Raw genomic sequence first — 72,089 nt, forward strand, 5'->3', positions numbered from 1 at the left:
AAAAACACTGCAGTAGGCCTACTGGTGTATGTGTGGCAGGAACACTGCAGTAGGCCTACTGGTGTATGTGTGGCAGGAACACTGCAGTAGTCCTACTGGTGTATGTGTGGCAGGAACACTGCAGTAGGCCTACTGGTGTATGTGTGGCAGGAACACTGCAGTAGGCCTACTGGTGTATGTGTGGCAGGAACACTGCAGTAGGCCTACTGGTGTATGTGTGGCAGGAACACTGCAGTAGTCCTACTGGTGTATGTGTGGCAGGAACACTGCAGTAGTCCTACTGGTGTATGTGTGGCAGGAACACTGCAGTAGTCCTACTGGTGTATGTGTTGCAGGAACACTGCAGTAGGCCTACTGGTGTATGTGTGGCAGGAACACTGCAGTAGTCCTACTGGTGTATGTGTGGCAGGAACACTGCAGTAGTCCTACTGGTGTATGTGTGGCAGGAACACTGCAGTAGTCCTACTGGTGTATGTGTGGCAGGAACACTGCAGTAGGCCTACTGGTGTATATGTGGCAGGAACACTGCAGTAGTCCTACTGGTGTATGTGTTGCAGGAACACTGCAGTAGGCCTACTGGTGTATGTGTTGCAGGAACACTGCAGTAGGCCTACTGGTGTATGTGTGGCAGGAACACTGCAGTAGTCCTACTGGTGTATGTGTGGCAGGAACACTGCAGTAGTCCTACTGGTGTATGTGTGGCAGGAACACTGCAGTAGTCCTACTGGTGTATGTGTGGCAGGAACACTGCAGTAGGCCTACTGGTGTATATGTGGCAGGAACACTGCAGTAGGCCTACTGGTGTATATGTGGCAGGAACACTGCAGTAGGCCTACTGGTGTATGTGTGGCAGGAACTCTGAAGTAGGTGACCGGCCATCACAAGCAGAACAAAAACAAACAATAATAACATTGCCACATTACAGGACCTGCGAGAGCGACGTGTCCAAGTAGCCAACTACGCCACACCATCCTTCGGGCACCTTCAGTTCTTCAAGACCTCGCCCCTCGCCGTCAAGATTTCCCGAGACGCTTTTGTCAACTCCCGTGCTACGTATCTCCTCATGACTAGGCGAGTCTTACCTGGTTTAATTCATATGTTATTAACCAAATTCCTCCTAACAATGGGTTTTGTGGCGTCTGCACCAAGGGAGATTAGGCTACGCTAGATAATGAATGTATGTCTAATATTGCAGTAGAATGTCTGGCTTTAATTTGTTGGCAAGAGTTGATTATCTCCCTCTTTTAACAATTTGCTTACTCTTAGAAGAGGCCCCACCCACCAGCCCTTGATAAAGGCAGAAGCAATACTACCAATAAACTCACAAGGGTCTCAGGGACATTAGACAAGAACTGAACTGTAGATAAGTGAAGTACAATACTTCACCCAAACCCCTTACATGGATTTAAAAGAATATGTGAGATAAAGCCCAAAGGGATTAAAAACAATCATGCGAGTTATTTGAATGTTGAGAGATGGTACCTAAGAACTAAAGATACATAACTATGGACATTTATTATTATCAGGGCCCCTTGAGCTTTCTCTCAGGTGTCACCCAATTTTATCCTGGGCTTTCAGATCGTCAGGGAGCCGCTGAAGAAAAAACTAGTCTATTCTTTCACCACCACTGTTACTAACACCAGCGGAGCTCACACTGGAGAGTCACCCGGTTATGAACTTAAATATGGAGAAGGGGCTCAACGTCATACTATTGGGGATTCGACTCAGAACTGGCCCATCGTCATGAGCACACACCCTAACTGAGCCACTAAGACTTACCCTCTCTCTCCTTGTCTTTGGGTGACCGCCTACTAGTTCCCCTTTTTGTTTTCTGTATGCTGTCGTCCGGCCTGCAATTATTGATATATCTTTCCTCCTAGAAAACCTCACCGGGACAAGGGCAAACACGGTTGTCTAACAGAAAAACATTTATTACAAAGAATAACATGGTATTATCAGGTAATGGTTCAACAAAATAGCATCACACTTCCAAAAGATTAGTACACAACCTAATTGTTTCTGTAAGGCTGCTGCTTGCTCCACTTCAGCAACCCACTTTCCTTCAGTCACCTCCCGTCTGGGCTAGGCTTCGTGCACATTAGTTAACAAAATCAAAAGAAATATCAACGCTCTCACCTTGCATTGCATCAGTCATACTACATGAATCCATCCACCTCTTAAAAATATATATTGATGCCCTCACAACCCTCTGTATCTCGTCAGGAAGATCAGCTACTCTCGTTACACAACGAGTCACCTCTATGGTGATTGATATAGCTGGGAATCACTACTGGGACCATCCATCAGTCGGTCTTCAAATTAAGTAGATCCTCTTGCAGCAGCTTCTCCTATATCGCTGCTACATCAACTAATGACGAATCGTGTCTACCATGTACCACTGCTACATCAACTCTAGACGCACCATGTCCATCATACATAACCTGTAATTCTATTACCACACAATAACAAAAATATCCTCCCATCAAACCACAAATAACATTCATTAAATAAAATCCTCCTCACAATTCCATATTTCGCGTCCCTGCCTGTACTGTGAGGGTTCTCCCATACCAGGACGAGTCCACACCGAAAATATCCATTCGCCAGGGCCCCAGGGGCGCTCTTCTCAGTCAGCCACTGACCCCAGCCGAGCGACCATGTGTCGCTCCCTCCTCCATAATGTCAATTCACCTTAAACTCATTATATCATTTCATTATTTCCACAAACTTTCTAATCTACATTCATAAACATTATACAAGATCGCTGGGCAAACGATCTCACTGCAACAAGCAACATACAGCAGTTCAATACCGCTCTTACCGCAAAATATAGAGACAGCGATGTTCGTCGACATGACGTCCAAATATGGCGCTCTGATAAGTCGCCCACACAATCTTCTATTTGACCACCACTAATGAGCTCCTTTAAATCTTGACTAGCATGTCAAGGGTCACGGGACAGGTGCCAATCAGGTACACCTGCCGAAAATAATCCTCTTAAAGGATTCACCACCATGGTTCCCAAGGGCAAGACGACTCAACTGGCTTCAGGTCGCTCCTACTCGTTGCCACTAATTAAGATATATGTCACTAATCGCCCTCCCACAGCTTCCTCACACGTCACTCTTGAAGCTCCTCACAAATTCTTCTCCACAAGTCACAAATATCTTTCCTCGTCTGGAGCGACGACGTGCATTCTTCTCTGTTACACCACAGTGCAGCTGGATATGGTTCATGTTGCCGTACAGTTGTAAATCATGTCAAACTGACCTCACAATTATTATCAAAAATATGTCTAGGGAAGTAAAACACAACTGTCTATATGTCAACATCAATATACTGCATGATGGGGCACAATAGCTCACAACATAAAATAAGCCCTTAACATCCAGAAATAATCTTTATACTACAATGGGGTGTAATAACACCTCTAAGCACTGATTAATGACTAATACTATACAAGATAGATGGCATATAATATGATTAATAGTCTAACCAGACATCTTGTCAATCACAATAAATATAAATAGTAACCAAATAGACTTATCTAAAACAGAGGTCCGACCAGCTCCATACAACTGACGCTGTGTACAACCTGTTCCTCAGAATTTGGCCGTTTGCCCGTATGGCTGAATATGGACGTAATTTGAAAATGAATAATAATTGAACATAAATTTTGGATTTTTTTTTTTCAAAACAGGAAGTTGAGGGTCCTCTGGTAGGTTAGGAGGGCAAGAAGTTCTCCTAAGGTTTCAAAACGTCATGAAAACCGTTAATTAAAAGTTTCCTCTCCTAACCTAACCGAGTAAGCCGGAGGACTCATACAGAAAACCGGACAGTACATCACTTTCGTGAGCCGATTTAATTTCAAATTACGTCCATTTTTGGCCATAGCGCGCTTACGAGCGAAAAGCGACGTTATTTTAAGAGGACGGGTTGTTGGCTTCTTCCCACGCCTAGACGCGTGGCGTCCACACAGTTACCAAAATATATCAGATACAAATTCATTCAGACACTTTGACATACTGAGAATAATCACTCGAAACACAAGTATAAACATTATATATACACTTTACATAATACTAAAATATTTCAATGATATGAATACAATACAAGAAATAATTACAGGGTCACGATGCGTACACCACTGCTGGTGACAAAACTTTCTTATATGGTCATGTCCACTAAGATATGCCCTACTGACTCCTCGTAATCATAATAAACCCACAACATATATGAAAGAATACTATCAATGCTGACACATGACAACATGATACAAAATTATAACAAAATACTTATATAATGAAGCATAATAGTATGCAATTTCATCCAACCAATAAATTGAGGGCTGAAAATATGTAATTATTTCATATTTAATTCTTAGTTAGAATCAGGTAATTAACTGATTCGTAACATTCTCCTCGGACCTTCTCACGACGTGATGTCTTAAGACCTTCGCACACGACATGCTCCCACGATGACGTCATTTTTGCACACGACATTCACATACAGTCGTCCTCTCACTTCCAAGTTTTATCAAAGATGTTCATCCGTGACTTATCTCCTCCTTGGTCATATTTAATGACGGTTTCTTCCCCTATTTAATGTCCCCGACTCCTCACTATGGTCAGATTGGGAATAACTCAGTGTGGGGGGGCGGACCTATATCATGAGGCTACATGGGGTTCATAACAATATATAGATAGCAACCTATCCATAGGGAGGAGGTTCCCTGGAGGTAATCGCTTCAAAACTGATATGTTATTAGTACTATTATCTACGTCTTATCCATGACTGGGTTAGGTTAAAGTTAGGTTTGGAAAAGGTAAGGTTAGGTTAGGTTAAGATCAGGCTAAGGTTATGTTAAGTTTGGTTATCTTTTGATTACTTTTAAATGGTGTATTATTCTCAGATATGTGAAATATGAACGTCAAAAAGTATTTGAGTACCCCATAGAATTTTATTTACAGAAAACCAGATTCTTCAGACAATTTAAAAGAAAATGAGTTATGCATAGATTTTATATTTTAAACTAACGATTTATAATACAATGAAATTATAGTTTGATAATATTCTCTGCTTAGGATAAAGGTTCACTTGCCAGTTTACATGTAGACTATTATTGGAATGTAATATGCTTTCAGACCATATCAAGTGTCAGATAACTATCCAGTTGGTGTGAGAATGAATTGTCTCGTGATAATTACTTTACTCTGAGGACAGGCTCAAATATAGTCAAGTAAACACACATTCAAAGCTATTATGTAACACCTAACCAGACGGACGTTATTTCTTTGTCTAAACTAGCCAGAAACATAATTTTGTGTCTCCGGTGAATAGGTTTGATCTGACTCCCCTGGAGGCTGGGTTTGGTCTGCAGCAGTTTGACCTGTCCACCACCGTCCTCTCTGAGACCTGTCCGAGGGACCCCGTGTGCCAGGAGAAGGACAGGATCTACCGCACCATCGACGGCTCCTGCAACAACCTGGACCACCCCATGTGGGGCCAGGCCAGGACCGGCTTCCAGAGACTCAGTCTTCCACACTACAGCGACGGTGAGTGTTGCCACAGTCCTCACTATACTACAGCGACGGTGAGTGTTGTCACAGTCCTCACTATACTACAGCGACGGTGAGTGTTGCCACAGTCCTCACTATACTACAGCGACGGTGAGTGTTGCCACAGTCCTCACTATACTACAGCGACGGTGTTGCCACAGTCCTCACTATACTACAGCGACGGTGAGTGTTGCCACAGTCCTCACTATACTACAGCGACGGTGAGTGTTGCCACAGTCCTCACTATACTACAGCGACGGTGAGTGTTGCCACAGTCCTCACTATACTACAGCGACGGTGAGTGTTGCCACAGTCCTTACTATACTACAGCGACGGTGTTGCCACAGTCCTCACTATACTACAGCGACGGTGAGTGTTGCCACAGTCCTCACTATACTACAGCGACGGTGAGTGTTGTCACAGTCCTCACTATACTACAGCGACGGTGAGTGTTGCCACAGTCCTCACTATACTACAGCGACGGTGAGTGTTGCCACAGTCCTCACTATACTACAGCGACGGTGTTGCCACAGTCCTCACTATACTACAGCGACGGTGAGTGTTGCCACAGTCCTCACTATACTACAGCGACGGTGAGTGTTGCCACAGTCCTCACTATACTACAGCGACGGTGAGTGTTGCCACAGTCCTCACTATACTACAGCGACGGTGAGTGTTGCCACAGTCCTCACTATACTACAGCGACGGTGAGTGTTGCCACAGTCCTTACTATACTACAGCGACGGTGTTGCCACAGTCCTCACTATACTACAGCGACGGTGTTGCCACAGTCCTCACTATACTACAGCGACGGTGAGTGTTGCCACAGTCCTCACTATACTACAGCGACGGTTTTGCCACAGTCCTCACTATACTACAGCGACGGTGAGTGCTGTCACAGTCCTCACTATACTACAGCGACGGTGTTGCCACAGTCCTCACTATACTACAGCGACGGTGAGTGTTGCCACAGTCCTCACTATACTACAGCGACGGTTTTGCCACAGTCCTCACTATACTACAGCGACGGTGAGTGCTGTCACAGTCCTCACTATACTACAGCGACGGTGTTGCCACAGTCCTCACTATACTACAGCGACGGTGAGTGTTGCCACAGTCCTCACTATACTACAGCGACGGTGTTGCCACAGTCCTCACTATACTACAGCGACGGTGAGTGTTGCCACAGTCCTCACTATACTACAGCGACGGTGTTGCCACAGTCCTCACTATACTACAGCGACGGTGAGTGCTGTCACAGTCCTCACTATACTCCAGCGACGGTGTTGCCACAGTCCTCACTATACTACAGCGACGGTGAGTGTTGCCACAGTCCTCACTATACTACAGCGACGGTGTTGCCACAGTCCTCACTATACTACAGCGACGGTGAGTGCTACTACAGTCCTCACTATATTTACTCTTGGCCTGAACAACTCTTATAGTTCATTGCAGCCTCATGATGTTCATTGATCATGACTGCGGCAAACACTCAATGTTCATTTTCACTTTCAGAGTAAAACGCTGTAGGTGCTTCTAAATAATGAAGATAAGAGGGATATTACGTGCCTTTTCAAGCTTTACTCAACTTTAATTTATTATCAAAATGACAAGATAGTGACCACAAAACACCAATGCCGTCTAACATGCCAAGATAACCCAACACCATTTAATTTTATCATGAGGCAGTATGTTAGTTCATCATTACCTTATCTAAGTAACAAGAAAATCCGGTATAGCAGTAAGTCATTGTGAAAGATATCAAAGAAAGTAATTACGAAAACTTATCAAAACACATCATCATCATAAGACTGGAATGAAATACGCTCATCATTCCAGCAAGAAAGACTTTTCAAGGCAGCTCAGAAATCAGCATATTAAAGCAGTAATTCATCAACACAGACCAACAAACTTAACTCATTATTACAGATGAACATACTTGAGGTAGGTTATAAATAGGAGCTGCCTCGTATGGGCCAATAGGCCTTCTGCAGTGACCTTTGTTCTTATGTTCTTATGTGATCTAAAGCTTCGCCAGACTTGTGGCTTTGTTGATAGAATAATTAAAGTACAGTTACATCCTGCAGCAATACCAAGCCATATAATATACAATATATATATATATATATATATATATATATATATATATATATATATATATATATATATATATATATATATATATATATATATATATACAGTTTAAACACTTTCTGTTCACTATAACGATAAACATATTTCATAATCAACTAAAGCTAAAACAAACAGAAAATAAGAGTACATTACACCGACCTGTATACATGTGAGTCACAGCTGATCTGCCGGTCACCAAACAGTAACAGTCAAGCGAGCACCCATCAGGTACAACAGTAACTCCAGCCAGGCATGATATATATACAACACTTTTACTACAATACTAAACTCATCAACATAGATCAACATACTAAACTCATCAACACGGATCTACATACTAAACTCATCAACATAGATCAACATACTAAACTCATCAACACAGATCAACATACTAAACTCATCAACACAGATCAACATATTAAACTCATCAACACAGATCAACATACTAAACTCATCAACACAGATCAACATACTAGACTCATCAACATAGATCAACATACTAAACTCATCAACACAGATCAACATACTAAACTCATCAACATAGATCAACATACTAAACTCATCAACACAGATCAACATACTAAACTCATCAACACAGAACAACATACTAAACTCATCAACATAGATCAACATACTAAACTCATCAACATAGATCAACATACTAAACTCATCAACATAGATCAACATACTAAACTCATCAACATAGATCAACATACTAAACTCATCAACATAGATCAACATACTAAACTCATCAACATAGATCAACATACTAAACTCATCAACATAGATCAACATACTAAACTCATCAACATAGATCAACATACTAAACTCATCAACATAGATCAACATACTAAACTCATCAACATAGATCAACATTTTAAACTCATCAACATACTAAACTCATCAACATAGATCAACATTTTAAACTCATCAACATACTAAACTCATCAACATAGATCAACATACTAAACTCATCAACATAGATCAACATTTTAAACTCATCAACATACTAAACTCATCAACACAGATCAACATACTAAACTCATCAACACAGATCAACATTCTAAACTAAGCCTTAGTCAACTGTACCACAACATGGTCAAAAGAATAGGAACCTGGAGCGCTACTGTCCTCACAAGGATCTTGAAGCTGCTCCAAAGCCCAATTGGGGTTTCACACAATTCCGCCATGCACCCGGGCACTCTCAACCGGATGTTCTATCTTTACGCCCTTCAATACACACACAAATCACAATAACGTGGTATATCAAATGAACAAGTCTACTAGGGCCGTGATCAAGGTTCGAACTTATGCACGGGATGTTCCCAGATGCGTCTTAGTTAACTGTACCACGACATAGTTAAAAGAAAAGATCATGTTGTAGTACAGTTGACTAAGGCGCATCTGGAAACATCCCGTACATAGGTTCGAATCCTCATCACGGCTCTTGTGGATTTGTTCATGTGCTCTATCACGTTACTGTGATTTCTGTGTGTACCCACCGTATAAGTTCGAACCCTCATCCCAGCATCTCAAGAACGGCGAAGAAGGTTAGGAAGAAAAATACAAAAATCATACGAAATTCAGGAGAGACAAAGAAAGCAAAAGGCCATCAGTGAAATAGAGGGAAATCCGGAGCATTTTTTCTCCTATGCAACATCAAGATAAAAAACGACATTATAGTATCGGGCCCCTGCGAAAGGGAGATGGAACCTTTACAGATGAAAACAAAGAAATGAGCGAAATACTGAGGAATCACTGCGACTCTGTTTTCAACGAGCCACTAAACACACTGAAGATTGAAAATCCAAATGAATTTTTCATGGATGTGATACCATCATCATATCATATATCGGATGTCACGCTATTCCCACTGGATTTTGAAGAAGCCATAGACAGTATGCCTGTGCACTCTGCACCAGGCCCTGATTCTTGGAACTCTATATTCATCAAGAACTGTAACAAAAAAAAACATTATCGCAGGCCCGTCACATTCTTTGGAGACAGAGAGTAGATACTGGCATTATCACTGACATACTAAAAACAGCAGAGATAGCACCACTCCATAAAGGACGAAATAAGGCAGAGGCAAAAAATTACAGACCAATAGTACTAACATCACACATCATAAAAATCTTTGAAAGAGTGCTACGAAGAAAGATTACAAAATACATGGAATTACAGCATCTCCATAACCCTGGACAACATGGTTTCAGAACTGGGCGCTCTTGCATACCACAGTTACTGGACCACTATGACATGGTCTTAGATGCTATTCAAGATAAACAAAACACTGATGTAATTAACAAAGATTTCGCAAAAGTTTCGACAAATGTAACCATGATGTTATTTCACACAAAATGCGTTCAAAAGAAATTACCGGAAAAACAGGCAGATGGATCTATAATTTCCTGACTAACAGAACCCAATGTGTAATTGTCAACAAAATAAAATCCGGACCATCAACCGTGAAGAGCTAAGTCCCCCAGGGTACTGTGCTTGCTCCAGTACTTTTTCTTATCCTCATATCCGACATAGACAAGGGCACAATCAATAATACTGTATCATCCTTTGCAGATAACACTAGCATTTTTATGAGAGTAGACAACATAGAGGACACAGCAAACCTCCAAACAGATGTAAATCAGGTCTTTCGATGGGCTACAGCAAATAATTTGGAAGTAATGAAGATAAGTTCCAGTTTTATTGTGATTTCTGTGTGGATAAGTTCCAGCTCATGCGCTACGGAAAAAAATAAAATATAAAAACGGAAATCACGTGCAAAACTCAGGCAAATCATAACATAGAACGAAAAGGCAATGTAAAGGATCTGGATGTACTCATATCGGAAGACCTTACCATTAAAGAACACAATAAAGTAGCCGTCACAACTGCAAGAAAAAATGACAGGTTGAATAACAAGAACCTTTCAAACTAGAGATGCTATACCAATGATGATACTTTTCAAGACGCTAGTGCTCTCTAGAGTGGAGTACTGCTGCACAATGACAGACCCTTTCAAAGCGGAGAAGTTGCTGACCTGGAGAACGTGCAGAGATCCTTTACTGCTAGAATCCACTCAGTAAAACATCTAAACTATTGGGACAGACTAAAATGCCTTAATCTGTATTCTCTTGAGCGCAGGCGGGAAAGATACATAATAATTTACACGTGGAAAATATTAGAGGGGCTGGTCCCAAACCTGCACACAGAAATAACATCACATGAGACCAGAAGGCATGGCAGGATGTGCAGAATACCCCCGTTGAAAAGCAGAGGTGCAACAGATACTCTGAGAGAGAACTCTATCAACATCAGAGGCCCGAGACTGTTCAACACGCTTCCACTACACATAACAGACATAACTGGCCGACCCCTCACAGTATTCAAGAGAGAACTTGATAAACACCTCCATAGGATACCTGATCAACCAGGCTGTAATTCATACGTCAGGCTGCGAGCAGCCGCGTCCAACAGCTTGGTTGACCAGTCCAGCAACCAGGAGGCCTGGTCGAGGACCGGGCCTCGTGGTCAGTATTGTGGTCGAGGACCGGGCCGCAGAGACGCAAAGCCCCGAAATCATCGCAAGGTTAGGTACGGGTACTATGGATTTTCTCATTGATCTCATCGATCTAATTTTTTTCAGTCACGTTAGTGTGATTACTCTGTGTCCAACATACCAAACTCATCAACACAGACCAACAATCTAAACTCAACACAGACCAACATTCTAAACTCAACACAGACCAACATTCTAAACTCAACACAGACCAACATACCAAACTCATCAACACAGACCAACATACCAAACTCATCAACACAGACCAACATACCAAACTCATCAACACAGACCAACATACCAAATTCATCAACACTGAACAAACAAACTGATGAACACAGACGAACACATCAAACTCATTAACACAGACCAATGAATTAATGACAAATAAACTGTCATACCAGGGTAACAGTCCTGTACAGCCCTATAACAGTTATATCAAGATAAACAAAAGGCAAAATTCGACTCAACAGTCAACATATTTGTAAACATTTGCTGTTTTCCGTACAGGACTCTCTCGGCCGCGTCGGAGTGTGACGGGTGGTGAACTACCGTCTGCCAGGCTGGTGTCGACCAGTATTGTGGGCGACCAGGACCGACCCAGCCCAGACCTGACCCTCTCCGTCATGCAGTGGGGTCAGTTCATTGACCATGACCTCACCCACACTCCCATCAGTAGGCTCGGTAAGTATCGACCAGTCTGCGGCCTGTGTTGGAGGGTGCTTACTGCTAAGTGCTTACTGCCCGAAACGCTTTGCGTAATAGTGGCTTTAGGCGTTGTATGTACTAGCTCTATCTATAAATCCATCAACTTTTGTATTTCACCTTGTATGTATGTACTTTACCTGGATAAATATTTGTATTTGTAAGTAATATCTAGGACCCGGTAGAGACCAGGGACGGGACTCGGGTTACTGCCCCGGTAGTACAGTCGGGTTCGTTTGCGACTCACAATTGAGAATTCCGGGTTCGATTCCCGGGCGGGACAGAAATGGTTGGCGTAACATAATAGAAATAGGATCTCTTGATTGTTTCAAGCGTAGGTTAGACGTATATATATATATATATATATATATATATATATATATATATATATATGCGGAAAATCCACAGAGAAATATGAAATGAGGCTTCCAAGATTATTATTGCCTCTTCATATTTCTCTGTGGATTTTCCGCATAAAATGATCAGTGTTTTGTGATCGTCAATTGCATATATATATATATATATATATATATATATATATATATATATATATATATATATATATATATATATATATATATATATATAATTATAAGCATAATATAATTTATTATATTTAATGAACCCAGAATTTTAGGGCATTTCTATACCAAAGGAAACAAAGAGTTAATATAAATGGGGTTAAGTCAGACGGGGAAAATGTTGTAAGTGGAGTGCCTCAAGGCTCTGTCCTGGGACCTATGTTATTCATAATATATATATATATATATTTCATTCGTATATAGTCCTGGGGACCATTCAGGCTTGTTCACATATATATAAATGATTTAGATTCATGTTTGAGCAGCAATATTTCCAAATTTGCCGATGATACAAAAATCGGGAGGGAAATGAACATGGAAAAAGATTCACTATTACTTCAAGGTGAGGTGAGGAACTGATATAGAGGTCTAAGACAGCCATAGAATTATTTAGGAGCAAGGAAGGAATCCCGATCATATGTGGCATTCTTCCAAGAAAGGGAGTTGGAAATGAATGGATGTCGAGGGCGCTTGGTGTCAATTGCCGGCTGGAAAGATATTGCAAATCAAATGCAATACCTTTCATAGATAACTGGGAACACTTGTATAAATAAATAAATAAATAAATTTTTATTCAGGTAAGGTACATACATACAAGGTAAGATACAAAAGTTAATGGATTTATAGATAGAGCTAGTACATACAATGCCTAAAGCCACTATTACGCAAAGCGTTTCGGGTATTTCTTTCTATGGAAGAAATGAAATATATGCTCGTGATGGGGTGCATCTATCGAGGGCTGGGGTTGGTGTTGTTGCGAACTCGTTGAAACTAGTGATTGGAGGCGTTTGTTTGGGTTTGGGTTAAACTATTAGTAGATAGTGGTATGGGAACTGATATGGAGAAATGAAGTAATAAAAGTATGTGTTTGTGGGGGAAACAAATTGACAAAATGATCAGGGAAAGAGAAGGGCCGCAAAATAACAATACACTTAGGTTATATTACACTAACAGTAGAAGTCTTAAAAAACAAAATAAACGATTTAAATGCTCTTGTCTGCACAGAAAAAAATATATATTATAGCACTTACTGTAACGTGGACGAATGTAGAAAATAGAGAACTATTAGCTGAATCTCAAATAAATGGATTTAAACTATTTCACGCGGATAGATATGTTAGACGAGGAGGGGGAGTAGCCATATATGTTAGGGAAAATTTTAATTGTAGTCTCAAAGAGGGAATCAAAACTGAGCAACACACAGAATCTATTTGGATAGAATTAAACGAAAAAGCAAATAATCTTATAATAGGAGCTACATACAGGCCACCAAACCTAGGCAGGATGGAAGCAAAGCACCTATGGGATGAAATATCTAGAGCATCTAAGTCTAGCAGTATTTGTGTCATGGGTGACTTTAATTTTAGTGAAGTAAATTGGTTTAACAGAACAGGGAATAATGAAGCAGAAGATTTTCTAGAATTAATTGACTATTTCTTTCTTAGCCAACACATTAAGGAACCAACGCGGGAAAATATTTATTTTAGATTTAGTGTTAACTAACAGGGAAACACAAATTAATGACATCGAAATAGGGAGTGAGCTAGGGAACAGTGACTATAAAGAAATCAGATTTAGCATTAAATAGAATAGATTTGTATGCGAAAAATCTGGTAGTGCCAGATTTCCCGGAAAGCTAATTTTAATGGCCTATGCAATTTTTTGGGTGAAATGGATTAGATAGTCCTGGGCATAAGGGGGGAGGGGGGGGGTGGGATGGGCCGGTCTTGTATCGAGACGTGAACCCAGCGATAGGTGATGTAAAAAGGGATTTCGATGTTGATTCAAAATATAACTTATTTAAAAATATTCTAAGCAAAGTACAGGAACGTAGTATAACATACAAATTGAATAGATCGAATACTAATGATCTGAAATTGATAACAATGGATCTGATGAACCTTATAGTTACACACAGAAATCACCTTATAGTTAGAAAGAGAGCCTGGTACAAAAGGATTAAATGGGGAAGTCAGTTTAGAACAGGAATTCGTACAACTGGTTAGAAATTTTAAAAAAGAAATAAGGAGGGCAAAAAGAAACTATGAAGTTCGCATAGCAGGGCAAGCAAAGACAAATCCTAAAGTTTTTTCAGTTATATCGAACAAAGATTAGGGAAAGGATAGGTCCATTAAAAACTGAGACAGGTCAGATAACGGATAATGACAAAGAGATGAGTAGTATTTTTAATAAATATTTTATATCTGTATTTACTAAAGAGGAACTTAACAATATGCCTTCAGCTGAACAAGTCTATGTGGGTGGGGAGGAGGACAGGTTGATTAGTTTAGCAGTTACCAGGGAGGATGTAATTAAACAAATAGTAAAACATAAACCAAACAAATCCCCAGGGCCGGATGAAGTGTTTGCCAGGGTGCTTAAAGAATGCAAAGAGGAGCTTTCCGAGCCACTGTCTACCATATTTAATAAATCAATAGAGTCAGGCAGAGTGCCAGAGTCATGGAAGGTAGCTAATGTGGTACCAATTTTTAAGAAAGGAGATAGATCACTTGCGTCAACTATCGGCCAATTAGCTTAACGTCTATTGTGGGAAAGTTACTTGAATCGATAACTGCAAATACCATTCATCTTCACCTTGAAAAACATAAAGTAATAAATGAGTCACTACATGGTTTTGCAAATATTCGTTTATGTTTAACAAATTTGCTATCATTTTATTCCAGCATAGTTGAAGCAGTTGATAGTGGTAAGGTTTGTACCTTACGTACGTTGTGTACCTTGAATCCAGGTACATTTATTTTTTTTTTTATATAATACCACATGAAAGACTAGTTAAAAAGATTTCACTCAAAAAATTGCATAGGCCATTAAAATCTGCTTTTCTGAAATCTGGCACTTTAACAGAATTTTCGCCAACAAATTTATTCTAATCAATGCTAAATCTGATTTCTTTATGATCACTGTTCCCTAGCTCACTCATTATTTCGATGTCATTAATTTGTGTCTCACTGTTAGTTAACTCCCTATTCGTTAACTCCCTGTTAGTTAAGTCTAAAATATTAATTTCACTCGTTGATTCCTTAATGTGTTGCTAAAGGAAGCAATCGTCTATTAATTCTAGAAAATCTTCTGCTTCGTTATTCCTTGTTCTGTTAGGCCAGTTTATTCCACTTAAATTAAAGTCACCCCATGACGCAAATCCTGTTTGACCGAGATGCTCTAGCTATTTCATCCCATAGATGCGTTGCTTCCATTCTGTCTATGTTTGTGGGCCTTTATATAACTCCTATTATAAGTTTTTTTTAGCTTTTTCGTTTAACTGTAACCAAATAGTTTATGTGTGTGGCTCAGTTTTGATTCCCTCTTTGAGACTACATTTCAGATTTTCCCTGACAAATATGGCTACTCCCACCCAAATGAATAAGTTTGGGTGGATATAAATATGAACTGCCTTTTATGGGCCAAAAGGCCTTCTGCAGTTACCGTGATTATTATGTTCTTATATGAGAATAATGAGGCCTTTTCTGTAATACAACTCTCGCTTGTCTCATACCGTGTAGCATCAGTGTCAAGTTCTGTTAATATTTATTGTGGAGGTCTTCACACAGTAAATAATTGTATTCAGTATTCTGAGTTAGTGTTTCGGGTCTCCACTTATATATAATTTTGAACGGCTTGTTTTCTCATCTGTTCTTTTTATTTCTAGTTGTTCCGCTTAGTACCCTTATTCTTCTTTTATTGTCCAGTGTTAATTTTGTCTCTTTTGCTTCCTTTTTTTCCTGGATGAACCCTTCCTTTACCTCTTTGCATAATCCATGGTGATGTAATCCATCTTCTCGTGTTCTTTATGTGTTATTATATACTAAGTTGTTCCCGATGATAACAAAGACGTGTCTGGGTTGGCCAGGTAACATGAGCGGGGTGGAGTGCTGCAGCAACCAGGGCCGTAGCTTTGTGGAACCAACATTACTCCACCCATCTTGCCTCCCCATTGATATCCCCGCCAATGACCCATTCTTCGGCGCGAGTGGTCGCCGCTGCATGAACTTCGTCAGGTCTGTGCTCGCCCCCAGAGCCAACCCCTGCACTTTAGGATTCGCTGAACAGGTGAGCCAGGCGGAGTCTCTGGAGTTACTTTATCACTAACATTTACTCCACTAACAATATACAGGATAAGATACCCATGGGGCAAGCGGGAAATGGGTATAGCTAAAGTCTTTGAGAGGAAGCTTCGAAGTCGTAGAAAAAGTGCCGCAGCTTGGCCAAGCTGCAGAATGGAAGACTTGTGATGAGCGAAATCGACATGACTTGCTGGGCGACGAGGCATGGTTCTGTAGGGAGACGCGGTGGTGCAGTGTTATACTTTATTCCTGGTAGAGATTCTCCGCATGCGGTGTCGTCTTTCTTCTTTATTTTTCAGTCTTGATTCGTCGTCTACGACTTCTTTCTTCTTTATTTGACTTCGTGTCTGAATGGTATCACTGGCGTCTTCTTTACCACTGGTAATGAAGGTATATAGTAGCGCTGGTCTATCAGGTCTGGGGGAAGAAGGGTGATAAGGCAGGTTGCCCGAATATCATTTGAAAGAACAGCAACTCGTACTACTTGTCCTGCCAGGAAACTAACGGCGTAGGGCATGCGTCGATTCTCTGGAGATCCCATTGTTCCTTTGTACACTTCTTTCTGTAGTTCCCTTAGTGTCATGGTAAGGAATTCACAGTCATGTATAACTTTTGAAGATGTTCTTCGCTTGGAGATGTGGGTGCGGTGTCGTTGACAACGTCCACAGAGTCCTCATTAGACGATGGGTGATTTTTTCTGAGTCACATCTTTCCTCGGCAACGTTGCAAGAGGAAGGATTCGTCTCGCTCCAAGTGTGAGTTAGGCAACCCGCTGCTTGAGCGCTACGCATGGCTACACCAACGTTCCTGACATCTTTTGGAGTGTGTAGGTCAGGTCCTAGACCTGACCTACACACTCACCCCCAGTGAGTTTTATGGATTTACGTAGTGATTGTCTACAAAACACGGGACTGTCTGTAGGAAGTGAGTCACAATGGCTTAGATGAATTACATCTGTCTGTAGATGAATTACACTAACACTGCAGCCATTGACACTATTGACTGCATCACTACTTTCTTCAATGCCACTGGAACTCCTGTCACGTCTCATATCAAACATGTCAACAGCATCAAATTCTTCCTTGCCTCTGGAGACCACCTTTTTGTCTGCTTTAAGGAACCAGCTTGTAGTAAACTTACCCAAGCTTTTCTGACTCATGTGCTCCCTATTGCGCAAAAAAACTAAATGCTCTGTTTTTGTACGTAATGTTGAAAGCTCTGTTCTTTCTGTACCGGAAAACAACAATCTCTCCCAAGAAATTTCAGACAGGAATGATATTACTTGAACAAATCAACAAGAGCCTCGATGAGGGTTCGAACCTATGCGCTGAGCGTTCCCAGATGCGCCTTAGTCAACTGTACCACGACATGGTCGAAATAATTGCAACCGGGAGTGGTACTTTCCTCATGAGGCTCCCGAGGCTTCTATTGAAGCCTTACCGGGGTGTCACACAATTCCCCCCATGCACTCGGGCTCTGTCAACCAAATAGTTCTACCTCTCACGCCCCTACTTCAATACACACAGAAAATCACAATAACGTGATATATCACATGAACATTTGATATATCACGTTATTGTGATTTTTGTGTGTAATGATATTACTGCTATGGAGGTATACCCAGTGCCTAATACCAAACACCTCAAGATTCAATGCTCCTCCCCTGCAGAAGCCCAATATTCCTCCCCTGCAGAAGCCCAATATTCCTCCCCTGCAGAAGCCCAATATTCCTCCCCTGCAGAAGCCCAATATTCCTCCCCTGCAGAAGCCCAATATTCCTCCCCTGCAGAAGCCCAATGCTCCTTCTCTGCAGAAGCCCAATATTCCTCCCCTGCAGAAGCCCAATATTCCTCCCCTGCAGAAGCCCAATATTCCTCCCATGCAGAAGCCCAATATTCCTCCCCTGCAGAAGCCCAATATTCCTCCCCTGCAGAAGCCCAATGCTCCTTCTCTGCAGAAACCCAATGTTCCTCCCCTGCAGAAGCCCAATATTCCTCCCCTGCAGAAGCCCAATGCTCCTTCCCTGCAGAAGCCCAATATTCCTCCCCTGCAGAAGCCCAATATTCCTCCCCTGCAGAAGCCCAATATTCCTCCCCTGCAGAAGCCCAATATTCCTCCCCTGCAGAAGCCCAATGCTCCTTCCCTGCAGAAGCCCAATATTCCTCCCCTGCAGAAGCCCAATGCTCCTTCCCTGCAGAAGCCCAATATTCCTCCCCTGCAGAAGCCCAATGCTCCTTCCCCTGCAGAAGCCCAATATTCCTCCCCTACAGAAGCCCAATATTCCTCCCCTGCAGAAGCCCAATGCTCCTTCCCTGCAGAAGCCCAATATTCCTCCCCTGCAGACGACCAATGCTCCTTCCCTGCAGAAGCCCAATATTCCTCCCCTGCAGAAGCCCAATGCTCCTTCCCTGCAGAAGCCCAATATTCCTCCCCTGCAGAAGCCCAATATTCCTCCCCTGCAGAAGCCCAATGCTCCTTCCCTGCAGAAGCCCAATATTCCTCCCCTGCAGACGACCAATGCTCCTTCCCTGCAGAAGCTCAATATTGCTCCTCTTCAGAACCTCTTATATTAACGAGTCACCGCCTATATGCAGGCTGCATACCTGATATCTAATGATGATGGGCGGGACTTTGCTGACTATCTTCCCTGTTTTCTCACTCACAGTAGTCTTCCTAATATCCATCCCTCCTCCTACTCTCTAGCTCTCTGCTCCATTCTCACCTACAGTCCACACTCCACAAAATTGGCAGTCTCCGTGGTGTAGTGGTAAGACACTCGCTTGGCGTTCCGCGAGCGCTATGTCATGGGTTCGTATCCTGGCCGGGGAGGATTTACTGGGCGCAATTCCTTAACTGTAGCCTCTGTTTAACGCAACAGTAAAATGTGTACTTGGATGAAAAAACGATTCTTCGCGGCAGGGGATCGTATTCCAGGGACCATAGGATTAAGGACTTGCCCGAAACGCTACGCGTACTAGTGGCTGTACAAGAATGTAACAACTCTTGTATATATCTCAAATCTCAAAAATATCATGACTTCAGCTGCTGAGAATACTGTAGTTTCCCCAGAACCTCCAACCAGCCCAATCCCGACTGATACAGAAAACGGAACCACTGACCATACTGAAGACCCTGAACTATCCCAAAGTAGCCTACCCAAGCCCCAAGTACTACCTACTGCTTTCTCTTCCAACATCGTCACCTCCACTGCCAATCTTACTACAAATACTACAACGTCTGTTACTTCCCTCTCGGCCCCCTTCTCTATTAGACACATAGTGTCAGATTTAATTGAGGCAGATTTTATTGAGACCTATGTGTTATTAATAAATAGCACATATATTACAAACTCACATAAAATCAAATATTTTGGCTACCCCTCTTACCAGTCACCTGATGAAGCACACGAAGGAGTTGCAATACTCATACGATCTTAATATAAACACGAACTCTTACACACACACTCTCTGGCTTCACAAACATTTCCTTGCCATCAACGTCCACACTCACATGGGCCCTCTCATCATCTGCACCACCTACATCAACCCTAACACTGGCATTCCCATGCAAAACATCACTCTCTTCAGCCACACTCACTTGCCTGTTTTTCTCACTTGCCTAACTTGTCCTTCCTTGGCCCCGACTTCTCCACTTCTCTCATACATGCAGGTTCTGGCAGACCTGATCTCATATTCACCAACAGACTCGGCAACAACCTCCAACACTATGTTTCACCAGGTCCCATTACGGGCTCTGATCACATTCCTTTATTTCTCACAATTTCCAACACTCCTATTCTCATCCCCTGCACTACTCATTTCTCATACCATTTGGCAAATTGGGACATGTTCCAACAACACATTGATCTCACTTATGAATTCAGTGACAAACATCACACCAGCACGCCACATACAAGACGCCATCATTCATGCAGCAAACATCTCCATTCCCCAAACAACGCACAAACCACATTTCAATTTCACTCCTTCTATTCGCACTAAACGTCTCTTAGCTTGTTATCACTCCCGATTCTCACACAATGTAATTAGTTCATTGTGTCGGGAACAGAAAGCCAGAGTGTAATCATATACGTTTGGCTTTTATCGAGGTCCTGATGACCTCATCCACTTTAATAACCTTAACTCACGCACTGACGTACAGACTCCCCTGACTTTAGCTGATGTCAAGACAGCTCTCATGGGCACTCGCCGTAGAGCCCCTGGTGCGTCTGGCATTAGACATACCCTCCTTCGACTACCCCCCAACTCCATCATTGCTGCTATCACTAACTTATTCAACGCCTCTCTTACCTCTGGTTATTTTCCTCTCCCCTTCAAATCTGCCACTGATGTTCTCATTCCAAAGCCTGGAAAACCTCACACAGACCCAAAAATTATAGACGTCATCAGTCTTCTAGAGACACTTTGCAAAGTCTTTGAAAGGCTAGTCAACATGAGACTTAGAAGGCACCTAGAAGACAGTGACTTACTCACTAATAAACAATGTGACTTCCGGCCTTACCGGTCCACACATGACGCCTTGTATATGACAAATTACATAAATATCAACCATCAACAAAGACTAAGACTGCACTTATCACTAAAGACGTTGAGAAGGCCTATGACACTGTTTGGCATGACGGCCTCAAATTCAAAATACAATAACTTTAATCTTCCTCTCATCACCACTAAACTACTTTCTAACAACTTAGACAGTAGGACAATGAGTATTAATTTCCTCCGTCAACACTCAGACTACTTCAACTTACATGCCGGTGTTCCCGGAGGCTCTGTTCTTGCCTAGACACTTTACATCCTATACATCAACGACATTCCTGACCCTATTCATTGCACTTCATTAACTTTCTGCTATGCTGATGATGTCTCTCTCACCTTGTCACCAGCTACTCCATAGACACATTATCATGGAAAAAACAAGAGGAACTCGATGTTATAACAGAAGGGGAGTATGACTGGCACATTAAAACCAACTCCAACAAATCTAAAATCACCTACTTTTTCTGTAAACGAGCTGCTCGCCCTGTTCATGTTCAACTTTATTCACGTTCTCTCCTAATCCTACTAACATTTCTGTATCTCTTTCCACCACAGTTTTTGTCCTTATATTTGATCGATAATTACTCTTTCATACACACATTGCACAGAAACATGTAATAGCTCCCCAGCCCATGACAAAATTATACAGGCTTAGATTTAACAAACCTGAAACAAAACTGCACCTCCATAAAACACTTATTAGACCTCTCCTAACATATGCTCTTCTTGCTCTTTCCTTAACCGCACCCACTAATAAATTAAAACTCCAGAAAATTCAAAATAGAGCACATAGATGGATACTCAACATTTGATGGGAAGATTTCAATACTATCGACCGCCTCCATGACGGTACTAGCATTTCTGCTCTCAATGTCCATTGGCAATCTTTACTAGACAAACAGATTGACAGACTCCTCTCTTTATCACGAACAACACACTGATTTTCTCTTACACACTCTTAGACACCTATGAAACACACATGATCTCTTCTCCACTATCCATGATCCTCGTCCTCCAAACTCTGTATTTCGTTAATCTCTAGTTCTCAACACCCAGCATCTACATAAAAATATCCAGCTCTTAACACTCAGCACATACTATCAATAAAAGTTTAGCCATGACGCTTTTGAGTCAATCATTGCGATGATGTGAGTTTTGTGATGTCCCTGTTGATGCCACTGAAACACCCGACTGAGTACTTGCCTCAAGTGCCGCCACATAACGACACGCAGCTGGGTTTAACCCTGGCACTTTTTCTCCTCCTAAAGCTACTTCCTCTCCCCCCCCCCTTTCTTCTTCTTCTTTCCCCACTTTCACGCTCGCCCCTTGGGGTGTCTTATCCTGTGTCTGGTCTTAGTCTTCTGAGTCAGGTGTTGCAGGTGCTATTTGATCAGTGGTTGGAGGCGCAGGTGCTGGAGCCTTACAAGTAGAAACTATGGTAGCAGGATCAGATGCAGGAACAGTTGCAGAAGCAGAGGCTGCAGGATCACTTGCACGATCGTAAGCAGTGGGCTGGGTGGTTGGAGAAGCAGTCAGCGGGTGCATCTTCTAGGACATTGATGTTTGATGCAGGAACATGGGATGCAGGAGTACCCGCCGTTGGATGTGCAGTAAGCAGGTAATCAGAAACAATGAGGGTTGTGAAACCATTTGCAGCAACAAGTATGTTAAGTGCAGCTATGCAGTCTGTTGTTTGATTCATCCATCCTGTCAGCTAGATGAAGTAGGGCAGGAACTGCGCTGGTATTGGTTTCTGGTCTGTGGAGGTGGCGAAGGCTGGGTCGGCGATTGGCTGCTTTGGTGGGAGCAACTCTCCCATTGACTGGACTGCTATGCGGTTGCTCTGCTGGACGCGAGCTCTGGGAATGCTTGGGCTGGAATATTGAAGGATGATGTTGGGCGACGAGTAGCTGAGGCTTTTCTGGCCTCAAACATCTTCTGAATTTCAGCTTGAAGTGTGGTGCACTCAGATGCAGTGTGGTCTCCATCACACAGTAAACAGTGTTGGTAGTCTGCCTGGCAGTCCACGAAGGGGTGGTCTCCAGTACAGATACTGCATTTTGCGACTTGAAGAGTGCACGTCTTGGTTAAGTGGGTATATTGGTAGTACTTGTAGCACTGGCGTAGGGCAAAGTATCGTTTCTTAGTGATTTGATGTGGTGTACAGGCGACTCCAAGGCACCTGAAGCTGTTTGCAGCCGCATTGATAACCTTCTCCAGAGATTTGAAGGTGATCTTGATGGTGGAACTTTGATTGTCATTCAGCCACATGAACTTCACTGTGACTGCTGTCAGTATCGGGTTCTGTTGGTTGATGCTGGCAAAGCCATCAGGAACAAGCTTGCCGGAGATGATTGCGCAAACTCGACAGACGAACACTGTTCTTGCAGCCAGGCACTGCAGTGGCAGAGTAAGTATCATGTTTGCTGCTTCTAACACAGCCAGTGTGGTAGGGGTGAACAACTCCTTCAGAGCCTCCGCATTGATCAACAGGATTTGGGGCCCAGCACGTCATCAACGACGTAGACAAGTGCTACTTCGATAGTTCCAGTCAGTATGTCCAGGATCTCAGACCTGGTGATGGTATGGGTTCCTCGAAACCGTAACTTTATTCGATGAATCATAGTATTTGGTGGCGGGCACCACGAGCGAAGGCAGTCCACTCAACGGGCCATGGAGCCGATGACAGTATGCTCCCTCACTCTTTGTGGAGCTCGTCTGTTTACTCGAAACGCCATCTACACTATCATTGTTGCCACTTAAATACTATTGTATGGGATGAAACAGAATTCTGCACACACATTTAGAGAACATTAACCTTTATAGTGCTCGAATATGCAATTTTTTCCAATGTGATTTCTGAACTATTTTTTACTGCATATTTTTGCTTAGAATATTGAACATAACAGAGAATATTCGGTAATTATTGGCAGATCAACTTATCCTCTTACAAAGAACGTCGCATTTCGATCGTATGCATTACATAACGCCAAAAATTATCGTACTAGAAAATGGAAGCGGCTCGCGAAAGTAACGAACTGTTCCGTTTTCTGTATTGGGTCCTCTGGTAGGCTGGAAGAGGACCCTTTAATTTGGCCATTTTCTTGAGGTTTGAAATTGAAATTGAAATTGAAATAAGTTTATTGAGGTAAAATACACACAAAGGGATGAGGTAGCTCAAGCTATTCTCACCCCATTCAGTACAACGTGTTAATATATACATAGACACACATCACAAATAAACATATTTTTTCTTGAGGTTTGGAAACCTTATGATGACGGGCTGAATTACATGCATTATTGGGCCAGTTAATAAACTCCATTCCCGAAATCTTCCATTGTCTGTCTGCAAGTTATATTTTATAAACATTGTATATCAATTTTACAGTATTTTGAATTAAATTTGTTGTCATGTACAATTGTTATTACAGTATTATTTTCAGCCATATCCCATTTACTTATACAATTAAAAAAAATTGTGAAGACATATTTAATTCAGACGTTGAGTCACAATAACGTGGCTGAGGATATGATAACCAAACCCGGCATCAGAAAACGGAGAGAGGACAGCGTTTCGGTCCATCCTGGACCATTATCAAGCCGGTTCTTAATGTTACATACAAACCTTTGTATGTATACGTCACATGTGTCTACCGGTCCTATAGTGAACATTTCGTGTTCACTCTATAAGACTCATACAAGGCATTTTAATGAATGAACGAATACACAGTGTAGAGGCAAGCGGGAGATGTTGGACTCTAGGCAGGTGGATGATTGCAATATACACTTACAAATAACTTCATCTTTGTCGGATTTAGACTTGGCAAGGCCCTAACACATATAAAGGACGGAACCCTATTGTTAAAACATAACAATAGAATTACATTTAGAATTACATGAATTACATTTAAAGCCATTATAATACTACACAATAAAGTCTGTTACACAAGCTATTTTAAAAACTACACTACACACACAAAGCCACATCAAATTTTATAAGCAATATATATAGTAGTAGGCATCCTTCAGTCTCGGGAGACTATGGAGTTGTGCCCTGGTTGTCAATCCTGGTGCAGCGTCTGGTGTGTCTGATGAGGCCAATCCGAGAGTGGCAGTCCATCCCACAGCGAGCACAAACGAAGTCCGATTCTGGTCTGTCTTCCCGGCTACCAGCCTTCCTTCTCTGTCTCTTTGCCTCCGATTCCTTGGCAAGTGACTCCTCGAACTTGGAGAGACCTCTTTGAACAGACTGCCTCCAGGCTGAACGGTCTGCAGCCAGTGTCTCCCATATAGCAAGATCGACGTCCATGGCTTTCAGAGCAAAGCCTGAAAAGCCATATATATATATATATATATATATATATATATATATATATATATATATATATATATATATATATATATATATATATATATATATATATATATATATATATGTCGTACCTAGTAGCCAGAACGCACTTCTCAGCCTACTATGCAAGGCCCGATTTGCCTAATAAGCCAAGTTTTCCTGAATTAATATATTTTCTCTAATTTTTTTCATTTGTAATGATAAAGCTACTCATTTCATTATGTATGAGGTCAATTCTTTTTTATTGGAGTTAAAATTAACGTAGATATATGACCGAACCTAACCAACCCTACCTAACCTAACCTAACCTATCTTTATAGGTTAGGTTAGGTTAGGTAGCCGAAAAAGTTAGGTTAGGTTAGGTAGTCGAAAAACAATTAATTCATGAAAACTTGGCTTATTAGGCAAATCGGGCCTTGCATAGTAGGCTGAGAAGTGCGTTCTGGCTACTAGGTACGACATATACATATATATAGGGGGAGATTCGTATGGATTTCGAGGCCCTAATTAAGCTGTTGTTTATTTAAGCTTATGGCCAAATCCAGCACTATTCCCACCACTCAATATTTACACAGCCTCGTTATTAACAATTCGAGTGCTTCTCTGTCTGGCAGATGAACCAGATCACACACTACTTGGATGGGTCGAACATCTATGGGTCGAGTGACGAAGAGGAACAAGAACTGCGAGCGTTCCGAGGCGGCCTCCTGCGGGTGCAGGAGAGAAACCTCCTTCCACCTGACAATGATGCTATGGAGTGCGAGTCCCTCAGGGAAGGACTTCCTTGCTTCAAGGCTGGTAAGTATGTCTTTCCACCCTTACGGTGCTTAATGGTCATCCAGTTGTACTGTAAAACATTCTTCATGCAGAGGTATTAGGTTGTCCTATGCCTCTGTAACTCTAATTACCTCCTGCTGCCTACCCGTCTATTAAATCCTGATGTTGATATTATGACCTAACATTCGCAGAAATATTTATCGCTTACTTCTATATTTCTTTTCTAATGACTGCAACATCTGTATTTATCACAATATGTTATTGTAAATCAAATGAATTTAAACAATGAGAATCAGGGATAAGAGATACCTGGAATGGGTATGAGATAGGGAATGGGGATAAGACATTTCTTGCACACTCTCAGGTGCAAGGAAAAATGGGGTATTTTTAAAAGGAAGAGTTTATATAAAACTCTTCCTTTTAAAAATATATATGTTGTTGAATATGACCGAAAGGTAAGATTAATAATTCTAACACGAATTTTCTCAATATTTCTTATGTTTTTCTTCACTGTCGGTGGTAATGGAAATATCAATTCTCCAAAATTCATTTTTATCTATGGTCTGAAGCCTGAACGCGTTTCGTAATGGCTTATTACATTTTCAAAGTCTTTGTAAATGTAATAATCCATTTTTAAATCAAGTAATAAGGGCTGGGTGATCCTTTGGCATATTGCATTTTAGAAAATTGCAATTGTAAAATTTTGGTCACCAAATAGGAGGAAGGATATTAACCAGCTGGAGGGTGTCAATCTCCATCGAAGATGACACCTAAACTAACGCTCACTTACCTAGATTCATTGCCGTGAGAATGCTGTCAGTCATTTAATTTCTAACAAAATGTGGTAAAACCATATTTCCCATGAGAAGGACCTCGCTTTTTGCAAGGTCGGTGTTCGATCTCCGATTGTCGAAGTGGTTTGTTAGTGTTCATTCTCTCCAGCATCAACTAACTTCAGAGTGCTCTATAGTCAAACTACCTAGACGCTTTCCCCTGATAATTATCTTGCCTGTTTTCACCCCGACAGGAGACAGCCGCCTGAACGAGCAATTGAACCTGGCCGTCATCCACACAGTGTGGGTGAGGTTCCACAACCGCGTCGCCCGGGAACTGGCCCGTCTCAACCCACACTGGTCAGACGAGATCAACTACCAGGAGACCAGGAGAGTGGTAGTGGCCATGTATCAACACATCGTCTACAACGAGTGGCTCCCTCTTGTCATTGGTAACCACGAGTTGCTTTTATCTTGGTCCGCTGCTATTTGTGCAAACAGTACCTATTTTGTAGTTATTGTAGATTATTAGTAGAAACAGTTGAAGCTGACCAATAACAGAAACTGTAGCTAGGTTGTAATTGTTATAGATGAAAACAATATATTGTTTCCAAGGATAACACGCATTCAAATCTTAGTGTTACAAGGTTATAAGCGCTGACAGTTCACACAACATAGTAAACCAAGAGGAAGACTTTGCTTCGGTTACATCTGGGGACGTCTCCCAGAGTGTCAGGCCGTCAGCAGTTTTCGAGAGGACACTTGTATCTGACCTACCCTTGGCTACTCTAGATTTGAGCATTTGCTGTCACCTGAACTGCCATAGCATTGTGTCCACCGCTCATTTGACGGGTGCAGGAGGTGACCTACAAATGGCTTGACTGTACTTTACAAGTAGACTCCTGCCTGCACCGTCCATTCCTCACTTGGACTGGACGGTAGAAGGGCGGTCTCGCTCCATACAGGTCAACGTTCAATTCCCAACCGTCCAAGTGGTTGGGTGTCATTCCTTCCCCCATCTGTTCCCAAATCCTTATCCTGTTCCTTCCTAGTGCTATATAGTCGTAATGATTTGGCGCTTTTCCCTGATAGTTCTCTTCCCCCAGCACCAACTGGTATAGGTTTGCTCTCCAAGTATTAGAGTTCCGTAGCTGTGGTGATCGAGGTTCCAGCAATAACCGCGGGACCAGACCAATCGCCGCAGCATCTCCAGGACTGTGGATTGGCCAGTCGGCATTTCAACTGCAGGTCCGCCGACAGCAGCATCGATCCAAGCCACTTTATATATTTGAATCAGATGACTGAGGTGAGGTAAGGGACGCCGAAGGAGTATCATGCAGCAGGTACAACCAGCACTGATCGACTTGCTGCATCTGTCGATCGAGCCTCCCTTACTCTGGCTTGAACATGTGGCCAAGTACTAGGTGGTGGACTAGTTTCAGGATCTGACAGCGTTTTGGTATAAATATGGGTGTAAGGGGTGTCGGGAAGGTGTAGTACTCTGATGGAAAACAGTCGATCCTCCGGATGGTTGGCCTGCTTCGGTCCCCACCTGCACTCAACTTTCATCTGTGGCTCCTGTAGCTGTCTGCATGCGGCCACACCTCGGTTAACTGCTTCGACTGGCGGACAAAACTAGGTGAGGGTAGTCGACGGTTTGTGACTCTCGGTGAGTGAGGGCTTGTGTACCAATACATGTGCAGACTGGACCCAGAGGAAGAGGAAACCACCAAAGTGGTTCAATAGGCATGAAAGTGGGCACAGCAAAGCGTTGTGGAGCGCAACTAGGGAGCAGTGAGACACTTAGGACACTACTGGCCATTCACTGCATCCTAATCTATTTCATGCACTAGTTGTCTTGCTGCTGGACCCAGATAGGACAGGACGAGAGAGTGAGGCTGACGATTTGCGCAACTCTTCCTCACTTTAATCCAAGTCAAACGCAAGTCATGACTTCAACCCATATCGCGCAACCTCAAGTCCTGTGGCGATGGGCGAGTGGAGAAGCAGCAGGTGAGGATACACTGGAAGTTGTAGTCACAGACCTGCACACAGGCAGCACAGGAATTGGACTGAAGCTGCAGCAGAATTCGGCAGCCCCTCTGGGTGTCTGAGCAGCCCTCTTTAGGACACACTCTGCTCATCTTCACGGGGGAAAGTGGTAAAAAAGGTGCTTTAAACATAGCCTGCTCCAGTTCACCCTGGCTAGCAACCAGCATGGTTGCTAGCCAAGGTGAGAGTTGTTGAACAAATACAAAGAAAAATAATGAGGGTGCTCCATCTCGGCCCCTGAACCTTCGAACTCTGCTGGATAACATCAAGACACATAGACCTGAAAAGCAAACTTGCATTGGTCGCAAAAGAACTAGAGCGATAAAATGTGTGGACATAGGAACACTCAGTGAGACACTCTTGGCAGACAAAGGTCAGCTTACAGAGCGTGGTGGTGGGTACACCTTTTTCTGGAATGGTCGCAGTAGCGCCGAACAGCAAGAAGTTGGCATAGGATTTGCCATTAGAGCCCACCTCGCCCAAAAACTTACCAAGCTCTCAGAGGGCATCAATCATGCTCCAGGTCATGCTTGGAAGCAAAAGGAGTGCAACGTTGATAAGTGCATACGCCCCAACCAAGACCAACCCAGAAGACATCAAGGAAAATTTAATAAAAAACTCGACAACCTTGTAGCAGTCCCAAAGTCAGTAAAGCTTATCATCCTCGAAGTGGACTGTTCAAACTCAGTGCATGTAGGCTGTTATAAAGGTGAAGGAACCTGTCATAAGAGACTTCCTGTTCGCTGAAGACAGCGCCCTCAACACCAGTGCACAATGCCAGCACAGTGCAAATGATGCAGCACGATATGGACTGCTTCTCACAAGCCTGCGACAACTTTGGTTTAATCATTAGCACCCAAAAGACCGTAGTCATGTACCAACCCGAGGCCTGAATACCCTACCAGGAACCGCACATGTCAAAAGGCAGAACCTGCAGGCAGTTGACAACGTCACCTATCTTGGCACCATACTCTGAACTTCTAAAGAGCGGTGAACATAGACGCAGAAGTCAACAACAGGATCACCAAGGCCAGCGCTGCCTTTGGAAGATTCCGCGAGAATGTCTGGGAGTGGGGGGAGGAGCCCTCAGCCTTACCACCAAACTGAAGGTCTACCGTGCATTGGTACTCACCACCCTTCTCTACTGGCCCTGGACTGTCTACAGCAGACATGTAACGTATCGGAATAGAGAAAGAAAGATGAAATGCACAGAGTGAGGAGCGAGTGAGGTGGAAGGGAGAAGTGAGTAGCGGGAATGAGAAGAGTGACGAAAAGTAGTCAGGTGAAAGAGAAAGTTTAGAAAGATAGTTCCCTCTACTTTCAAATGTCAAAGTTAATTCAGAATTTTAGTCACCACACAAGAAATTGAGAGCAACACAGCAGACTGCCCCTGAAAAATCTCACATGTAATTTGAGAAATGCCATACTTCACCTTACAATTCAAGCCACCAAAGTCTGAGTATAAGATAGTTAGAGAGGAGGCGGGGGGGGGGGGGGGGAGGGGCGGGATGGTGGTACGGCTGACAGTCAGAGTCCCCACCGGTACGGGCTATCACCAGGCCGGTGTATAGATAGATATATAGATAGAGATAGCCTCTGGCTATCTTCCTACCACACCTAGACAGCGGCTTGTTCAATGAAAGAACAAAGCAAAATGTCTGCAATTATCAGCTTAGAGGAAGGCGAGGTCGTTGACCTGACCTCACCTCGCTAGACACATGAACATTAAGTCTCAAAAGGTGTAGCTTTTGAAATGGTTAGTAGACAATGGCACCAACAACTTGGCGCCACCCAACATCTTGTGTGAACTGACTTTACTTGTATGTGAAATATTAAATACTACCCTTTATGGTGTTACACACACACACCAAACATCACCATCTCTTTCACTTGAGCAGCTCTGCAGTCTCCTCTGCATTAGGTGGCAGGACAAAATCCCGGACACAGATGTCCCGAGCCGGCATTCCCAGCGTCGACACCCACCTACGTCCTGGAAGGGGCCGGCATTCCCAGCGTCTACACCCTCCTACAAAAAACTCAATCCAGAAAGGCAGGCCCTGTTGTCAGAATGTCTGACAGCCGGTTGCCTAAACGGGTGCTGTATGGAGAATTATGCTAGTGCATGCGTTCAGTTGGGGGGCAGAAGAATTGATTCAAGACTGCTTGAAGGTGACCCTCAATGACCTGTACGTCACCCCCAGCACTTGGGAGTCGCTCGCTCAAGACCGTCCAACTTGATACAGCAAAGTCACCACGGAGGCCTGTGGCAGCAGAGAAAAGACGGTCTGGAAGGCCCAAAGGAAACACACCATGTGCAAAGCTAGGGCAACCTCCACCTTTACACCACCACACGTATGTCCTATGTGTGGCTAGCTTCTGAGCTCAGATTTGTCCCATTATCTATCTTCTGACACACAGCTACTGATCTTTAACCTAATATTGAAGTCATGGTCATCTTCGACTCCGAAGACTTCTCAACTTGTCCTCTTACAAATTATGTCTGAATTTGGCCGTTTACCTATATGGCCGAAAATGGATGTAATTTGAAAATGAAAAAAAATGAAAATAAATTTAGGATTTTTTTCCAAAACAGTAAGTTAAGGGTCCTCTGGTAGGTTAGGTGGGCAGGAAATTCTCATAAAGTTTCCAGACGTGATGAAAAACGTTAATTGAAAGTTTCCTTTTTAACCTTACCGAGTAAGCCAAAAGACTCAAACAGAAAACGGGACAGTACATCACTTTTATGAGCCGATTTTATTTCAAATTACGTCCATTTTTGGCCATAGAGCGCATACGAGCGAAAAGCGACGTTATTTTTAAGAGGACAGGTTGCATCATCTTGTATAAATTCCTGCTGTTGGTGTTATGAAACCCGTCCTTAAGTCGGGACCCATAGGAAAAGATTCTGCCTCCGTCACCGACTGGTACCACAAAGTACTTATACTCGTCCCCCTGGGCCCTACTTGTCTCCTGGTCCATAGTATCAAGAGCTACAGGGTTGACACGAAATGTTCTGCCGGTGCCGCTAACCATGTTTTTCGAGCTCCATCCACTTCTATGGTGAAGGTGCTTTCCGGGATTTACCTTGAGGCCTATGCTTGCCAATGTGCCACAGATGCTGTCCCTTCGTGTCTGTGCCTCCAGGGACCTCTGCCGTCACCACCAATTCATCAGCAAGTGGGAGTGTTGACATCCTGTCCTCGCCCACTCGGACTCCATGCTCCAGCTTCATTGCCTCGGTGACTGTCTCGTCAGTGACCCGATTGAAAAGGAAGAGGGAGAAAGCCTTAGTAGTTGCCTAATAGCACCTGATAACCACTTATAATATTATAAGTAGTTGCAGTAGTAATTGACTATCAATGGTAGTTGGCTCGTAGCCAAAGCAGAAATAGTAGAAGAAACCTAGCATACGTGCGAGTACCCAATAAATACCAACGCAAAATGATCACAAAAAAATTATTAGAGTAACTTTTAAAATGACTTGGACGTATCCTTGCAGGCAAGGACTACATGGCCGAGAATGGACTACTGCCGCGGCGGGAGGGCTACTCCAGGGACTACGACAGCGGCCTTAACGCAGCCATAATGAACGAGTTTGCAACTGTTGCCTTCCGTTTTGGCCACACCCTCGTCCAGGGCATGATTCAGTAAGTGACCAATAAGATCATTTTCCCAGCGGGCGAAAATCTTTGGAAAAGTCTATTCCCACAACCAGTTGTGATAGATCAGCAGGCCTGTCTAATAGCAGTCATTTTCTTAAATGACAGTTGTCAATATATGTCTATATTAATTCTAAGTCAAATTTAACTGAGCTATGCATTTTTTTCAGAGTATAAGGCGTAAAATGTTAAGTATGTTATTGGACAGTGGGAGATTTCCTTCTTGCACCTAATATCAGACTTTTTCCTGCATCAGTAACTAATAGCAGACTTTCTCTTGTATCAGTGACCAATAGCAGACTTTCTCTTGCATCAGTGACCAATAGCAGACTTTCTCTTGCATCAGTGACCAATAGCAGACTTTCTCTTGCATCAGTGACCAATAGCAGACTTTCTCTTGCATCAGTGACCAATAGCAGACTTTCTCTTGCATCAGTGACCAATAGCAGACTTTCTCTTGCATCAGTGACCAATAGCAGACTTTCTCTTGCATCAGTGACCAATAGCAGACTTTCTCTTGCATCAGTGACCAATAGCAGACTTTCTCTTGCATCAGTGACCAATAGCAGACTTTCTCTTGCATCAGTGACCAATAGCAGACTTTCTCTTGCATCAGTGACCAATAGCAGACTTTCTCTTGCATCAGTGACCAATAGCAGACTTTCTCTTGCATCAGTGACCAATAGCAGACTTTATCTTGCATCAGTGACCAATAGCAGACTTTCTCTTGCATCAGTGACCAATAGCAGACTTTCTCTTGCATCAGTGACCAATAGCAGACTTTCTCTTGCATCAGTGACCAATAGCAGACTTTATCTTGCATCAGTGACCAATAGCAGACTTTATCTTGCATCAGTGACCAATAGCAGACTTTATCTTAAATCGCTTATGCTTTGTTCGTGTCTTCAGATTCCTGTCTGTGTGTTTTGTTGTTTACTAAAGGGTTGATTATTACAACTGTCATTATAAATAATAAAAATGCCATTAGCTGTTAGTCCCTACAATGCAGTCTGTATATACATTTTTAATATCTTTTGAAAAGTAAAAAAAAAAATTATTTTTATAAAGAGTGCATACTCTTCCCCTTATCTTGATTTTCTTCGTGGATTTCCTGCTATCTCCAAGGAAATATTGCATTTGAGATAACTTCCATGATTTATGTTTCCACAAGGACTGTCTTTTATTTCATCTACTTTGTTTGTGGTGCCACTCGTATTGGGATACCAAATCTTGAAGTTCATTCTTAACATTATTTTCAGTAAATCCTCAGAGCATTCAGGTGTACCTGTTCCCACTAGAGTGGGTAGAATGTGGGAGCTGGATGCAGAACTGTGCCCAATTAAGAGTTGTGAAGTGTAGAAAGATTGTGGGCTATGGAGAGGGATGAGAGGAAGAGGGGGACTCTGGGGTACGGAGATATTGTGACGAATGTTGTGATTGAAAGGTAGAAAGGCGCTGATAGGTGAAGATGGGCTGAGAGGCACAGAAGGAGAAAGGGCTAGAGGAGTTGAGACAGATAAGTTGGGAGGTAAAGCAGGATGTAGAGATAAAGAAGGGGGGAAAGGAAGAGAAGAGAGAGAGAGAGAGAGAGAGAGAGAGAGAGAGAGAGAGAGAGAGAGAGAGAGAGAGAGAGAGAGAGAGAGAGAGAGAGAGAGAGAGAGAGAGAGGATAAGGATGGAATGAAGAGGTAGAGAAGGGTATACAAAAAGAAAAGGGTTGAGAGATAGGGAGTGGTAGAGAAAGAGCTGTCGAGAGACAGGTTGAGACGGAGGGAGTCAGAGAGGAATTTAGAGGGAGAGAAACAGAAGAATTTGACGCTGAAACTTGGGTTCCGTGACATATAACAAAATAAGTTCAGGGTTTGTTTGGCATATAAGGCTGAGAACGACTGACGTATAGTGAATATTACCGTAAGAGTGCCGTATAAAGGGAAACCTTTATGGTGGAGTTGTCCTTAATGTGGGCGTCTGTCTTTCCCCGACAGGTTGGTGGGCAAGAAGGGTAGGCTAGGAGATACCCTCATTATACACGAGTTCTTCAACAACCCTCGCCCCATATACAGGCCTGGGGGTATGGACGAGCTCCTCAGGGGCCTGGCCACACAACCCATCCAGCAGTTCGACAACTTTGTTACTTCTTCACTCACTAACAGGCTCTTCCAGGTGAGTTGTTCCCTGGAACAAGGCCAGGAGCCCCTCACTTCACCGTAGTAGTTGTTAGGTAAGTAAACGGGTTTTTGGTCTCCACTGACATGCCCTATATCTCCGCTCCCTGGTATCTGTGTTTTAACCCACTTTGACTATAGTCTGACGTTATAATTACATTGCATATAATCTGAACGAGAGACCTTTAACTATCCTGTTCGGAAAGAAAGGAAAGATTAGATCGATTTTTATTATCAAGGAGAAAATAAATTTCTGTAGATCTTGGGGACGGATTATGGATCACAGGAGTGAGTCATGTCAATTATAGGAACTTCGATAAAGTCACCAAAAACAGATGAGTCAAGCTGGAAGGTTAATTCTCAGATTACAGCTGTATTCTGTAATGTAAACTCCCAACTCTCCAATTTCAGTGACGTCATGGCACGTGACGTTAAATAGTAAACCTCACACAAAAATCATTGAGGTGCTACATTCCTTTATGAGATGCTTCAGATGTTGATTACTTTCACCACAGTCTCGAATATAAGAATAATAAAAATATACTTCCAATGTAGCTTCGTTTCCCAAAAAGAACCCCTCAAGGCGTCCAAGCAGCTTAATCTAGCCAACAAGAGCCCCACAAGACGTCCACACAGCTTGACCTTGCCAACAAGAGCGTCAAAAGACGTCCAAGCAGCTAGTTGTAGTCAACAAGAGCCCCGCAAAACGTCCAGGTAGATTGGTGTAGCCAACAAGAGCGCCACAAGACGTCCAAGCAGCTTGGCGTAGTCAACAAGAGCGCCACAAGACGTCCAAGCAGCTTGGCGTAGTCAACAAGAGCCCCACAGAGTGTTTAAGGACATACACCACAAGATATCTCAGTCATCAAGGACTTATTAGGGACTCAACACTTGTCAGGTTGTCAGAATTAAATAAAAAACTAAATTATAAATAGTTTTTGAAAATGTAAATACGTATTTTCTATTATATTACAGGAAATGGTACAATTCTGGTTAAATAAATGGTAACAGCAACAAGTTCACAGGACAGTGTAAGACAGACAATAAATGCTTTTTCACCCATAAACCCATGGAACCTCTTACCCGCCGAGGCGTAAATGTTAAGACATTACTCTAGTTAAAAATCATGACAGAAAAATCCCTCAGGAACAATGGGAAACATTGTGCAGATTAAGGCCACAAGAGAGACAGGTACTCTCTGGCAAGCCGAGGTAAATATATGGTTGCATTAACATGTGTACAAGTAAGAATTATATTGTTGTGCAACACGGCACGTGAACATGTTTCAGCAGCAGTTGATGGTGTTTCAGACTCCATCGGTGCCCTTCGGGTTGGACCTCGTGGCCCTCAACACCCAGCGAGCCAGAGACCACGGCGTGGCCCCTTACAACGATCTACGAGCCGCATGCGGACTTCCTAAGGCCAAACAATTTGAAGACCTACTCGATGTTATTGGACCGGAGGTAAGGCTACCCACTGAATGAGACGCACATTTCTAGAGAAATAATTATAAAGACCGGGTCCACTCATAGCACCATACAACGAATGTCGTGGTGCTGTCCACACCACACACTATCTAAACCTAAGAGTTATGGTGTCACCGTCTTTCAAATCAGCACTCACACACACTACAGTCACTACCACCACCTACACAACAGTCACTACCACCACCTACACAACAGTCACTACCACCACCTACACAACAGTCACTACCACCACCTACACAACAGTCACTACCACCACCTACACAACAGTCACTACCACCACCTACACAACAGTCACTACCACCACCTACAAAACAGTCACTACTACCACCTACACAACAGTCACTACTACCACCTACACAACAGTCACTACCACCACCTACACAACAGTCACTACCACCACCTACACAACAGTCACTACCACCACCTACACAACAGTCACTACTACCACCTACACAACAGTCACTACTACCACCTACACAACAGTCACTACCACCACCTACACAACAGTCACTACCACCACCTACACAACAGTCACTACCACCACCTACACAACAGTCACTACTACCACCTACACAACAGTCACTACCACAACCTACACAACAGTCACTATTACAACCTACACAAGTCACTGCTACCACCTACACAATAGTCACTACCACCACCTACACAACAGTCACTGCTACCACCTACACAGCAGTCACTACCACCACCTACACAACAGTCACTACCACCACCTACACAACAGTCACTGCTACCACCTACACAGCAGTCACTACCACCACCTACACAACAGTCACTACCACCACCTACAAAACAGTCACTACTACCACCTACACAAAAGTCACTGCTACCACCTACACAGCAGTCACTACCACCACCTACACAGCAGTCACTACTACCACCTACACAACAGTCACTACCACCACCTACACAACGTTCACTGGTTGATGGGGTTCTGGGTGTTCTTCTACTCCTCAAGCCCGGCCCGAGGCCAGGCTTGACTTGTGAGAAGTTGGTCCACCAGGCTGTTGCTTGGATCGGCCCGCAGGCCCACATACCCACCACAGCCCGGTTGGTCCGGCACTCCTTGGAGGAAACACTCTAGTTTCCTCATGAAGATATCCACGGTTGTTCCGGCAATATTTCTTATGCTCGCTGGGAGGGTGTTGAACAACTGTGGACCTCTGATGTTTATACAGTGTTCTCTGATTGAACCACCCCTGCTCTTCACTGGATCTATTCTGCATTTTCTTCCATATCGTACACTCCAGTACTGCGTTATTTTATTGTGTAGATTTGGTACTTGGCCCTCCAGTATCTTCCACGTGTATATTATTTGATATCTCTCTCGTCTTCTTTCTAGTGAGTACATTTGGAGGGCTTTGAGACGATTCCAATAATTTAGGTGCTTTATCGCGTCTATGCGTGCCGTATATGTTCTCTGTATTTCCTCTATTTCAGCAAACTCTCCTGCTCTGTAGGGGAAAGTGAGTACTGAGCATTACTCAAGACGGGACAACACAAGTGACTTGAAGAGTACAACCATTGTGATGGGATCCCTGGATTTGAAAGTTCTCGTAATCCATCCGATCATTTTTCTAGCAGACGCAAGATTTGCTTGGTTATGCTCCCTAAACGTTAGGTCGTCAGACATCATTATTCCCAAATCCTTTACATGCTGTTTTCCTACTATGGGCACATTTGATTGTGTTTTGTACCTTGTATTATGTTTAAAGTCCTCATTTTTACCGTACTTTAGTACCTGGAATTTATCACTGTTAAACATCATGTTATTTTTCTGTTGCCAGTCGAAAACTTTATTAATATCAGCTTGAAGTTTTTCAATGTCTTCAGCCGAGGCAATTTTCATACTGATTTTTGTGTCATCTGCAGAGGATGATACGAAGCTGTGACTTGTATTTTTGTCTATATCTGACATGAGAAAAGGTAAAGCAGTGGTGCAAGGAATGTACCCTGAGGTACAGAGCTTTTAACTGCGCTTGGACTCGATTTTATATGGTTGACTGTTACTCGCTGAGTCCTGTTTGACAGAAAACAGAGTATCCAGCGTCCTTCTTTACCGTTTATTCCCACTGACTTCATTTTGTGTGCTATCACGCCATGGTGACATTTATCGAAAGCCTTTTCGAAGTCCATGTATATCACATGAGCATTCTGTTTTTCTTCTAATGCCTCAGTGACTTTGTCGTAGTGATCATGTGAGAGGCACGATCTTCCCGCTCGAAATCCATGTTGGCCTGGGTTGTGAAGGTCATTGGTCTCCATGAAATTGGTGACCTGACTCCTAATCACTCTCTCAAATACTTTTATTATGTGCGACGTTAGTGCAACTGGTCCGTAATTCTTTGCCAATGCTTTGCTCCCTCCCTTGTGCAGAGGGGCTATGTCTGCTACTATTAAGTGCATCTGGTATCTCCCCCGTGTCCAAGCTCTTCCTCCACACTATAATGAGTGCCTGTGCTACCGGCACTTTGCATTTCTTTATAAATATTGAATTCCATGAATCTGGACCCGGAGCCGAGTGCATGGGCATGTTTTTAATTTCTCTTTCAAAGTCTAGTACGCTCGTGTTGATATCAGTTATATTTACAGGTATTTGGATATCCCGCATAAAGAAATTGTCTGGATCTTCCACTTTCATGTTGTTTATTGGAGTGCTAAACATGTCCTCATACTGTTTTTTTAGGATTTCACTAATTTCTTTGTCATCCTCCGTGTATGAACCTTCACTTGTACGAATAGGTCCAATACTGGCAGTGGTTTTTGCTTTTGATTTTGCATATGTGAAGAAGTATTTTGAATTTTTCTTTATTTCCTGAATTGTTTTCTGTTCTAACTGTCTTTCTTCAGTTTGAAATGAGTGTTTCAATTTCCACTCGATTTCTTTCAATCTCCCTATTTAAATTATTCCTTCTTCGACGGGAAAGTCGTGTCTGCTTATGCATTTCCGTTATTTTTCCTTCTTTTATAATGTCGTCTGCGTTCTCTTTCTACGTTGGATCTCTTTCAGGCTTTCCTCATAGGAACATATTGCAGACAGACTTAATATGCTTCCGAAGTCAGTTTTTCTATTCCTTCTGTAGGACTTGTATTACTTAGAACAGTTTCCCATGGAATGTTTGTAAGTTCCCTGTTTATTTTCTCCCAGACTATCCTTTTATTATTAAAATTGAAATTACTGAACAACCCTTCTCGCTTGATCAACGTTTTAGGTCTATTCTGAGTACTGATAGTCGTTTGCACTTCAATGAGCTTGTGATCTGAGTATGTGGTATCTGATATCGTAATGTCCCTGATAATGTCTTCATTGTTCATAAAGACCAGATCTAGAATATTTTCATTTCTCGTTGGCTCTGATATCTGCTGGTTGAGTGAAAATTTGTCACAGAATCTAAGTAGTTCTCTAACCTGTGGTTGGTTAGGTCTCGATAGATTTCCTGGTATAATATTATTGTTTGCTATTCTCCATCTGAGACTAGGCAAGTTGAAGTCACCTAGGAAGATAATATCAGGTATCGGGTTCTCCAAATTATCAAGGCTATTCTCTATTTTGTTTATCTGTTCTGTGAATTCCTCGGCCGTTGCATCTGGCGGTTTGTATATTCAGTCACTACCACCACCTATACCACAGTCGCTACTATCACCTACCCAACAGTCACTACCACCACCTACACAACAGTCACTACCACCACCTACAAAACAGTCACTACCACCACCTACACAACAGTCACTACCACCACCTACACAACAGTCACTACCACCACCTACACAACAGTCACTACCACCACCTACACACCAGTCACTACCACCACCTACACACCAGTCACTACCACCACCTACACAACAGTCACTACCACCACCTACACAACAGTCACTACCACCACCTACACAACAGTCACTACCACCACCTACACAACAGTCACTACCACCACCTACACAACAGTCACTACCACCACCTACACAACAGTCACTACCACCACCTACACAACAGTCACTACCACCACCTACACAACAGTCACTACCACCACCTACACAAGTCACTACTACCACCTACACAACAGTCACTACTACCGCCTACACAACAGTCACTACCACCACCTTCATAACAGTCACTACAACCACCACCTATACAAGTCACTCCCACCACCACCTACACAACAGTCACTACCACCACCATCTACACAACAGTCACTCTCACCACCACCTACACCACAGTCACTCCCACCACCACCTACACAACAGTCACTCCCACCACCACCTACACAACAGTCACTCCCACCACCACCTACACAACAGTCACTACCACCACCACCTACACAACAGTCACTACCACCACCACCTACACAACAGTCACTCCCACCACCACCTACACAACAGTCACTACCACCACCACCTACACAACAGTCACTACCACCACCACCTACACAACAGTCACTACCACCACCACCTACACAACAGTCACTCCCACCACCACCTACACAACAGTCACTACCACCACCACCTACACAGCAGTCACTACCACCACCACCTACACCACAGTCACTCCCACCACCACCTACACAACAGTCACTCCCACCACCACCTACACAACAGTCACTCTCACCACCACCTACACAACAGTCACTACCACCACCACCTACACCACAGTCACTACCACCACCACCTACACAACAGTCACTACCACCACCACCTACACAACAGTCACTCCCACCACCACCTACACAACAGTCACTACCACCACCACCTACACCACAGTCACTACCACCACCACCTACACAACAGTCACTACCACCACCACCTACACCACAGTCACTACCACCACCACCTACACCACAGTCATTACCACCACCACCTACACAACAGTCATTACCACCACCACCTACACAACAGTCACTACCACCACCACCTACACCACAGTCACTACCACCACCACCTACACAACAGTCACTCCCACCACCACCTACACAACAGTCACTACCACCACCACCTACACCACAGTCACTACCACCACCACCTACACAACAGTCACTACCACCACCACCTACACAACAGTCACTCTCACCACCACCTACACAACAGTCACTACCACCACCACCTACACCACAGTCACTACCACCACCACCTACACAACAGTCACTACCACCACCACCTACACAACAGTCACTCCCACCACCACCTACACAACAGTCACTACCACCACCACCTACACCACAGTCACTACCACCACCACCTACACAACAGTCACTACCACCACCACCTACACCACAGTCACTACCACCACCACCTACACCACAGTCATTACCACCACCACCTACACAACAGTCATTACCACCACCACCTACACAACAGTCACTACCACCACCACCTACACCACAGTCACTACCACCACCACCTACACAACAGTCACTCCCACCACCACCTACACAACAGTCACTACCACCACCACCTACACCACAGTCACTACCACCACCACCTACACAACAGTCACTACCACCACCACCTACACAACAGTCACTACCACCACCACCTACACAACAGTCATTACCACCACCACCTACACAACAGTCACTACCACCACCACCTACACAACAGTCACTACCACCACCACCTACACAACAGTCACTACCACCACCACCTACACAACAGTCACTACCACCACCACCTACACAACAGTCACTACCACCACCACCTACACAACAGTCACTACCACCACCACCTACACAACAGTCACTACCACCACCACCTACACAACAGTCACTACCACCACCACCTACACAACAGTCACTACCACCACCACCTACACCACAGTCACTACCACCACCACCTACACAACAGTCACTACCACCACCACCTACACAACAGTCACTACCACCACCACCTACACCACAGTCACTACCACCACCACCTACACAACAGTCACTACCACCACCACCTACACCACAGTCACTACTACCATTCATTTGTCACAATACTGAAATTAAAAATAAAATTAATCATGTAAAATGCGTCATTGCATTAAACTGCATCTGCTAGTTTTTCCTCCATTTTGAAAGACTCTTGTGTATGGAACCGACTTGTGAGATTTATATTTATAAAATTTATATAAATTTATATAGAATTTATATTTACGTTAATTTATATATTTCGATAGCAAACTGTATGATTTTTAGTGAACCGGATTTCTGGAAATTCTCGCAAATCGACTCCTTTACACATTAAAGGGGGTTATGGATTTATATCTGTAGTCACTCAAAATTGATTGACTAACATTCACTACAGTATTAGACTCCATATATTATTAATTAAAATAGCCACTAACATAGGGGGGTCCCGCCACTAACATGGGGGGGGGGGGGGTTCCCACCACTAACATGGGGGTCCTACCACTTACATGGTCATCCCACAACTTACTTAGACCTGCCACCGCTAAGACCGGGTGTCGAGGACTCACTCAACATACACCATCTGCAGCATCCACTAATATGAGATCTCCGCTCCCCCTACAGGTGGTGCAGGTGTTCAAGCAGCTCTACGCCTCCGTCGATGACATCGACCCCTTCGTGGCCGGTATCTCCGAGAGGCCCGCACCGGGGGCTCTCCTGGGACCCACCTTCAGGTGAGGGGCAACAGGAGGGGGACCCACCTTCAGGTGAGGGGGCAACAGGAGGAGGGACCCACCTCCAGGTGTAGGGCAACAGGAGGGGGGGACCCACCTCCAGGTGAGGGGTAACAGGAGGGGGGACCCACCTCCAGGTGTAGGGCAACAGGAGCGGGGACCCACCTCCAGGTGAGGGGCAACAGGAGGGGGGGACCCACCTCCAGGTGCAGGGCAACAGGAGCGGGGACCCACCTCCAGGTGAGGGGTAACAGGAGGGGGGACCCACCTCCAGGTGTAGGGCAACAGGAGCGAGGACCCACCTCCAGGTGAGGGGTAACAGGAGGGGGGACCCACCTCCAGGTGTAGGGCAACAGGAGCGGGGACCCACCTCCAGGTGAGGGGTAACAGGAGGGGGGGACCCACCTCCAGGTGTAGGGCAACAGGAGCGGGGACCCACCTCCAGGTGAGGGGTAACAGGAGGGGGGACCCACCTCCAGGTGTAGGGCAACAGGAGGGGGGACCCACCTCCAGGTGAGGGGTAACAGGAGGGGGGACCCACCTCCAGGTGTAGGGCAACAGGAGCGGGGACCCACCTCCAGGTGAGGGGTAACAGGAGGGGGGGACCCACCTCCAGGTGTAGGGCAACAGGAGCGGGGACCCACCTCCAGGTGAGGGGTAACAGGAGGGGGGACCCACCTCCAGGTGTAGGGCAACAGGAGCGGGGACCCACCTCCAGGTGAGGGGTAACAGGAGGGGGGACCCACCTCCAGGTGTAGGGCAACAGGAGCGGGGACCCACCTCCAGGTGAGGGGTAACAGGAGGGGGGGACCCACCTCCAGGTGTAGGGCAACAGGAGCGGGGACCCACCTCCAGGTGAGGGGTAACAGGAGGGGGGACCCACCTCCAGGTGTAGGGCAACAGGAGCGGGGACCCACCTCCAGGTGAGGGGTAACAGGAGGGGGGACCCACCTCCAGGTGAGGGGCAACAGGAGGGGGGACCCACCTCCAGGTGTAGGGCAACAGGAGCGGGGACCCACCTCCAGGTGACGGGTAACAGGAGGGGGGACCCACCTCCAGGTGAGGGGCAACAGGAGCGGGGACCCACCTCCAGGTGAGGGGTAACAGGAGGGGGGACCCACCTCCAGGTGTAGGGCAACAGGAGGGGGGACCCACCTCCAAGTGAGGGGCAACAGGAGGGGGGACCCACCTCCAGGTGAGGGGCAACAGGAGGAGGGACCCACCTCCAGGTGTAGGGCAACAGGAGGAGGAACCCACCTCCAGGTGAGGGGTAACAGGAGGGGGGACCCACCTCCAGGTGAAGGGCAATAGGAGACATTAGGGGCATTAAGACGGACGTAGAGTACTAGGAGTAGGCATCCATAAGTCTCAGGAGTCTATGGAGTTGCGCTCTGGTGTCGGCCTGGCCTGGAGTGGCCTCACCAGGGCGCAAAGACAGGGTAGGTTGATTCGGGGGAGAAGCTGTTACCCAGGCAGCAGGTTCCCCCTCTACACGGCGCTGAAAGTCTCCAATGAAAAGGTATATGCCAATACGATTGGTTCCAGCGCCGTCGCAGGAACTGTGAGTTCCGGGGTTGACCTCGAAGTTGGTTAAAAATGGGCACAGGGACTCCAACGCCGTAGACCGCCGTGGTCGGGGCCGGAGGAGAACCACCCCATCAAGGGTATATACGACCCCAGACTCCTGAAACAGAGCCCGGGCCGCACGACCCCCAGGAGGTGGACGTCCCGGTCCCGCACCTACGGGTTCCAGACAAAGTTCATCACAACTCCTTTCACCCGAAGTCGGCCTCCTTCAAGAGCAAGTGGAAGGAAGAGTGAAAATTATTAAATGCAACAATTATTATTATAATATTTATTATAATAATAATATAAATGTTTAATAATTTTCACTCTTCCTTCTACTTAAGTGAAAAATAATTTTCACTCCTCCTTCTACTTTATTACAAATGTCTATAGTCATTTGTAATAAAGCGGAAAAAGGTTAAAAGGAGGGATAGAGAAGAGGGGAGGAGTGGGTTACAGGAGCCAGGGAGGAGTAGGTTACGGGAGCCAGGGAGGAGTGGGTTACAGGTGCCAGGGAGGAGTAGGTTACGGGAGCCAGGGAGGAGTGGGTTATAGGAGCCAGGGAGGAGTGGGTTATAGGAGCCAGGGAGTAGTGGGTTACAGGAGCCAGGGAGGAGTGGGTTATAAGAGCCAGGGAGTAGTGGGTTACAGGAGCCAGGGAGGAGTGGGTTACAGGAGCCAGGGAGGAGTGAGTTACAGGAGCCAGGGAGGAGTGGGTTACAGGAGCCAGGGAGGAGTGGGTTACAGGAGCCAGGGAGGAGTGGGTTATAGGAGCCAGGGAGGAGTGGGTTATAGGAGCCAGGGAGGAGTGGGTTACAGGAGCCAGGGAGGAGTGGGTTACAGGAGCCAGGGAGGAGTGGGTTACAAGAGCCAGGGAGGAGTGGGTTACAGGAGCCAGGGAGGAGTGGGTTACAGGAGCCAGGGAGGAGTGAGTTACAGGAGCCAGGGAGGAGTGGGTTAGAGGAGCCAAGGAGGAGTGGGTTACAGGAGCCAGGGAGAAGTGGGTTACAGGAGCCAGGGAGGAGTGGGTTACAGGAGCCAGGGAGGAGTGAGTTACAGGAGCCAGGGAGGAGTGGGTTACAGGAGCCAAGTAGGAGTGGGTTACAGAAGCCAGGGAGGAGTGGGTTACAGGAGCCAGGGAGGAGTGGGTTACAGGAGCCAGGGAGGAGTGGGTTACAGGAGCCAGGGAGGAGTGAGTTACAGGAGCCAGGGAGGAGTGGGTTAGAGGAGCCAAGGATGAGTGGGTTACAGGAGCCAGGGAGAAGTGGGTTACAGGAGCCAGGGAGGAGTGGGTTACAGGAGCCAGGGAGGAGTGAGTTACAGGAGCCAGGGAGGAGTGGGTTACAGGAGCCAGGGAGGAGTGGGTTACAGGAGCCAGGGAGGAGTGAGTTACAGGAGCCAGGGAGGAGTGGGTTACAGGAGCCAGGGAGGAGTGGGTTACAGGAGCCAAGTAGGAGTGGGTTACAGGAGCCAGGGAGGAGTGGGTTACAGGAGCCAGGGAGAAGTGGGTTACTGGAGCCAGGGAGGAGTGGGTTACAGGAGCCAGGGAGGAGTGGGTTACAGGAGCCAGGGAGGAGTGGGTTACAGGAGCCAGGGAGGAATGGGTTACAGGTGAGGTAACACTAAAGCAGGAAAGAGAAGATGCCAAAAATGCTAGTAATGTTTACATCTCTTACTAACTCCTTTATTACATAACAAATTGCAGCATGTCGGGCTTTTTATACCAGAAATGCATATTATTTTGGAACAGGATATTTTTACGATTTATACATGTAATATTGGTGACCACGTCATCACACCACACAAAACTGGTTTACCAGTCATATTTTACAAGTACACAGAGGAATTGTTGACCAATTACACCATCGTACGTACAATAACTGACCAATTACTGGTCAATTCTTGAGCAATTACACAGACGTCTCAATAATCCCATGTTTTCCAACCATAAAGATGGATGTTTCACCAATCACATACTTTCCCGCCACACACACAGGAGTGCTTAACCAATCACGTGTTTTCCCGCCACAGGTGCATCATCGGCGACCAGTTCACCCGCCTGAAGCGAGGGGACAGGTTCTTCTACGACCTGGCGGACAAGCCAGCCACCTTCCCCCCAGGTCTGTTGACACTTCCAGTCATCTGATGTGTCAGTTGTTAATATAAATATGGATGTTGTCAAATTCACTCAACATGTACTTACGTGTCCATTAGGATAATACGTGCCCATAGGATAATATGACACTGAAACTTAAAACAATTTGCGTATTCGAAACAAATGACGACGCCTACCACAATTGTCAACATATTAAAGGACGTCAAATTACATCATTTAACTCAAAATTAATTAACTTGTATGACCCAAAAGTAGACAAGAGTATTATGAACGTTTCTTGGGGCGTTTGACTCACCGATCACTGAATCGAGTTAGAACGATAAGTATTACCCATTTCTCTTATAAATGAACTGCGATTTTTAACATAATAAAATAATAGAGCCTCCAGGTATGTAGAACTGTACATCTAATAATGATTATAATAAGGGAAAAAAGAATTCTAACCAGATCCTCTTTTTATCCATTACCAATTGACCATAACTAACAATTATGTTAAATCTGTTGCCAAACGAAATGGACATTTTTAAAATGATTTATATATCAGATATTGTGCTTGTTAAGGAAGCAGAATAATATATGTTGAACATTTAAGTTAATACAACATTACCTTAGTAACTACATCATATAATGTCACACTTGTACCACAACTGTGAGTTAAGGCAACATTACCTTAGTAACAACATCATATAATGTCACACTTGTACCACAACTGTGAGTTAAGGCAACATTACCTTAGTAACAACATCATATAATGTCACACTTGTACCACAACTGTGAGTTAAGGCAACATTACCTTAGTAACTACATCATATAATGTCACACTTGTACCACAACTGTGAGTTAAGGCAACATTACCTTAGTAACAACATCATATAATGTCACACTTGTACCACAACTGTGAGTTAAGGCAACATTACCTTAGTAACAACATCATATAATGTCACACTTGTACCACAACTGTGAGTTAAGGCAACATTACCTTAGTAACTACATCATATAATGTCACACTTGTACCACAACTGTGAGTTAAGGCAACATTACCTTAGTAACAACATCATATAATGTCACACTTGTACCACAACTGTGAGTTAAGGCAACATTACCTTAGTAACAACATCATATAATGTTACACTTGTACCACAACTGCGAGTTAAGGCAACATTACCTTAGTAACAACATCATATAATGTTACACTTGTACCACAACTGCGAGTTAAGGCAACATTACCTTAGTAACAACATCATATAATGTTACACTTGTACCACAACAACAAAGGGGGCCTGGTGGATAGCGCGCAGGACTCGTAATTCTGTGGCGCGGGTTCGAGTCCCGCACCAGGCAAAAACAAATGGGCAAAGTTTCTTTCACCCTGAATGCCTCTGTTACCTAGCAGTAAATAGGTACCTGGGAGTTAGTCACACACACACCAGGGCTATTTCCTGGTGTGTGTGTGTGTGTGTGTGTGTGGTGTGGGAAAAAAGTAGTTAATAAACAGTTGATTGACAGTTGATAGGCGGGCCGAAAGAGCAAACACAACTAGGGGAATACAACTGTGAGTTAAGGCAACATTACCTTAGTAACAACATCATATAATGTCACACTTGTACCGCAACTGTGAGTTAAGACATTACCTTAATAACAACATCAAACTTATAATGCAATATTCTTGCAGAACAACTCAACTCGATCCGGATGATGTCTTGGGCCCGCGTCCTGTGTGAGACTGGAGACATGTTGGGCTACGTCCAGCCCCTCGCCTTCCGCCAGCCCCGAGGACTGTGAGTCACACCAGCCTCTCCTCTTGTTTAGATAGTACCTATCGTGACCTTCGTCAATAGTCACGAATTCGTACGTACTTAGCTTTTAGATAGTAAAATACTGACCAGTAATGAATTCTGTTAAAATAAATGAAGCTAAAACACAAACTTAAATATTCCCAGGCCTAGTATAGCACACATAAGTACTGTATTAGGCCTCAGATATCGTGTATTAGGCCTAGGAAGGTTAGGTTAGTTTCGTTTGTCAAAGCAACACAAGTTAAAATAGTTTTCTGGTTTGTCCTACTCAATAGTTCAGATTTCTACTTTCTAATTTCGCTGTTCATCGGTATATATATTAGGGTCTACATTGATACTATAAGTACTACCAAAACAGGAGGATGGGGTGGTCACTCTTTATATTGTGTAGGGCTGCATCCAGCCCATTGCCTTTTCGTGGACTGTGAGACATCTGAGGTCAGACATTTTAGCTTCGGCTCTCAAACTCGTTTCCAGATTTACCTAATCTACCAAAAAATTAACTGGCCTGTTCCTGCCTAGCACACATAACTAAGTCACCTTAACTCAGCATAAAGAAATCCTGCCAGATGGGAACTTTTAGTATCGCTGCTACTTTATTAACTCTTGCATCCTTTGATGATATCCATCGAAGGTGGCCTGATCTCGTGGCCTTGTGAGACTAACCATTTTCGCATCAGTAAGCTAAGATATACTATGTATCCCCCTTCATATTCTAGGGTGGCTGAATAATGTAGATGTACATATTTGTGTTAAGTCTTCCTGGTTTCAGTTTGGGATCCATGAAAGGTTTAACGATTCTAGCTTTTAAAATGCTTGGTTGCTAAGTGCAAGACGTTCAATTAACTTTTTTCCTTGCTTTTCAGGAACGAGAGAGTACCTTGTGACAGTCCAGGCATCCCGGGCCTTGACCTCACGCCTTGGCTCTCCCTGCCGATGCAATACTGACCTCCACACCGATGCCCAAGTGTTGTAAACGAAACATTTTATTGTCATAATCAACAAGAAGTGCCATCACAGTTGTCTTCCTCGCTGACACTGTACAGTGCCATGTTACCAACCTTGGTTATGACTTGGCTCGTGCCTCACACAGGAATAACTAATACCTAGGCCTATCACGTTCTTATGCTCAAGAGTATGATCCTCAAAAACCCAACGAGGTACTTAAGCAGGCACCAGTGAAGAATATTCAGGGAGGAACACAATACGAAGAACAAAAGTTAAACTTATAATTATAATAACTTAAAATGACAAATTAGCTCAAAATGGACTTATTGATCACAATTAACTATATAAACACAGATGGACATATAATAGAATACCAGACCAATTAACCACCCTACGGTTATGAACACAACCAGACAATACTTAAACTGACACAGATATGTTGTCAACAGACCTCTCTACTTGCTACTGAGGGTACCAGCCGCGCTCCTCTCCGACAGACGAATGTCTCCCTCACCTCTGAGTTGCCTACTTCCGATTCAATCTTTTTATTAATAAATTAACACACTACAAACTGAAATAATTACTCTCAAACAATTTACAATATACAATCATACTATTTCACTCAGTCTAATATGGATAACTAAAATTATAACATTCTTAAATGGTTTAACTTAATAATTACTTATATATAAGGATACAATAAGATGGGCAACACAGACAGCCTGGCTCTGCCTCCCTCTCTGTACACGTATGATCACTGGAAAAGGACCTGCATAATACCTGTACTCTTTCACGCCAGCCTTTCCTCTCATACACTATATGGTATAATACAACATACCATATTGCCATACACCCCAATACATCATCTATATATATATGGAGGGTTATCAGCCACCAATATATATATTGGTGGCTGATAACCCTCCAAATACAGAATAAAATATTATATAACCTATGAGTATCAATACTCTGATACTGATACATAACATGCCACCAGCTCATTCATCTTAATTTAAGTGTTATAAAAGGGTCTTCTCTTGCTCGGTAATGTGCACCTCCCTCCCTCCACGCACCACTAATACTCGCACTAGTGTCGTCTGGCACTAACAGGAGACAGTAGCTGACACACCCACACCTAGTGTCGCCTGGCACTAACAGGAAACAGTAGCTGACACACCCACACCTAGTGTCGTCTGGCACTAACAGGAAACAGTAGCTGACACACCCACACCTCAGTTGTGTACATCTACACAACACCGTACGACGCCTGCACTAGTATACATAATTTTCAACACCTATATTTGAGTACCAGTTGCAGGCGATGAGTCACAATAACGTGGCTGAAGTATGTTGACCAGACCACACACTAGAAGGTGAAGGGACGACGACGTATCGGTCCGTCCTGGACCATTCTCAAGTCGACTAAGTACCGCCAGCAATACTCACAGACGCTACACTGACGCCAGCACATTGCCGGCTTGGCCAAGGACCAAGCCGGTGCTCCTCGACCAATGAGCAAGCAGCGTTGCTCCGTGTCTCGCTGGCAGACGGATGAATACAAATGCCTGACACAGCTTCAATATCATTACCAGATCAGCATTAAAATACCAGCTCGAAGTAGCCTGGAGGAACATCATCTGACCTGTCTCGACCCAGTCAACTCACCAGACGGAATCATCCTCCAGTTAGCCAACCTTAAATCTGCCTCACCATACTGCCTGCTTATACTCCCTACTGTATAAATTATAACTCTATACCTAATATATATACTATTGACCATATTGTGTTTGTTATCCAACCTCTTAGGTAGGGCTGGATCTAACTGTTTTTGGACGCTAGGTCATAACAGTTAAATGACACCTTCTGGTAAGTGTCGTCATTCAAAGGGTAAACATTGCATGTAGACAGTGGTGGGCCCCCTGGTGCTTGTGGGCCCCCCTGGTGCTGGTGGGCTCCCTGGTGCTGGTGGGCCCTAGGCCATGGCCTATTTGGCCTATTGGATAATCTTGTGCTGCTGTCAGGGTATTGCACAAGAACATAGATAGCCACTGTGTTCCGAAGAGTATATAGGAAACCTTTACTAATGTATTCAACCCATGTACATTATACAAGTATCTCTCTCGTGAGCTAGTTTAGCAATGTCCAGTAAGCTACGACAAAGATACAAAGCCAGTGTTCTCAACGCTTATATTCGTCGAACTCTTACCCACTGCTCTGAATGGAGCAACGTGAGTAGGGAGTCTGAAAAAATAACCCAGGTGTTGGTGAACAACGGATATAGCAACACGAAAATAAACACTACAATAAGGCGACACCTTGATCGATGGTACAATCCTGAACCAAGAACAGAAACCACAACAACTCCAATAAAATTATAATATAAATACACCATGCACAGCGAACATAAAAAAGAAGAACGAATAATGAAAGAAATAATCCGTAAAAGAGTAAAAAGCATAACTCCTAACCAAAACATAGACCTAATCATATTCTATAAAACAAAGAAGACTACCGACCTCCTTATTATAAACAGTGTGAAGCCGACGGAGAACCCTTTGCAACAGTCAAACGTGGTATATATGTACACCTGCCCCCACGAAGGACGTAGCCTTCAAATCTCAAAGTACATAGGGATGACGTCGACCAAGCTGACGAGGCATTAGACCTGTCATCTTCAATCAGGTGCCGCCAAAAATCACAAGAGACAAGCCCATGACATCACCCAAATAAGAGAAATGTTGTATAAAAACACTTGTATAATAGACAAAATCTAAGATGTAAGAAGATTACAATTTCTTGAAACAATCTACTTAAAAATAGAACAATCTAACATAAATACCCAAATTATGGAACTATTCACTCTACCCACCATGAGAGAGTAAAAACACGACTGGAACATGAAGATGCTGTAAGATTTTTCTCTACGCCTACCTCCCTTAAGAGGTGGACTACAAGTTTAAAGTTTGCTCACGGCAGTTAAGCATGAATCCAGTAGAAAAAAGGAAAAGCGGGAGCAAACCGCCAGGCCTCCACTACCAAGGGTGAAAACCTGTCCACAATAGGCCGCTGGCTCCTAGTTAACAGGACGTTAAAACTAATAAAGGGTAACCGACGGGTTCTCACAATCAAATATTTATATTTGAAGTGGCACTATGAATTGGAATGCGAATTCCCAAGAACAGCCGCCTTATCAAGATCACATCAACATTTAATAATAATATGCAGAAATATGGTGGAATAATATGGTTGAAGGGTTGACATCAAAGACTGTTTTCTATAACATAACAATTTATTAATAACAAGAGACTAACTACTACATTACCGAGTTTACATTACGTTAATGTCCATCCAGTGGCACGATAACAAACAGCTACATAGCAACCCTTGCTGTGAGGCTGCATACTGAACTAACCTGAACACAGGTGTGCCCACTGATGACGCAATATTGCAAATCAAAGAAAAATATCACAGACTAAGTTACACCACAGCGAATGGTTACGTTATTGTACATCAAGTGGCATTTGCAACACAGCTATTCAACAGCCCCTCGAGAAGTGACAGCAGGCTCCATCTTGCTGACACTTCGGGCTGACAACATGAACTAACTGAACAAATGAAGGATCCACTGAAACAAAGACACAAGCAGGCAATCAATAGTGTCTTGGTTTCCCTGACAGCTACTATAATCACAAGCTTAGGGGTCCTCCCGCCCCCTAGGAGAGACCCACGTAACTAGGCGGAAGTCTAACAGTGACACCCCCCTATCACAACCCCGTGTGAACACTCTTTGCAACTCCCACTAAGAAGTTGTCCTGTTGTAACCCGATACACAGACAGGCAAGGCGGGATTCTGGGACACAGCTCCACAGATCCCTAGATGACTCTTCTCTCGTCACTAGACGACAACCAAAAGAAATTGCCTTAAGTGATTAATTACGTTAATTGACTGATCGCAGCAGTCAGCAACAAAGTACCACGGTAATCACAAACAATTGTCTCCCACTAGACAACAACATGATGATACTCTACGTTAATCTTTAACACTTGTCTCTCTCTTGTTAACAATAACTCAACATATTACACCACACTTGACTCCTTGCAAGTATTCAGTGAGTAATTCTCAATTAAGGTAAAACGGATCACTAATTACATCCCCATTGAGTTACGTTAACTAAGCCTACCCTAACTTGGTAGCTTCTCCACAGTCTGTGTAAAAAAAAATTACGAGTGAGTGTTAATTACCCTAATTAAACCACTAATTACTTGAGCCATTAATTATCTGTCACCAGGACCGATAATTAATCATCCAGAAATACGTCTCACTCCGCACTGCCTAAGCAGGTCTCATCAAACGCTGTGAATTCACGGGAAGGGAGTTAATTACCCTAATTAACGAGATGTGCCAATAATCCACTGTCCTCAGACAGGATATGATTAATACAACGATTTATGCTAGCTCCATGACCTCACTTTACCGAGTCACCGGAGCTCTCCAATGCTAATTACTCCACTAATTAACATGAGCCACTAATTGCTATACCCCTGAAAGGTAATTAGTCTCGAGCATATTACGTTAACACAAATACTGACAGACTCTGACAGAACCTCTCCCACTATGTGAATTCATGATGAGAAGGCTAATTACATAATTAGCTAGAGTGGTCAATTAACTGTCACATGGACAATTAATTGCTCCCGAGACGTATCTCATTCTAGCTCAACACTGTTTCTCTTATAACAGCCCTCACTCACTCCACAATACTAAGTGTGCACCCCTTATCCAGTTAATTACCCCTTAATTAACTCACTGAATCCTTAAGTCTTCAACATAACTTAAAGAAACAAAGTAACCCCAGCGTTACATAGGTCACACTATTATCGCATGCAACATCATATCAGCACTACCCACATATGGTTGCGTCTACTGCAACTTGCTAATTACTGTGCCCACACAATAAAACACACGGTTGTGCAACACACACAAGTATACTAATATTACTGCCCCCCCTCTTTTACTTCTTGCACCTGATTGCAAAGGAATACTGTGAACACACACATACCTCGGCCAGGCAATTAACCCATCAATTGCCTGCTCTCAATAAGTACTGAAAATTCCCCTGAATAATCCTAGAGGTCCCTTAAACCCTCAACACAGTTCCTGGGGCAATAATATTGTATAAACTGAAACAACACTGCACAAACCTGCAACATAATGATGCCGTCAGCATACCCCACATGCTAATGACATCATTAGGCAATCAGTCAGCAATCACCTCTACTGACTTACCACACAACACAGTACATAAACATGCAAATGAACACAGAGAAATGGCATTCACATAATCCATGAAAATCAAATCACCAAGTAATCTACCTCTAATGATTATAATTTTACTGTACTCTATGGCATTAATCCAGCCTGAACGATTATATAGAATCGACAGGCTGGATCACTTATATGGTAAATCTCTACACTGACTGGTTACATCCTCTAGTCAGTCTACTAACTTACTAACATACAGTGTGGTCCCGTGTATAATATCTATCTCCAGGTACCGCCCCTACCCGACACCTAGATTCCACTGACAGCTGCCCCTCAGCTGTTTCTCTAGCCTGGCGAGGCTCTGAGATAACTCTTACCGGGAATATCCACTGGTACTCATCACACTGTAATAGTACTCATTTCTACTCCTTTCTACTGCCCTCTTTCCCTTATTTTTCCTCATTACCAAAGTTACTACCACACTAGCGGACACACTTAGCTTGCTTGCTCCTCATGCGTCGACAAGATGTGGCCCTAGGCTGTCCCGGGAAAGTGGCCAAGGCATGTGGCCACAGCGCCCCTCCTGAGCTGAGAGAGGGGGGTTGGGTGGCCTCGGGTAGGTGGCCTGGGTGGCTTGAGTGGCGCATGACGTCATACCACCCTACCGGCCGGGCTGGCGGCGCGGGGTGGTGTTTGGCCTGGGTGGCTGGCCTGGGTGGCTGGCCTGGGTGGCTGGCCTCCACCCGCGGGCTGGGCGCGCACATGGCGCTTGCCTCAGGCTGGCTGGCTGGCACCCACCAGCATACACACGTGGATGGAAGATCACCTACACTCCCACCAAATCAGCATGCTCGCTCGTACACTCGAGTGACAATGGCCGGCGGCGTCACCACATGGACACCGCCAGGTGGAATGCAAAGTCCAACATGGGCCTGTAATATCACATATGCTTACACTGCCCAACATCAATTGTCCATTGCCACTAGACAGGATACTCTCACACCTGTTACACCATGAGGCTCTGCCAGCCTGCCTCATGCGTTCACACAGTCAACTGTCTCTTAGCTTTTTACTGTTTCTTCCGTAAATCCCTGGCCCCAATTCACTTAATTGGGCCTTGACACAACCCCTGATGGCAGGAGTGCCATCAATCGAGTAATTTGGACGACAGAAGCGATTAACAGGGGGTGGAGGTGGCAAGCGTGCCACCCCCACCCAAACACCTCTTGCTTCCCTGGCCGCCCAATTCAAACTGAAGATTTCGCGGGCTAAGGGAACTCTGGATGCCCATACCTCCTCCCTACAATGCCTAGACCAATCAGCTTGAAGCCCGCACTGTTCCTCATGATGCCTAAACCAATCACCGATGGCCTCGCCGTGCAGCGTCCTGTGACGTCACAAGGAGGAGTGAGGCCTACCCCACTGTCCCTCCTCTCCCCCCTGTAAAACCGTTGGGAGAGTCAAGTACCTCCCTACACCGCTCCACTCTCAACTCCCATCCTATTTCACAGAAACAGGAAAGTCTCTGTACTTCTCTCTACAGAGCAATCATAGACTTCTAACTACTCTCAAGTGATAGTTCGTAACACAAGCTTTCATTCAACACCCAACAAGCATATGCTATTTTGAAAGCTTCAGTTTCTAGAGTGTCTAGCCTACTCTAGAACCTAGGAAAACTAGCTGAGGGATCTAGATCCCTCACACAACCTCCCACTAAAGAATATATTTTCCTGCAAGGAAAATACATTCAAAACACCAGCTAGTTTTTCTGCACACACCTGCCCAACAGGTGTACTAGCTAAACAAGTGTGGAGTGTGAAACTCTGTTTCCTATACATCCTGGCCTGAGGGTCTCTGTGCACTACCACCGGATCACCCTGGTGGTGCTGCCCGACCTTGGAGTGGCAACATGTTCGGCTCCAGCTCTGGTCCTGGCCGGTTCAACACCTCGCAACCATTTCCATCACTGGACCTCCCATTTCCATCCTCGGTCTGTCTCATACTGGACACATGTGCAACACACTGGTGTGGCCTTACCGGTGAAGCACTTCTACACTTCCCTCAGCCTACAAAAGACTTACTGTCAGTCCTCCACCTGACCTAGCAACAAGTTGACAGGATCACTCTCACTGTCCAACTGCCCTACACCAGCCGGTCTTGCTCTACCGACTGAACTATCTGGGAGAAAACCCTCTTCTACGAGTACCTATGCTCCCCTACTGAGCCTGGGGTCCCTCCCTTGCTTCTCCTAGGTCCCACTACTCTAACAAGGACTCAAGCGAAACTTTTGACATCTGTCAAACTCCCTTGTCTATTTCTCCCTGGACCTAACTTGGAATGTGATCAGCATTCCCTCTGCAGATCTACTATAACCCTTTACCAAGGCAATCCTTAAAGAACAAAATCATTATGCTGCTGGGGATCTAAACCATGGAAAATCACCAGCCCAAAATGACCTTTGCCATCTTGCATTGGCAGCCTTTCTTCAAAAGGCGATCGATGTATGCATCCATCGAATCGTCTTTCTCAGAACTGCCAAGCTAGGCATCTTTACCTTCATACCTTGTCACCGGGTTAAGTGCACTAGGGTGGGTTTGGCTTCCCTTCCCTGTGTGAGACTGCCTCCTTGCAATCTACACTTGAGCCAGCACTGACTTGCGGCGCTCTCACCTTCAGGCTCGAACTCGGCCCTGCTGTCACTTCTGCAAACGGGAGCCTCTGCTCAACCTCTCTAGTGACTACCATGAATTCTTCCTGGGGTTGTACAGTCCCCACTCTGGCAAGAAATTCCATCACCTGTCTAACTACAGATGAATTACTCCCCTTCTCTAAAGAAGTCTACTCGGATCCTATTCTGGTGGCGCGACCTCCCACTAAGATCCTACTGTGTAAATGACAACTACACTCCTATGACACCCTTGACAACTACAGTGTCGTCCAATAAGACCTCTCACACTTGAGGTCACTTCTAGAAGCTTCTTCTACCCTCAGGTAGGTGGTGTCTTGCACCTCAGGCAGATCCTGAGTGCACTCTTGCAACCCCTGTTGCACGCTGGCTGGGTGTCCACGACACCTGCTGCTGAGCTGACACCCCTCACCAATGAGTGTGTCAATGTCCCCTAGCTAGCAGCCACAAAAAGCCAGACAGATTTCCCCATATCTACCATGAAATACCTCTTTCATACTGTGTGTGTGTGGTGTGTGTACCTACGTGTGACAACCGTGCACAAAACATACCTCCAACAATACTGTTCCACAATATTCTGCAACGATATCTTATGTTACTTTAAAAATCAATAAGACTACTCTTCATGGGCTCGAACCCAAGTTGCATAGCCCCACGTTGGGCGCCAGCTGTGAGATTTTTCTCTACGCCTACCTCCCTTAAGAGGTGGACTACAAGTTTAAAGTCTGCTCACGGCAGTTAAGCATGAATCCAGTAGAAAAAGGAAAAGCGAGAGCAAACCGCCAGGCCTCCACTACCAAGGGTGAAAACCTGTCCACAATAGGCCGCTGGCTCCTAGTTAACAGGACGTTAAAACTAATAAAGGGTAACCGACGGGTTCTCACAATCAAATATTTATATTTGAAGTGGCACTATGAATTGGAATGCGAATTCCCAAGAACAGCCGCCTTATCAAGATCACATCAACATTTAATAATAATATGCAGAAATATGGTGGAATAATATGGTTGAAGGGTTGACATCAAAGACTGTTTTCTATAACATAACAATTTATTAATAACAAGAGACTAACTACTACATTACCGAGTTTACATTACGTTAATGTCAATCCAGTGGCACGATAACAAACAGCTACATAGCAACCCTTGCTGTGAGGCTGCATACTGAACTAACCTGAACACAGGTGTGCCCACTGATGACGCAATATTGCAAATCAAAGAAAAATATCACAGACTAAGTTACACCACAGCGAATGGTTACGTTATTGTACATCAAGTGGCATTTGCAACACAGCTATTCAACAGCCCCTCGAGAAGTGACAGCAGGCTCCATCTTGCTGACACTTCGGGCTGACAACATGAACTAACTGAACAAATGAAGGATCCACTGAAACAAAGACACAAGCAGGCAATCAATAGTGTCTTGGTTTCCCTGACAGCTACTATAATCACAAGCTTAGGGGTCCTCCCGCCCCCTAGGAGAGACCCACGTAACTAGGCGGAAGTCTAACAGTGACTCCCCCCTATCACAACCCCGTGTGAACACTCTTTGCAACTCCCACTAAGAAGTTGTCCTGTTGTAACCCGATACACAGACAGGCAAGGCGGGATTCTGGGACACAGCTCCACAGATCCCTAGATGACTCTACTCTCGTCACCAGACGACAACCAAAAGAAATTGCCTGAAGTGATTAATTACGTTAATTGACTGATCGCAGCAGTCAGCAACAAAGTACCACGGTAATCACAAACAATTGTCTCCCACTAGACAACAACATGATGATACTCTACGTTAATCTTTAACACTTGTCTCTCTCTTGTTAACAATAACTCAACATATTACACCACACTTGACTCCTTGCAAGTATTCAGTGAGTAATTCTCAATTAAGGTCAAACGGACCACTAATTACATCCCCATTGAGTTACCTTAACTAAGCCTACCCTAACTTGGTAGCTTCTCCACAGTCTGTGTAAAAAAAATTACGAGTGAGTGTTAATTACCCTAATTAACCCACTAATTACTTGAGCCATTAATTATCTGTCACCACGACCGATAATTAATCATCCAGAAATACGTCTCACTCCGCACTGCATAAGCAGGTCTCATCAAACACTGTGAATTCACGGGAAAGGCGTTAATTACCCTAATTAACAAGATGTGCCAATAATCCACTGTCCTCAGACAGGATATGATTAATACAACGATTTATGCTAGCTCCATGACCTCACTTTACCGAGTCACCGGAGCTCTCCAATGCTAATTACTCCACTAATTAACATGAGCCACTAATTGCTATACCCCTGAAAGGTAATTAGTCTCGAGCATATTACGTTAACACAAATACTGACAGCTCTGACAGAACCTCTCCCACTATGTGAATTCATGATGAGAAGGCTAATTACATAATTAGCTAGAGTGGTCAATTAACTGTCACATGGACAATTAATTGCTCCCGAGACGTATCTCATTCTAGCTCAACACTGTTTCTCTTATAACAGCCCTCACTCACTCCACAATACTAAGTGTGCACCCCTTATCCAGTTAATTACCCCTTAATTAACTCACTGAATCCTTAAGTCCTCAACATAACTTAAAGAAACAAAGTAACCCCAGCGTTACATAGTCACACTATAATGGCATGCAACATCATATCAGCACTACCCACATATGGTTGCGTCTACTGCAACTTGCTAATTACTGTGCCCACACAATAAAACACACGGTTGTGCAACACACACAAGTATACTAATATTACTGCCCCCCCTCTTTTACTTCTTGCACCTGATTGCAAAGGAATACTGTGAACACACACATACCTCGGCCAGGCAATTAACCCATCAATTGCCTGCTCTCAATAAGTACTGAAAATTCCCCTGAATAATCCTAGAGGTCCCTTAAACCCTCAACACAGTTCCTGGGGCAATAATATTGTATAAACTGAAACAACACTGCACAAACCTGCAACATAATGATGCCGTCAGCATACCCCACATGCTAATGACATCATTAGGCAATCAGTCAGCAATCACCTCTACTGACTTACCACACAACACAGTACATAAACATGCAAATGAACACAGAGAAATGGCATTCACATAATCCATGAAAATTAAATCACCAAGTAATCTACCTCTAATGATTATAATTTTACTGTACTCTATGGCATTAATCCAGCCTGAACGATTATATAGAATCGACAGGCTGGATCACTTATATGGTAAATCTCTACACTGACTGGTTACATCCTCTAGTCAGTCTACTAACTTACTAACATACAGTGTGGTCCCGTGTATAATATCTATCTCCAGGTACCGCCCCTACCCGACACCTGGATTCCACTGACAGCTGCCCCTCAGCTGTTTCTCTAGCCTGGCGAGGCTCTGAGATAACTCTTACCGGGAATATTCACTGGTACTCATCACACTGTAATAGTACTCATTTCTACTCCTTTCTACTGCCCTCTTTCCCTTATTTTTCCTCATTACCAAAGTTACTACCACACTAGCGGACACACTTAGCTTGCTTGCTCCTCATGCGTCGACAAGATGTGGCCCTAGGCTGTCCCGGGAAAGTGGCCAAGGCATGTGGCCACAGCGCCCCTCCCAAGCTGAGAGAGGGGGGGTTGGGTGGCCTCGGGTAGGTGGCCTGGGTGGCTTGAGTGGCGCATGACGTCATACCACCCTACCGGCCGGGCTGGCGGCGTGGGGTGGTGTTTGGCCTGGGTGGCTGGCCTGGGTGGCTGGCCTCCACCCGCAGGCGGGCGCGCACATGGCGCTTGCCTCAGGCTGGCTGGCTGGCACCCACCAGCATACACACGTGGATGGAAGATCACCTACACTCCCATCAAATCAGCATGCTCGCTCGTACACTCGAGTGACAATGGCCGGCGGCGTCACCACATGGACACCGCCAGATGGAATGCAAAGTCCAACATGGGCCTGTAATATCACATACGCTTACACTGCCCAACATCAATTGTCCATTGCCACTAGACAGGATACTCTCACACCTGTTACACCATGAGGCTCTGCCAGCCTGCCTCATGCGTTCACACAGTCAACTGTCTCTTAGCTTTTTACTGTTTCTTCCGTAAATCCCTGGCCCCAATTCACTTAATTGGGCCTTGACACAACCCCTGATGGCAGGAGTGCCATCAATCGAGTAATTTGGACGACAGAAGCGATTAACAGGGGGTGGAGGCGGCAAGCGTGCCACCCCCACCCAAACACCTCCTGCTTCCCTGGCCGCCCAATTCAAACTGAAGATTTCGCGGGCTAAGGGAACTCTGGATGCCCATACCTCCTCCCTACAATGCCTAGACCAATCAGCTTGAAGCCCGCACTGTTCCTCATGGTGCCTAAACCAATCACCGATGGCCTCGCCGTGCAGCGTCCTGTGACGTCACAAGGAGGAGTGAGGCCTACCCCACTGTCCCTCCTCTCCCCCCTGTAAAACCGTTGGGAGAGTCAAGTACCTCCCTACACCACTCCACTCTCAACTCCCATCCTATTTCACAGAAACAGGAAAATCTCTGTACTTCTCTCTACAGAGCAATCATAGACTTCTAACTACTCTCAAGTGATAGTTCGTAACACAAGCTTTCATTCAACACCCAACAAGCATATGCTATTTTGAAAGCTTCAGTTTCTAGAGTGTCTAGCCTACTCTAGAACCTAGGAAAACTAGCTGAGGGATCTAGATCCCTCACAGATGCCAACATAGAAGACACTGCTCAACATGCTATTGCCCATTACATCTGATTAATATTTGTATGTGCTTCGTCCCCTATTTTCACCTTTTTCTTTTCTGCCTTACTTCCCCCCCCCTTTCATGTCTTATTCTTGACCCATTAGTATAGGTCTATTTGTCTTCACCTGACGCCTTATTTGTATAAATCTAACACGCCGTGTATTTTCTTATCAACTGAGAATGAACCATGTAGGTTCTAAACGTTGTGTAAATTTTATAATAAGGGTAATACATTCTACAGTTTATTTATTTCTTTTTCTTCACCTCGAACGAAGATGACCTTTGGAGAACTCCTCTTCCAATTAAACCAAGATGCTAGAGCACTAGTCAAAGGGATAGAAACCCTATATAAGAAAATAATCAACACAGAATATGCAGTCATATTTAATGAAACATGTATAAATGAAAACCAGCTGCCAGTATACACCAATTTAAACCCACATGACCCAGCAGTCCGCCACGCAGAGTTTACCTATGGTATAGGTAAGATCTCATATGGCATCAACTTAACATGAAGAAGGAAGCCCTCCAAACCCTTAGAGAGCAAGCTGAACATCAGTTAAATAATTGGATCCAGTATGACATCCCCAACCAACTCAAGCAAACCATCAACAGTGAACTACTCAACCTAAAACAACAAAACAATACCCATGTAGAAACCAAAACCCTCCGAAAGTTGACAGCCCTAAACGGTGGACAGTTAAAGATCCCTCGTCCAAAAGATGGCTACATAAACCTTACAACTTACGATCTTACTCAGGACAAAACAGGACCTCTTGAATCATGGTCTAAACTGTCAGTTCTTGTCAAAACCAAAAAAGCATCAAAATCGCCTTGAAATCTTAATGTTTCTGGACGACATTTATAAGTTAGAAGACAACAAAAAGGTCATCACCACTGACTCATTTCAGGCTGAACTAGTAACAGAAGCGGGAAAAACGAGGAACAAGAATATATGAATAAAATTAGCGACATCCTCAGTGATGACACTAAATTTCAACGAATCACAAGGAACCCTGTGGAAGACCTTAAACGCAAAGTGAACAACTCTATTACTGCAATCAACACAAAGAAAGGTAGCGTTCATTTCACTAAACTCCAGGCGACTATGGCTTAGGATATGCCTATGGCAGTGTTAAGACACATAAACCAGGAAATCCACTAAGCTAAGACAGTACATATACTTGTTCATATGTTATGAATGATATATTAATCTCAATAAAGGCTACTATATATTACTTCTGGGAGCTTGCAGCACCTGCTGAAGTAGAACCGACCAATTGCAAACTCTTTCAACAGAACTATATCTTGAGGTTATCGTGAGATGATTTCGGGACTTAGCCTCCCCCCGGCCTGGTCCTCGACCTGGCCTCCTTTTTGTTACACCCCTCCCCCAGGAAGCAGCCTATAGCAGCTGTCTATATCCCAGGTACCTATTTACTGCTAGGTAACAGGGGAATCAGGGTGAGAGAAACATTTTGCCCATTTGTCTCCGCCTCCACTGGGGATCGAACCCGGAACTTCAGGATTACGAATCCGAGGCGCTGTCTACCCAGCTGTCAGGCGCCCATACACCAAGTTCAAACCAAATGGCAAAGCTTAAAGGTGGTATTAGAGGTGCTCCACTCTGAGTACCAGTTAATGCCTGATTTTTGAATGAATAGGTACATGCTACCTTGTGGTGGTTCCAAGAATCAACACCACCCTTGTTGTCTGGTCAACCAGACTGTTGGACGCGGCTGCTCGCAGCCTGATTAATGAATCACAGCCTGGATCCTCATGCATCCTCTGGAGGCATTTATTGAGTTCTCTCTTGAAGACTCTTAGAGGCCAGTCCAATTATGCCACTTAAGTGTACAGATACCCTGTGTTAATTCCTGCAGTTACCTTGTGTTAATTCCAAGGGTCAAGGTCCTCCATGGGGAGGCTATGGATCTAGCCAAACAGCCCATGTGCTCCTGTCCCGCAGCACTGTGGACGCGTTAGACCACAGTGCCGCGCCATTAGTGAAACATATTTTTAAGTGACTTCTTTGTTTTCATAGTAACTTTTATAATTTTATCATTTTTGGTCAAGACTATGTCTGGTAGCAGCATCAATCGTTCTGAAGGTGTTAAGAGGAAGAAGGTTACTCTAACAATTAAAGACAAGTTATGTGTTATACAACTTTGTGAAAGGTGGCTGGTCGACTTCAAGTGTTGCTAAGGACTTTAATATAGGCACTAGTACTGTTTCTGATATAAGGAAACAAAAAGAACAATACATGAAATAGATTTCAACCAGTGAGAGTGAAGGTGCAAGCACTAGCAGAGGGTGCGGTAGAAGAACTTTGAAGCCTTCGAAGCATGTACGCTGTGGTACAGTTGGATGAGGCTGTGTACAAGTGGTTTGCTCAGCACCGCACAGCTGGCGTGACAATTCGCGGCCCAGAAATAATAAATGCTGCAAGCAGGTTTGTAGCAAGCTTTGAAATAAAGAATTTCCAAGCAAGTGAAGGGTGGGGTGCAAGGTTCAAAGGTAGGCACAATATTGTGAAGAAGAAAATTGTCGGTGAAAAATTGAGTGCAGATACAAGCAGTGTAGAACCATTTAAACATAAATTAAGAAAATACATTTTGTCACATAATTTATATTCTTATGAAATTTATAATGCTGATGAAACTGGGCTGTATTGGAGGAGTTTACCGGAAAAAACTCTAGCAATGAGGAGTGAGGGTTGTGTGCCAGGCCGTAAGGTTAACAAGGACAGGCTGTCGGCCATGATGTGTGCCAATGCTGACAGCAGACAGAATCATGTGTGCAACTGTTGGCAAATCAAAGAAATAAGTGCCTTGCAACATTGCTTGGACAGACTGCTTGTGAAATAATATAACTCAAAGAATGCATGGTTTACACAGACCATTCTTTCTTGGTTTCATGACGTGTTTTTCAAGGAAGTTCGTGACCATCAAGTTAAGAAACTCAAAGTGAGACCAAGCAAAGTTCGGGCTTTGCTGTTGCTTGATAATGCACCTGCCCACCCCAGAATTGACACGTTAACCTCACATGATGGCAAGATAACATGTATGGCACTTTCTCCTAATACAATCTGTCTCATCCAACCTATGGATCAGGGCTGTGCCACGAAGAGGTTGCACACCAAAATAATGCTCAACAAAGTTTTGGTGGTTTTGCCTCTTGGGGAAGATATGGAACTCAGCGTGGATAACAGGGCTAAAAGAACCCTTGAGAATTTAAAGAACTATTCCATCAAGGAAGCCATCTATAACGGGCCAAGTTGTGGAGTGAAGTAAAGGAACTGACTCTGAAGAATTCCTGGAAAAAATCCCTTATGTTTATGGTCAGCAATGAGGAGGATGAAGAAATGAATTTTGAGGGATTTACAGATAAAATCCATGGAATGTTCAGAAATACTGGCGAAAATTTAGAAAGACAGGATGTGTCGGATGTGTCCACTCAACTATATCGTATATCAGTATGTAATTGAATGTGATTTTTTTTAGAATTTAAGGATAATTCTATTATAAATGTTTAAGGGGCCAAGTGGGAAAATAGGCCAAAAATGAAAGCTCCTTCGATTTCACTCAAACTTTTCTGACGAGTTGTATATGAAAAGGGTTTCATCTGGTCGAAGTCTCAGCATCGTAGCATAAATAGGAAGGGAGAAACAAAAATTGAATTACTATGCTCACTATGCCAAAACACTACTCTCACTACATAAAAACACTACTCTCACTATGCCAAAACACTACTCTCACTAGACCAAAACACTTCTCTCACTACACCAAAACACTACGCTCACTTCGCCAAAACATTACACTCACTACGCCAAAATAATATGCTCTTTTCACGAAAACGCTACGCTCAATACGCCAAGTGACTACTTTCACTGCGCCAAAACACTTCACTCACTACGCTAAAACATTACTCTAACTACGCCAAAACACTATGCTCACTATGCCAAAACGTTACTCTCACTACGACAAAACACTAATCTCACTATACCAAAACACTACTTTCGCTATGCAAAAACACTATTCTCACTACGTCAAAACACTACGCTTACAATTCCAAAATACTGTTCTCACTAAGCCAAAAAACTACGCTCTCTTCACCAAAACACTACTCTCACTAGACCAAAACACTTCTCCACTACCCCAAAACACTATACTCACTACACCAAAACACTACTTTAGCTACACCAAAGCACAACTTTAGCTACACCAAAACACTACTCTCACTACGCCAAAACACTACGATCACCACGCAAAGACAATATTCTCACTATGCCAACACACTACTCTCACTACACCAAAACACTACTTTCACTACCCTAAAACACTACTTTCACTCCGCCAAAACACTACTCTCACTACCCCAAAACACTTCTCTCTCCACGCCAAAACAATACTCTCACAAGGCCAAAACACTACCTTCACTACACCAAAACACTACGGTCACCTCACTAAAACACTACTCTCACCACGATAAAACACCACTCCCACTACGCCAAAACACTATTCTCGATAACACCGGTCTCAACTCTCAATTCTCAGGTCTCACCATACACATACACCGCTCTCACTACCCTCATACTCTACTCTCTCACCACTGCCATACACTACTCTCACTACCACCATATACACCTTTCAATATTGCTATACACAGCTCTCACCACTTCTGTACTCTACTCTCACCATTCCCGTACTCTACTCTCCCCACAGCCAGACACCACTCTCGGAAGACCCATACACTACTCTCACTAGCCCCATACACTTCCTTAACTCTTCCATACATTATTGTGTTTGTATTCCCCACAATATCTCACTTCCACTGCCAGTTATCAAGAAGCTCACTATCAGTCATCTCTACTACCAGTCACCAAGACATTCACCATCATTCACTACCACTACCAGTCACCAAGATCACTACCACTACCAGTCACCAAGACATTCACCATCATTCACTACCACTACCAGTCACCAAGATCACTACCACTACCAGTCACCAAGACATTCACCATCATTCACTACCACTACCAGTCACCAAGACATTCACCATCATTCACTACCACTACCAGTCACCAAGATCACTACCACTACCAGTCACCAAGATCACTACCACTACCAGTCACCAAGATCACTACCACTACCAGTCACTAAGACATTCACCACCACTACCAGTCACCAAGATCACTACCACTACCAGTCACCAAGATCACTACCACTACCAGTCACCAAGATCACTACCACTACCAGTCACTAAGACATTCACCACCACTACCAGTCACCAAGATCACTACCACTACCAGTCACCAAGATCACTACCACTACCAGTCACCAAGATCACTACCACTACCAGTCACTAAGACATTCACCACCACTACCAGTCACCAAGATCACTACCACTACCAGTCACCAAGATCACTACCACTACCAGTCACCAAGATCACTACCACTACCAGTCACCAAGATCACTACCACTACCAGTCACCAAGATCACTACCACTACCAGTCACTAAGACATTCACCACCACTACCAGTCACCAAGATCACTACCACTACCAGTCACCAAGATCACTACCACTACCAGTCACCAAGATCACCACCACTACCAGTCACCAAGATCACTACCACTACCAGTCACCAAGATCACTACCACTACCAGTCACCAAGATCACTACCACTACCAGTCACCAAGATCACTACCACTACCAGTCACTAAGACATTCACCATCATTCACCACCACTACCAGTCACCAAGATCACTACCACTACCAGTCACCAAGATCACTACCACTACCAGTCACCAAGATCACTACCACTACCAGTCACTAAGACATTCACAACCACTACCAGTCACCAAGATCACTACCACTACCAGTCACCAAGATCACTACCACTACCAGTCACTAAGACATTCACCATCATTCACTACCACTACCAGTCACCAAGACAGTCACTACAACTACCAGTCACTGAGACATTCACTAGAACTACCGATCACCTAGACATTCACCATCATTCACTACCACTACCAGTCACTAAGACATTCACCATTCCAAACATCCTGGAATATATCACAACATCATCCAGGTACGCTAAAGAATGCCTACCCAGGACCGGGCTGAGGATGAAGTTGATGGCCCTCTGAAATGACGAAGGCGCTGTCTTTAAACCAAACGGCATCCTACGGAATTGATAAGTGTGCCTACCATCCGAGAATGCTGTTTTATCCCTATCCTGTTCTGCCACCGGAATCGCCCAATACGCCGATTTCGCGTCAAGAGTTGAGAAATACTTTGCAGCACCAAATTGATCTATTATCTCCTGTATTCGGGGCAACGGATACACATCACCCTTAGTTATTTCGTTCACCTTCCGGTAGTCAACACAGAAACGATAACTACCGTCCGGTTTCCGAACTAGCACAACAGGAGAGAGCCATGGTGACGTACTAGGCTCTATCACGCCCTGTCTCAACATTTTCTGGCACTCCTCCCTGATAACATTCTTTGCCTGTTCCCGCAACCTCCACTGTCTCGTGTACACAGGCAAATGATCACCAGTTGGAATGGTGTGCTCATTCTTATCAAGGAGACCAATCTGGTCATCCTCTGTCGCAAATAATTTCGGGAATTTTCGCAAAACTCCTCTCAGTACCTTCCTATCCGCCTGTGTAACATGTTGCAAATCAAGTGCTGAAATTAATTTTTCTACTTCTTCCACATTCCGTGCAACATTTCTCGTCTCATACTGTACGTTGGATGGTGTTTTAGTATCTATCCTGTTCAATGCTTTCACACAAGACGTTTCGCTTCAGGGCAGGTGATAGGGTATCTCAGGGAACCATGGTGGAGGACACAGAAATCTTTCACCATGAGTCAGCTGAGACGCCAACCGTCACTGCACAATGTAGTGCATTGAACAGGATAGATACTAAAACACCATCCAACGTACAGTATGAGATGAGAAATGTTGCACGCAATGTGTAAGAAGTAGAAAAATTTATTTCAGCACTTGATTTGCAACATGTTACACAGGCGGATAGGAAGGCACTGAGAGGAGTTTTGCGAAAATTCCCGAAATTATTTGCGACAGAGGATGACCAGATTGGTCTCCTTGATAAGAATGAGCACACCATTCCAACTGGTGATCATTTGCCTGTGTACACGAGACAGTGGAGGTTGCCGGAACAGGCAAAGAATATTATCAGGGAGGAGTGCCAGAAAATGTTGAGACAGGGCGTGATAGAGCCTAGTACGTCACCGTGGCTCTCTCCTGTTGTGCTAGTTCGAAAACCGGACGGTAGTTATCGTTTCTGTGTTGACTACCGAAAGGTGAACGAAATAACTAAGGGTGATGTGTATCCATTGCCCCGAATACAGGAGATAATAGATCAATTTGGTGCTGCAAAGTATTTCTCAACTCTTGACGCGAAATCGGCGTATTGGGCGATTCCGGTGGCAGAACAGGATAGGGATAAAACAGCATTCTCGGATGGTATGCACACTTATCAATTCCGTAGGATGCTGTTTGGTTTAAAGACAGCACCTTCGTCATTTCAGAGGGCCATCAACTTCATCCTCAGCCCGGTCCTGGGTAGGCATTCTTTAGCGTACCTGGATGATGTTGTGATATATTCCAGGACGTTTGAGGAACACCTACGGGATTTGACTGAGACTTTGACGTTGTTAGATCAGGCAGGATTCAAGCTAAGCGTTCAGAAATGCACCCTGGCGCCCCAGAAATTCAAATTTCTGGGGTTCAAGGTGTGCCCAGAGTATCCGACCTGACTCAGATTCTTGCCGCGCCATTGCTGACATGCCTACTCCAAGGACAGCAAAGGACGTGCGTAGGTTTTGGGGGCGGCCGGATATTTTCGTCGTCATATTGAAGGTTTCGCTGGCATTTCAGCACCCCTGACTGATCTGACAAAGAAAAATGCGAAGCTTGTGTGGAAATCTGAGCATGACGAAGCCTATCGCAAACTGAAGGACCAACTAATCACGACACCGGTATTGGCTATTCCTGATTTTGAGAAAGAGTGGGAGGTGCACACTGACGCCAGCGGTATAACTATTGGCAGGTGCTTAATTCAGCGAGATGCGGATAAATTACCCTATCCGGTAGCCTATTTCAGTAGAAAGGTCAAAGGACCTGAAGTTCGTTATTCAGCTACGGATCGGGAGGCACTGGCAGTAGTAGAATTAGTTAGGTATTTCGAGCCTTACCTATTTCAGCGGTACTTTGTAATTTACACAGACCATCGAGTGTTGACACATATTTAAGAAGCGAACAAAATGCCCACGAATGTCACGCTGGTCTCACGAACTTTCGGCCCACTCATTTCAGATCTTGTACATGCCTGGTCCAGCGCATGTTGTGCCAGATACGCTAAGTAGAAACATAGCGGCAGTTCAAGTTAATGAAAATATTGAAACAATTCCATCAGATAAAATGAGAGAATACCAGATGAGCGAGCCTACCGTTCACAAGGTCAGTATTGAAGTCTTGGAGGCCTCTGCAAGTATCTTTCACCTTATTTTTGTATATTGCTTTTTCAAACATTTCTCTCAGGTTCTTATCCGTATCATGAGAGTAGGACTATATTGCAGAAATTCCAGTTCCAGTGATATGGTTAATATTGCTAAGATAATGTATACAGTAGTAGGTTCTGATTGTCATTATCATATATCCTGTTACTTTCATGAGGCAGGGAGCCATTAGCCTGGAAAAATAGTTAAAAAATGTAGCAAAATAGGATTAAAGAATCAGGGGCCCAGATTCACGAAGCAGTTACGCAAGTACTTACGAACATGTACAGTACATCTTTCCTCAATCTTTGACGGCTTTGATTACATTTATTAAACAGTTACAAGCGTGAAAACTTCCCAATCAACTGTTTATCTTGTTATAAACAGCCTCCTGGTGCTTTTGAGCTCATTAACTGTCTAATAATTGTAAAGGAAGTCGCCAAAGATTGAGAAGATGTACAGGTTCATAAGTTTTTGTGCAACTGCTTCGTGAATCCGGCTCCAAATTAAGTCGTCCTCACCCACACAGTTTCATCCAGCCAGGTGTTAAGTACTTCTTGTGGGTGAAGTCTGGTTTTCAAGTGCCTTTTCTAATGTAAAATAACTCTGGAATTTCATGTTTACTTCCTTGCATATACCTCTGTATCAACAGTTTTATTTCCTAAATTCATTATTTGTGAAAGTAAAATTATTGATTTGATGTTCATAGCACAAAATAAAGAACAGGTGCAAGATGCTGGTAGCATATGGGTTGTGAAAAATACACAGCTAAGACAGTTTTACAGAAAAACATGAAAATAAATTCAGACATAGGCCTCTCTCTCAAGGAACTGTGCTGGGACCAATTCTATTTCTAATATATGTTACCGACATGTTTACAGGAGTAGAGTCCTACATGTCGATGTTCGCAGATGACGCAAAGTTGATGAGAAGAGTTGTGACAGATGAGGATTGCAGGATCCTCCAAGAGGACCTGAACAGGTTGTAGATATGGTCAGAGAAATGGCTATTGGAGTTCAACACGAGCATATGTAAAGTTATGGAAATGGGACTATAGGTAATAGGAGACCAAAGTGATAGTACACAATGAAGGGGAACTGCCTACCTGTGACAACGTGAGAAAGAGACCTGGGTGTGGACGTAACACCTAACCTATCCCCTGAAGCACATATAAATAGGATAACGACAGCAGCGTTCTCTACACTGGCAAAAGTTAGAACATCATTCAGAAACCTAAGTAAGGAGGCATTTAGGGCACTTTACTCTGCCTATGTGAGGCCAGTTCTAGAGTATGCCGCCTCATCATGGAGTCCCCATCTGAAGAAGCATATATGGAAACTGGAAAAGGTTCAG

General features: G+C 44.1%; 2 protein-coding genes across 2 annotated transcripts; both read left to right on the forward strand.

Moving 5' to 3' along the window:
• The first annotated feature begins 2,941 nt into the window (after positions 1–2,941).
• On the forward strand, positions 2,942–51,279 carry LOC123750707 (chorion peroxidase). Its single transcript, XM_069322867.1, has 13 exons — positions 2,942–2,973; positions 5,341–5,555; positions 11,761–11,934; positions 16,405–16,604; positions 26,140–26,323; positions 27,330–27,527; positions 32,627–32,774; positions 34,771–34,948; positions 36,261–36,413; positions 42,965–43,074; positions 46,672–46,760; positions 48,429–48,534; positions 49,419–51,279. Exons 1-13 carry the CDS (start codon positions 2,942–2,944, stop codon positions 49,498–49,500), a joined length of 1,869 nt encoding a protein of 622 aa, XP_069178968.1. The 3' UTR covers positions 49,501–51,279.
• Positions 51,280–64,545: 13,266 nt separating this feature from the next.
• LOC138363514 (tigger transposable element-derived protein 7-like) lies at positions 64,546–65,493 on the forward strand. Its single transcript, XM_069322874.1, has 2 exons — positions 64,546–64,995; positions 65,098–65,493. Exons 1-2 carry the CDS (start codon positions 64,546–64,548, stop codon positions 65,491–65,493), a joined length of 846 nt encoding a protein of 281 aa, XP_069178975.1.
• Positions 65,494–72,089: the final 6,596 nt, after the last annotated feature.

Source organism: Procambarus clarkii, chromosome 1, assembly GCF_040958095.1.
Source record: "Procambarus clarkii isolate CNS0578487 chromosome 1, FALCON_Pclarkii_2.0, whole genome shotgun sequence".
NCBI lineage: Eukaryota > Metazoa > Arthropoda > Malacostraca > Decapoda > Cambaridae > Procambarus > Procambarus clarkii.

What these genes read in the sequence shown, in the direction of transcription:
- LOC138363514 (XM_069322874.1), top strand. Translation starts at nt 64,546, where the DNA reads ATGTACGCTGTGGTACAGTTGGATGAGGCTGTGTACAAGTGGTTTGCT. An exon ending in CTGACAGCAGACAGAATCAT is followed by an intron (nt 64,996 to 65,097) that starts GTGTGCAACTGT and finishes TGGTTTACACAG; the next exon opens with ACCATTCTTTCTTGGTTTCA.
- LOC123750707 (XM_069322867.1), top strand. Translation starts at nt 2,942, where the DNA reads ATGTCAAGGGTCACGGGACAGGTGCCAATCAG. An exon ending in ACGGGACAGGTGCCAATCAG is followed by an intron (nt 2,974 to 5,340) that starts GTACACCTGCCG and finishes TCCGGTGAATAG; the next exon opens with GTTTGATCTGACTCCCCTGG. An exon ending in TCGATGTTATTGGACCGGAG is followed by an intron (nt 36,414 to 42,964) that starts GTAAGGCTACCC and finishes CTCCCCCTACAG; the next exon opens with GTGGTGCAGGTGTTCAAGCA.